The 72,089-nt window shown below is 44.3% G+C and overlaps 1 long non-coding RNA gene and 1 pseudogene across 2 annotated transcripts; one reads left to right on the forward strand and one right to left on the reverse strand.

The window, feature by feature from the left end:
* The first annotated feature begins 7,522 nt into the window (after positions 1-7,522).
* On the forward strand, positions 7,523-25,290 carry LOC125920760 (uncharacterized). 2 transcript variants are annotated; one of them, XR_007457185.1, is made up of 3 exons: positions 7,523-7,762; positions 23,014-23,116; positions 25,099-25,290. It is a non-coding gene; the product is annotated as an uncharacterized LOC125920760 (long non-coding RNA). The 2 variants fall into 2 exon arrangements; XR_007457184.1 differs by lacking the exon at positions 7,523-7,762 and adding an exon at positions 15,691-16,046.
* A 39,171-nt stretch (positions 25,291-64,461) lies between these two features.
* LOC125921494 (ferritin light chain-like) lies at positions 64,462-65,084 on the reverse strand (annotated as a pseudogene).
* Between the last annotated feature and the right edge of the window lie 7,005 nt (positions 65,085-72,089).

Below are 72,089 nucleotides of genomic sequence, written 5' to 3' on the forward strand. Positions count from 1 at the left end.
GTAAGGTCTCTCTGAGTTCCTCCTCAGCATTTCCCCGGGTTCCTGGACTCAGTAGCTGAGGTAGTACAATGTTTTATTCTCTTGGTTAAGATATTAATCTAAAGGTGCAGATCTGAGGCTAACAAAAGCAGATCTAAAATATTCTTGCCTTAAAGAAAAACCAGTCGTACAATTTTTAAGGCAACCAATGCAAAGTCAGAAAGTCTTGAAGAATTTGTTGTTGGCACTTGAGGGTTTGAGGCCTTTTAAAAAGCTTAAGATAGGAATTGATGATGTTGAAGCCTTTGTTTGGCTGAGAAAGGAAGCACCTTTTCAGTCATCACTGAGAGTGCCCCAGCCAGCATCCTGAGCTTGGAGAGGTCGCAGAACTGAAAGCAGCCGCCGGCCTGCACTGGGCAGGCCTGGAAGAGAGGGAATGGGCTGTTGAGTTCTGCATGAAGCTGTTCTGCATGAGCTTTTATTTCTTGGCTTTCAGTTAGGACCGTGCACAGAGTATCTCTGAATAGGTGAATCAGCAAAGTGGTACATGCACCCCAAAGTTTATAGCAGCATTATCTACAAGAGTCAAATTATGGGAAGAGACCAAATAAAGATGTCACACACACACACACACACACACACACACACACACACACACACACACTGGAATATTATTCAGGCATCAAAAATAATGAAATCTTGCCATTTGCACGATGGATGGGTGGATGGAGCTAGAGTGTATAATGCTAAGTGAAATAAAGCAGTCAGAGAAAGACAAATACTGTATGATTTCACTCATATGTGGGATTTAAGAAAAAAAACCAAATGATCATAGGGAAAGAGAAAAAAAGAGAGAAAGGGAAGCAAACCATAAGGGACTCTTATATACAGAGAACAAACTGAGGGTTGCTGGAGGGCAGCTTGGTGGGGGATGGGCTAAATGGATAATGGGCATTAAGGAGGGCACTTGGCCAGGTGGCGCCTGGGTGGCTCAGTTGGTTAAGCGTCTGACTTTGGCTCAGGTCATGATCTCACGATTCATGGGTTCAAGCTCCATGTTGGGCTCTGTGCTGACAGCTCAGAGTCTGGAGCCTGCTTCTGATTCTGTGTCTCCCTCTCTCTGTCCCTCTCCTGCTTGCGTGCTCTCTCTCTCTCTCTCTTTCACTCTCTCTCTCAAAAATAAACATTAAAAAATTTTTTTAAATACAAATATAAAAAAAGGAGGACACTTGTCAGGATGAGCGCTGGATGTTATATGTAAGTGATGATTCACTAAATTCTACACCTAAAACCCACTTTTACCATATATGTTAACTAACTAGAATTTAAATAAAAATTGAATTAAAAAAAGAATAGGTGAATCAGCACTATGAAAGACAACTTCTAAAGAAGAAATGTTCATAACATCTTGTGGGGATTCTCATGGGCATCTTCCAGTCCTCGAAGTCGGATTCTTCCTTGGACCTCACAGCAGATCAGTCTCAAATCCTCTGACTTGGTGCCTTTTGGGGATGCATCAGATTTGATGAATAATTGTTCTGCCATAGCTCTGGGTCTGTGATTGTTTAGGCCTGGGGGGAGCAAGTCCAGTCTTTCTTTGGGAATTTTCTCCCTTCCCACCTCTTCCTGGGTGTCCTCTCCATGAAATACTCTTCAAGACTGTCCCTGAGCTCTCCCCTACCCTGCCTGCTTCCTTTTCTTTCTTTCTTTTTTTTTAATATGAAATTTATTGTCAAATTGGTTTCCATACAACACCCAGTGCTCATCCCAACAGGTGGCCTCCTCAATGCCCCTCACCTACCCTTCCCTCCCTCCCACCCCCCATCAACCCTCAGTTTATTCTCAGTTTTTAAGAGTCTCTTATGGTTTGGCTCCCTCTCTCTCTAACTTTTTTTTTCCTGCCCCTCCCCCATGGTCTTCTGGTAAGTTTCTCAGGATCCACCTAAGAGTGAAAACATATGGTATCTGTCTTTCTCTGTATGACTCATTTCACTTAGCATAACACTCTCCAGTTCCATCCATGTTGCTACAAAAGGCCATGTTTCATTCTTTCTCATTGCCACGTAGTATTCCATTGTGTATATAAACCACAATTTCTTTATCCATTCATCAGTTGATGGACATTTAGGCTCTTTCCATAATTTGGCTATTGTTGAAAGTGCTGCTATCAACATTGGGGCACAAGTGCCCCTATGCATCAGCCTTCCTGTATCCCTCGGGTAAATTCCTAGCAGTGCTATTGCTGGGTCATAGGGTAGATCTATTTTTAATTTTTTGAGGAAACTCCACACTGTTTTCCAGAGTGGCTGCACCAGTTTTCATTCCCACCAACAGTGCAAGAGGGTTCTCGTTTCTCCACATCCTCGCCAGCATCTATAGTCTCCTGATTTGTTCATTTTAGCCACTCTGACTGGCATGAGGTGGTATCTGAGTATGGTTTTGATTTGTATTTCCCTGATGAGGAGTGACATTGAGCATCTTTTCATGTGCCTGTTGGCCATCTGGATGTCTTCTTTAGAGAAGTGTCTATTCATGTTTTCTGCCCATTTCTTCACTGGATTATTTGTTTTTCGGGTGTGGAGTTTGGTAAGTTCTTTATAGATTTTGGATACTAGCCCTTTGTCCGCTATATCATTTGCAAATATCTTTTCCCATTCTGTCGGTTGCCTTTTAGTTTTGTTGATTATTTCCTTTGCAGCGCAGAAGCTTTTTATCTTCATGAGGTCCCAATAGTTCATTTTTGCTTTTAGTTCCCTTGCCTTTGGGGATGTGTCAGGTAAGAAATTGCTGCGGCTGAGGTCAGAGAGGTCTTTTCCTGCTTTCTCCTCTAGGGTTTTGATGGTTTCCTGTCTCACATTCAGGTCCTTTATCCATTTTGAGTTTGTTTTTGTGAATGGTGTAAGAAAGTGGTCTGGTTTCAACCTTCTGCATGTTGCTGTCCAGTTCTCCCAGCACCATTTGTTAAAGAGACTGTCTTTTTTCCACTGGATATTCTTTCCTGCTTTGTCAAAGATTAGTTGGCCATACTTTTGTGGGTCTAATTCTGGGGTTTCTGTTCTATTCCATTGGTCTATGTGTCTGTTTTTGTGCCAATACCATGCTGTCTTGATGATTACAGCTTTGTAGTAGAGGCTAAAGTCTGGGATTGTGATGCTTCCTGCTTTGGTCTTCCTCAAAATTACTTTGGCTATTTGGGGCCTTTTGTGGTTCCATACAAATTTTAGGATTGCTTGTTCTAGCTTCGAGAATGCTGGTGCAATTTTGATTGGGATTGCATTGAATGTGTAGATAGCTTTGGGTAGTATTGACATTTTAACAATATTTATTCTTCTAATCCATGAGCACGGAATGTTTTTCCATTTCTTTATATCTTCTTCAGTTTCCTTCATAATCTTTCTATAGTTTTCAGCATACAGATCTTTTACATCTTTGGTTAGGTTTATTCCTAGGTATTTTATGCTTCTTGGTGCAATTGTGAATGGGATCAGTTTCTTTATTTGTCTTTCTGTTGCTTCATTATTAGTGTATAAGAATACAATTCATTTCTGTACATTGATTTTGTATCCTGCAACTTTGCTGAATTCATGTATCAGTTCTAGCAGACTTTTGTGGAGTCTATTGGGTTTTCCATGTATAATATCATGTCATCTGCAAAAAGTGAAAGCTTGACTTCATCATTGCAAATTTTCCTGCTTCCTTTTCTGCTTCTGTTTCTAAGATGAGACACACTTTATGCTAACACATCCCTTCTCTGGCCTCTGCTGATTCTCTGCCTCAATGGTCCTCTTCTTCTGGGGTTCTTTGAACCAAAGAGGGATGCTCAGCCAAGCTTCCAGGTCTTTCTGTGCCCCTAGGCGAGGGAGCTGAGGTTCCAGGTATAACCAGTCACTCTGGGTGCTCTTAAGTCTGCTTTGTACCCAGGATTGCCACCAGCTGCCATGCCCTCTCTGGACCCTGGTCCCTCTTTTGGGAGCCTGCCCAATGCTCAGTCTCCTACTGTCTCTGTGTTGTGTTTGGATTGACCTCTCCCTTCTGTTTGTTCTTGTCAGTCCTCCCCAGGGGCTGGAGTCTTACCTTTGAACTGTGGTCCATTAGTGGGAGCCCAGTTATCTGCCCTTTTTCTTTCATGCTTTTTGGTCGTCTTTCTGCCACTTTCCTAGAAAAGTTCCTACTCCTGCTTCATTCCTGCCCCTGGCTCAGTTTACTTGGACACCTCATGGCTCACCATGTTGACAAATGTACTCCTTTGGCTCATCCCATCCCAGGCTGTCTGCCTCTCTGGATTACACTTGGTTGGTTGTTGCCAGCCCCTTTGGATGTTGGGTCCTGCTTGCTGAACTGGATTCCGAGCTGGGTCTACACCCAGCTCTCATCTATCCTACCCCACCCCAGTGGGTCCTTCAAGCTCCAGGTTGGGCCCCTTTCCATCTCTTCTACCCAGCTGTGGTAAGCCAGCCATCACCCATATGTTTCCTATCTCCCAATGTCAACCTTATTTGTATTCAAATTTTCCTTCTGTATAATTTCTCCTTCCCAGTTTTGCTAATCTGCCTCCTTGAGTGTGGTCTCTCTTTACTGGCATATAGCTGAGGGGCACCATGAAGCATCATTATCAGAGATTGTCCCCATCTGGCCATTGCTCCTGTCCCCACCACTGTGTTACAAACAGGCTCTCCAAGATCCCTGTTGACAAATCATTGGCTGCATCTCAGTCCCCCTTCTTTCTTATTTAATCTTCTGCCAACTTGGACAAGTTTAGCACCCATTCTTTCCTACATCACCCCACTGCCTCACCTTTGTTGGGGATTTGTCTTCCTTATCCTCCCCTTGGCACCCATGACCAACTGTCTTTGCTGATTTTTCCTGACCATTCCTTCTCTTCCTCCCATCCTGGGGGTCACTGTACCTTCTTGGATGAGCCTTTACTCCTTCGGTGAAATCACATACAGTTCTACAGCCCCTGCCTGGTGGGGGAGGGCACTTGATTTTGTATTATATTAGAACTGGGGTGGAGGGCATTTGAGTGGTTCCTGGGGCCTGTGGTTCTTTCTCTTACATTCCTTGTGTTATTCCCCCTCCCCCAGACAGGAAAACCCAGACCTCCTTTCACTGGATTCCTTTCGCTCCTTTAAACAACAGCATCCTATTGATACATCCCTGAGTCCTGCCATCTTCATTCTTTCCTTGTAGGAAAACAGAAAACCTGCACATCAGAGTTGTTTCTCTGCAGCAGGAAGTTCAACCCACTGACTCTGAGCTGTTCTCATGAAACAAACTGGGGAACTGGTGCGCACACACACACACACACACACACACGAGTAGATCAAATGAGGAGAGAGATGGGTTCCTGGTTTCTTTAGAGTTTTCTCTATCCATTCCATTGTCCATTTTGGTGCATGTCGCCGCTTCTCAAGCTGTAGTTTACCGTGGGGGGCTCCCACCTAAGGTGTCCAACACACCCAGACGTGCCAGAGCCAGTGCGGGTGTTGGCTGGAAGGCGTGATGGTTGGAACACACTCTTAAAGAATATATTCAACTTCACAAAGAGATGTTGTAGCTGTGATCTCTCAAACTAAACAATAACAAAATGTAGTACTTTTGGAATTATTTTTTTTATTGGTTCGTTTGCTACTTACAATGAAAGCAACTCTGAATGTGGTCTCTTTTTCATCAGTCACATGCACCCTTTTACCTGAATTGCTAGAACAAAGCAGAGAAGTGGAAACTAAGGATGATAATATGTTTAATGTGTCTGGCATCTCATTTGGTCTCTACACAACACACCCGTGAAGCGATTACTATCCTCTAGTCTCACCTTCTGCAGATAGAGGTTGAGAAATGGAAACATTTCATGTCGCAAATTAGCACTAGACTTCCTATCACAGCTGCCCCTGAACACAGGACTTCTCTTTCCCAGGCCAGCGCCCTTCTGCCATGCTGTTTTACTTCTTGTGTTACTTAACCACTCAGCATTAATAAAGGTCTCTCCCTATCAAATAATACTGTTGGAAACCTTATGAAAAAAATAGAAATATAAAAAAGTAAAAAAAGGAATATATATCAATTTAGTCCTAATACTAAAACACAGCCATTATGTATACTTGCTATATATTCATCCAAAAAACGTTTTCTTAATAGGTGTTCTTTTTTCAAAGTTTGAAAAATGCTGGGATGCCCGGGTGACTCAGTCGGTTGAGCATGCAACTTTGGCTCAGGTCTTGATCTCGCGGTTCATGGGTTCAGGCCCCACGATGGGCTCTGCGCTGACAGCTCAGGGCCTGGAGCCTGCTTCAGATTCTGTGGCCCCCTCTCTCTCTGCCCCTCCCCCTCTCTTTCTCAAACAAATAAACATTTAAAAAATTTTTAAAAAAGAATAATGGTAACAAACAGTTTTTGATTTTCTGCTCGGTTACAGTGATTTCCTCATGTTATGTGATCTCATCAATATAGCTTTTGAGATTGCGTAGTATTTGAGTGAATGTTTCGGTACTTTTTGGGGCAAAATTTAGTATGAAAATGTCAAACGATTTCAAGTCTGTTGATGGTATTACTTATTCAACGAGTGTTTGAAAACTTCCTAAGTGCAGGTGCAGAGGGAGAATTCACTGAGTGAGTGACTGAGGCACAGGAGATGTGGCACAATGTCCGGCGGTAAGTTTGAGGTTTGAGAAGCCTTGGCCATTTAACAAAATCACGCTTCCTTCTCAGTGTTTGCTCCAATTCAGCCTGGTCATGGCTCCTATTTCTCCCTTACTGGAGCGGCCCATGACGGCCATAACGTCTTGTTCGTAATTACCTGGTTCCATCTGCCAGCTAAGTCCGCCTGCCGCCCTGTGAGGGGAGGGGTGGCCATCCCCGTGCAACAATACGAGTGTGAACAGGACACTGAAAGCATTTGCTGCCATAGTAAGAAAGTCTCCGTAATGCAGTTTGATGCCCTGCACCGAGGCAGAAGAAAAACCTCACTTGCTGTGGCGTTCTGAGGTCCCTGCCACACAAAACCTGCACCTAACAATAAACCGCCAAAGGTGGTGGCCAGACTGCAACCTGCCCTCCCCACCCTGGATCCTTTCTCATTAATTCACATCCTGCTGTAGGCAGGCCCTTCCCACACTGAAGGGCCTGGCCTGCGAGACCAGTAGCATATAGTAGAAGTGATGGTATTTGACTTCAAGCCCGGCTCATAGGTCAACTTCATTCTCTGTGGAAATGAATTGAGGAACTCCAGGTATAGAGTCAGCCTCCCCCTCGACGTGTAGACTCAGCCATATGCACTAATTTTTTTTTTTTTTTTTTTTTTTTTTTTTTTTTGGGAGAGAGAGCATACGAGTGGGGGGAGAAGGGCAGAGGGAGAGAGAGAGACAGACAGACAGACGGAATCCCAAGCAGACTACATGCTCAGCGACGAGCTCACCTTAGGGCTTGATCCCATGACCCTGGGATCATGACCTGAGCCGAAATCAAGAGCCCAACGCTCAACTGACAGAGCCAGCCCGGAGCCCCTATGTGCACTAGTTTTAAGACTAAATTTAAAAAGATTCAGAACCACTTGAGCTCACTTTTTCTTTTTTTTACAGTTTGCGCCTCCAATGCTGTGGCCCTGTGTACTCTTGCCTTGTAAACAGTGGGTTGGAAACACTGCTGGCACGCTGACCACAAAGATGAAGAAATGAAATCTGAGTTCTTCTAATTCTCTTATTTTGTGTGACTGCTTGGAATTTTTGTGTTTAAGATTGAAAGCAGTGAAACAGTGAGAGTTGCAAGGTGAAAATGTTTTTGATTGGTAAGTGCGAATTTCCGTTCATGCATAAAATATTTTCCTGAATTTGGATAAAATCTTTACAGTGAAAATTTCTTCCTCTTTTTTTTTTTTTAAACATGTTTAATTGTTTGTTTTAAACTTAAAAGACTGAGTCAAGGGAACAGTAATAGTGACTGTTATTTATTAATTCACTATTTCATATTATTATTGAAAATGATTTTTTGGGGGCGCCTGGGTGGCTCAGTTGGTTAAGCGTCCGACTTCGGCTTAGGTCATGATCTCGCGGTCTGTGAGTTCGAGCCCCGCGTCGGGCTCTGTGCTAACAGCTCAGAGCCTGGAGCCTGTTTCAGAGTCTGTGTCTCCCACTCTCTGACCCTCCCCCGTTCATGCTCTGTCTCTCTCTGTCTCAAAAATAAATAAACATTAAAAAAAATTAAAAAAAAAAAGAAAATGATTTTGTTGTTCAGAGGCTGTTACCTGAGTGTCAGTACACAAGATAGGCCACTATCCTGAGGCCATTCTGTTGGCCAGCGCTTCAGACCCATGATGAGACAATGACCAAATTCATCCCATTGTGTTCTGGCCCCTCCATTTCCCCCAATCCAGGGGTGCTTAATTCCCACTGTTGACATTTAGACTGGATAATTCTTTATCCTGGGAAGCTGTCCTGTGCCTTGTGAGATGTTTAACGGCACCCCAGCCTACACCCACTATGTGCCAATAACGTCCCCCTTCCCAGTTGTGGCAATCAAACATGTCTCTAAACATTGCCAGATATCTCCTGGGCAGCAAAATCATTTCCAGTTGAGAACTACTATACTACACCCCTCTTTTTCACCATTATTATTGCTGTGTTTAGTCTATACATTTTCTCTGTTAGAAATAGTTGAACTGTGGCATGAATGTGGCATCTTGGGAAAGAAACTTAAATGAAATTATCCTAAACACTGAGTCCTGTGGGTTGAACTGGTCTGTGAAGTCTGGAGACATCAACGTTGTAATTAAAAAGCATCAGGGGCGCCTGGGTGGCGCAGTCGGTTAAGCGTCCGACTTCAGCCAGGTCACGATCTCGCGGTCCGTGAGTTCGAGCCCCGCGTCAGGCTCTGGGCTGATGGCTCGGAGCCTGGAGCCTGTTTCCGATTCTGTGTCTCCCTCTCTCTCTGCCCCTCCCCCGTTCATGCTCTGTCTCTCTCTGTCCCAAAAATAAATAAAAAACGTTGAAAAAAAAAAAAATTTAAAAAGCATCAACTTGGAGAGTGGGCCCAGTAAAAGGAAACCTCACAGTGTCTCAGCTCTGTCTCACATTGGATAGCTAGATTAAGGACTCAGAATCTGTGAGTAGATTCTTCTGGAATTTTTTCCCCAAAGAGATTTTTTTTTGTGGGGGGTGGGGGTGGGGGTAAAGAATTTGGCTCATTGTTGAATGTGAAAGAAAGATATTCTTTTTGAAATTCATCTCTAGGTCAGTGAAAAGCTGTGTGATCTCTAATGGACAGGAAGTAGAGACCAGGAATGAAGAGAGTGACCTATGGCAAAGAGCCCCTTGGGGTGACCTCTAAAGCCGTCAGACCTTTATAGACACTTATCTAGGGCTCCAGAGGTCAATGTAGGTTATAGACACTTAACTAGAGCTACAGGTTGAAAAAAGAGGTGGAAATATTTCTCTGAGGGTCATGTTTTTTTTTTTTGAGTAGCATTACTTCCAGATATACAGTGCTTATTTTGGACTAGTGGTGATACTAGAATCCTGCTTCTTTGGTCTTCCCCGTGTCTATGGCAGCCCCTGAGGTGCCTCCCAGGGACTCACACTGGCTCAGGAGAGCTGCTGGTGTGCAGCTCTTTCCTACTTTGCACTCGCTGACTACACACTGGTAGTTTGAGATTGGCTATGGTGGGAATATTTACACCATGGAAATTGGTAAGCAGTACATATCAGGTGCCCCTCACCTCCTCCCGAGGCCCACTTATCAAACATTTGCCAGCATGTCACTATTTGCCAGGAACCCTAGGGTCCTTGGAACGGAATTTAAAAAGTACTGGTACAGGGGCGCCTGGGTGGCTCGGTCGGTTGAGCATCTGGCTTCGGCTCACGTCACGATCTCGCGGTTCCTGAGCTCGAGCCCCGCGTCGGGCTCTGTGCCGACAGCTCGGAGCCTGGAGCCTGCTTCGGATTCGGTGTCTCCTCCTCTCTCTCTGCCCCTTCCCTGCTCATGCTCTGTCTCTCTCTCTCTGAAGAATAAATAAACTTAAAAAAATTTTAAAAACTACTGGTATAGTAAACATGAGATGTACATGGTATGCTGGGAAGTACTTGTGCTAGTTTACTAAGGCTGCCTGAGCAAAATGCCAAACACTGAGTGGCTTAAACAATAGAAATTTATTGTCTCTTGTTCTGGAGGCCAGAAGTCCAAGATCAAGGTGCCGATAGGGCAATGCCCCTCTGAAGGGTCTAGGGAAAACCCATTCCAGGTCTCTCTCCCAGCCCCTGGTAGTTATGCAGGCTTGTGTTGGCATAACTCCTGTCTTCGCGTGCTGCTTTCCCTGTGTTTTTGTGTGTGTGTCCACATTTCCCTTTTAGGACACCAGTCCTACGGGATTAAAGTCCACCCTAATGACCTCATTTTAACTTGATCACCTCTGTCAAGGATCCTTCTGTAAATAAGGCTACATCGACAGGTACTGGGAGTTAGGACTCCAAGCATATTTTGGGTGGGGGCACCATTCAACCCACAATAGTAGTCAAGCACGGATTTTCATTCTGTTCTGTTCCTCCTTAACTGTGTGGCCTTAAGTTGACACTTAACAGCCTCCGTTCTAAGTCCAAAAAAATAAGGGGGTTGAACGATGTAATCTGTGAGATTTTCTCTCTCAAATTCTAGGACTTCATAAATACTGTTTCTGACCTTTCCACTAGTGGGGTCAATCTCTAATTTTTTTTAATGCTTTCTTTACGTATAAGGGAAGCTGGTTACAATTGGCATGTTAATAGCAGTAGCTACTTTTTTAAAAAAGAAATTACAGTATGCCAGGAATTCCAATAGGAGCTTTACGTATGTTACTTAACTCTCAAAAAAGTCCCACAAGATATTTATTCGAATCTTCATTTGATGGTTGAGGTGTCCAAGGTACAAAGAGCTTCCCTCACTGGTTAAAATTCATGGTATTGGCAAGTGGCGGAATGGGCTATGAGTCCACATCTTTATGAACCTAGAGCTGGTGTTCTTAATACTTCTCCACTCCTTTGTGAAGATGATCACCCCTTAGACAGGTGGAACCCTCAGGTCTGACCTTTTGGCACTGAATTCTTATGACCCTGAACCCCCATACAACCTCTGTTCCGTATCCCATTCACTCACCGAGAGTCTTATCTTTCTGCTCCTCTAAGCATCAGATGAAGCCAGTTAAGTTGCCTTATTCTCAAAGGAGATCCAACCACAAGAGATCTCTGGAACACCCTTTGGAGGAATCCATGGCCCTTCAGTGTGTCTATAATTTTTGTGTCCCAGAAAACATTTGGATTTGTGAACTGTGGTTAAGATCATGGAACTCATGAAGTTTAAAAGAGGCTCACGTTAGTATAGATGACCTGTATTTTCTTGCTTTTATGGGAACTCAGAAACCTTTCTCCTAATTACTCATGAACTTGGTTACCATGTAGCCACTGCCATTTTATTTTTTTAATGCTGTGAAGCTGCTTCCATTGCCATCCAAGAACCCTGGAGGGCCTCTGTACCCCAGGAGTGAGGGCTCTCTCCGTTCCCAGGTCCACTCCCTTGGGTGCCATCTTCTCTGCTTGAGCTGATGACACAGTGGAACCCTTAGGGGCCACAGCTGTGTAGTTTTCTGTGGCAAGAATTCCTCTTTTCAGCTAGACTTGTAATTCGTGGAAGGTAGCTGAAGCAGTGGTGCCCTTGCCTTAATGCCTTAGATATCTTTAGTGACAGACAGCCCCTATTTCTGGTTATGGTCTCTGTACCATATGGTCTCTATACCAGGCTGGGCTGGGCTGGGCTAAAACCAGGTACCAAGGTCTACTCAAGAGTCATTTCTCACTGATGACTGAGGGTTGCCTATTGGGCTGTCTTCTTGCCGGGAAGCTCTTTCGTTGCTCATTAACATGGGTTCCTGGTGACCCAGCATCTCTAACCCCCAATATTTTACTCATACTCAGATGTCCCTCTCGGTGCTGGCATCCAAGGATATTACAAAGGATACTATTAATTGTTTGGAGGAAGAGGTGAGGCCATACTGTGAGATGGCTGTAGCAGTTGGTAATGGTACTAGAGGTTTTATTTGGTAATGCATGTAGCTGATGATCTGGACCAACCTGCTTCTGCTCAACTAAGCTCATCTTCTTGTGCAAAGTACGATTACCTACACATGTGGTAGTGGAAAACTTTTGAGAAGGAGATCCCATGAATATGGAGCTACTAATCAGATAAGCAAGGAGGAGAAGTCCCAGGAAAGAAGGCGCTGTTCCATTGTAAACAGAATTACAGTTTACCTGGAATCTGTGTGTGTGTTTATTCGTGGCATTGGCTCACAATTTGGGTCCAAGTTCTGTTTATTACACTTATACGTTTGTTTGTCTTCCTCCTCTTACCTGCTGGCAAGAATTGTCCAGCTGGGATTGTAAAGTTTAATGAGTTTGGTCAGAAGTCGACATTTCGGTCAAGTATGAGAATCTAACTAATGTGAGAATGTAACCTAGGAAGGTCTGAGGCTAAAAATGTGAGAGTCTTTAGTAAAGCAAGAGGTAAGGATTAGTCTCTCCCACAAGGGTTCTATATTCAGCTGGTGTCTGGTGTCTCAGCCCTATATCATGGATGATTATTATTTAGTGGAGAAAAAGGCTTTTCTATGGGCACTGCATATTCTGGGCCATAGAAGACCCTTGCACTGATGTCCGAGGGACTGCAGAGTGCCCAGCTTGTTGCTGGCTCTTTATTACTGCCTTTATTCTGTCAATAAAGTGATGGGGAATGTGGGAATTTTTACATTGATTAAGGAAAAGGCTTGGGCCAAGATCTTTTCCTTTTAGGCAGTCTTGTAAATTTTGTCTTCATACACTAGTCAACAAACATTTATTTGAAATACTACCATCTGAAATCTAACATCCATCTGTTGGTGCCCTCTGGTAGCCAGGAATCGGAGACTCTCCCACATCCTTTCCCTAAAGTGTGCTCTGGGTTTAGACTGGGGTAGATCTTACTCACTTCCTTTTCTGCTTCCTATCTTTCCTCCTCCAAAAGCCACAGGCATTTTTTTTTTTTTTTTTACTTATTTGATGGGTTACTTTTAGAAATGTCTTGCACAAACCATTTTTTCCCCAATGGAAAACCCTTTTCCATCAGGAAGATGCATTTCAAAGCTTTTGAAGAGTGGTTTAACCACTTTTGTCAGAGCCCTCTTGGAAAGGTGAAATTGATAGTTCCGTAAGGTTAAAAAAAAAGTTGTTTCCCCACTTCCTGTCTGAAAAGGGATTCTTCTGGTTGAATACGTTGGTAGGTTGGGTCAAGTGGCCTTCACTGAGGGTGGGCTGGAATCTGCCCCCGGTTGGCCCTGGAATCTTGGCCACTTTTAGGGCAGCCTAAGGATATGAAATTGCTCTAGGATTTGTGTGTGTGTGTGTGTGTGTGTGCACTTTACATGCAGTGGGTCCTTGGCCAGTTGGTGGTGATGATGAATGATGTTGATATAAATGAGGTTCTATTTGGTTCAGCTGAAGTTGGCTGCACTTCTCTGGGAAGGCTCCAGGTAACCCTTTTCTCCCTGACTTCCCAGGAATACCTGTTGTTGGAGACCATGAATTCCTCTCTAGGGTCACAATGGCCTGAGTTTATTATCCATTTGGGTCCAATCAGTCTCTAGGTATCTCTGTTGGCCTTGGTTCATGGGTTAACGGACATACAGTCAGTGGGTAATGGGAATGGAAGCCTTAAACCATATACCCTTGTAGGTCTGATCCAAGACTTTCATTTTGTTGACGAGGAGACCAAGGCCCAGTAAGTAGGAGGAACTTGAGTGAAATTTGGAATCCAGATGTTCTGACTCATGGTTCAAGTCATCGTCTGCTACTTTGGGGGTCCTCAGCTGGCAATGATCTTAATTGCCGGGTGCTTATTAACCATGCAGATTCCTGGGGCACCACTCTGAGATTCTGATTTTAATAAATACTTGTGGTCAACACTGTACACTCAAGATATAATGTGAGCCATATATGTAATTTAAATTTTTCTGGTGGTCACACTATAAAAATAAAAAGAAACAACGGGAATTTTAACAATATATTTCATTTAATCTAATATAGCCAATTTACTACTGTAACACATGTATCTATAAAGTTATTAATGAGTTATCTGACTTTTTTGCTACTAACTGTTAGAAATTTGGTGTGTATTTTATACCTTAATTTGGATGTCACATTTCAAGTGTGAAAAGCAAGTAGCTAGTGGCTCTCATATAGGATATGAGATATATAGGGTATAGGATGTAGGATAGTGCAGATCTATAATTGTTCCTTGCCAGTCATTGGAGCTCTTCATAAAAGGCATACCAACAAAATAAAGAACTCCCCAGGAGCTAGACTCAAGTGTCTAGCATTCAAAATCCAAGTACCCCCCACCCCGCCCCAAGCCTTGTTAAACGTTGTGGGCTGCGGCACTTTAGTAGACGGGATATGTTTACATAGAAAATATGCAGGAACCCACTGGCTGTCAGATGACACAGACATCTTGAGGCCACACGCCTCTCATGTACCACTGAGCATGTGAGTTTGCACATGTAGACTATTGTGCAAGCGCTGGGAACTGTATGTGCTGAAGGCACAGGCACCCTGTGAAGTGTTTCAGTGGAATTTTCAACCAGAAGCAGCTGATCATTTTCCAATTTAATCTGTGAACGCAGTTGGGGGATTTTTGCACATGAATCAACTTGTTTGGCTTGACAGAGCTTCTCTGTACTCTGTCCCTGTCTCAGCCTCACAAAAGGTACTCTGTGTGTAAATTTGCAGGGGTGGTGGTGGAAGGAGGTGCATGGAAGTTCAAGGGAAACTTTTCTGAAAAATGCAACACTGGAGAGCCAGGGTGGAAACGCAGGAGGGGTCCCCAATCTGACTTTCCACTCTCCCCACCAGAGGTGCTTTTCAAGGGTTGAGGGTGGAAAAACATTTGAAATTCAGCTAATAAGATAGAAGCACACATTTCTGTACATGTGTTGATGTGATTATTGGTTAATTCTTTCCGAAGAATGGTTATGAAGATACCAGTGGTAAACCTGGGTCTGGTCATTCTGTTTCATCTGCCTTATGCTTCATTTTGATAAAAAAAAAAAAAAGGTGAGTCATCAGAAGGAAACGGGGTATTTTGTGCATGGTCTATACTTCGAAGGCTGTCATGTTGTGTTGTGTAGCCACTTTGGTGGCATTGACTTATGAGGCATCGTGTGATGCTGGAGAGTGAAAGAGGGTGAGAACCCAGAGTACAAAATAATAATAGCAATGTCATAACAAGAACAACCACCAACATTTACCAAGCATTGATTATGTCTCAGACCCTTGATATGGATGTGCTCATTCAATCCTTGCAATAACTCTAGAAGTAGGCACTAGTATTTGTCTTCATTTTCCATTGGGGAAATGGGGGCACAGAGAGGTTAGCTACTTTGCCCAGGTCATCTAGCTGGTAAGGAACAGAACTGGGGTTAAACCCAGGTGGACCGTTAGTTCTCACCCAAAAGACCACAACCTGTTATGCTTGAGATACTCCTTAAATGTCCTTCCACCACCTTCCCATCAAAGCAACAATCTCTTTGACCTTCCCAGCAGGCAGCTGTCTGGCCCCCACTTGAATGCATTGAGAAGTGGGAGTTCATTGTTTTGGTGGAAGCTCATGCCTTTTATGAAAAGCCCCAATGGATTGGGAAATTCTTCTTTATATGAAATCTCCCTCCTATGATTAGCAAAATTTGTCTTCCCCCAGTGTTCTTGCAGACTTCCTGAAGCTGCAGTAATACAGAATTACACATGACGGGACTTGTATCTCTATATGTCTATTAATATAATCGGAGATTAATTACTTTGGAAGAGTAGCTGTAAGGATACCAATTGTTTAAATCTACATTTCACTGTTCTTTTTCATCTGCCTTCTGCCTCAGCCCATGGAATGACTTATTCCATGACCTGTTACGGATCTCCGGAGATCCTGCCTTCATACCTTTGCTCATGCTGCCTGGGAGAGCCTCCCTTCCACCTGTTCACAGCCAAGCTCTCTGAGCCTGAGCTCTCTCTGCCATGAAGTCTTCTTTGGTAAGGGAAGAAGTTGTTGTTACTGATGAGGGCAAAGGGACTGTTTACCTATGAAGAATTAAAAAATTGGAAGTGATTTCCCTTCTCTAGACATAGAGAAAATATGAAATCTGTTTGAGCATTGGTGCTGTGTTGGAGGGTCGTGAGGCTTCCTTTGTAGCCCTGGGACTTTGGGCAAACCTTTTAATATTGCGGGCCTGGCTCCCCCGTCAGCAAAATGAAGAGCTTGAATCGGGGATCCCACCAATCAAGGGGTACGTAGCTGGACCCCCTAATCGCCTTTTAAAAAATGCCTGTAATAGGAGTGCTCTGTCAGACCTGTGAATCGGTAAGCCCACTGAATGGAATTCTTTGAGTCTGTGTGAGGAAAATTGAGGGCCGCTGTCCTGACGAAGAAGCAGTATGAATATTTTTAGAAATCGGGAGGGTTGAATCAGCCATTAATGCTCTGTTGATCTGGATGGGAGGTATTTTGGTGGATGGGTGGTAAGAGCATGTTTCTGTAATTTGGATAAATACAGGGTTTTGGGTTCGGTGGAACAAGTTTGATTTTAAGAACTAGAGCATGAGTCATCTGCACTGATGCTTAAATGAGCTGCAGGCTGAGCAGTGAAGAAAAAGGCAGCAGCCAGCAGGGCTGTTGGCGACAGAGACTATTGGGAGGAATTCTAAGATGTATGTTGATTGATTTTTTTTTATTTTGCCATTTTAAAAATATAGTCAAAACCCTTTATTTTTTAAATTAAAAATACCCTTTTTTAAAACAGATTTTTTTAAGTTTATTTATTTATTTTGAGAGAGTGAGCGAGGACGCAAGGGAGGGGCAGAGAGAGAAGCCCAAGGAGGCTCTGTGCTGTCAGCACAATGTGGGGCTTGAACCATGAACCGTGAGATCATGACCTGAGCTGAAGCCAGATGCTTGACTGACTGAGCTACCCAGGTGCCCCCCCCCCCCCCCCCCCTTTTTTTTTTGATTAGGGCATGATGGGCACCAAGGCTTAGGAACAAGGGTCATGGCTGGGAGTAGAACATCTGTAAGCTCACTGGAATCCCTAAAAGGGACTGAGGCAGTCTGTGCAACATAGAGAAAAGGCCGCAATGCACATGGCTCCCCTCAGAGGCCGATAGGAAGAGCTGGAGGCAGCTAGGGACAGATCAGGGGAGAGGCTCACGGCAGCTGAGTGCTGTGGTGCTTCAGCAGATATCCAGAAATGCTTGGGACTTCTCAGTTTTGGGACTGCTTGCAGTATTGTACTAATAACATGGAGGCAGCACATAGTCCTGAGTGTCCCCATTTGGGAAGTCACACTTGACCCGGGCAAGCACTGTGGTCTCAGCTGCCCCAGTTCTGGAGTCCTTCCTGGCATCATCCCACTGCTGCAGTTTTCACCTCTTCTAGATTAAGGGCGGTAACTCATAGGATAGCCTGTGCTCCAGTCTCCTCTTGTCCCCGGACTAGGCAGTAAATAGCCTGGAAGAGAGGGACCGATGGGCACGGCAGAGGCACGGTCTCTGGGGAGGCTCCCTTTGCAGCTGGGCTATTTCCAAATGGGGAGGGTCCCACAGCCCACGAGAGGGCCCAGCAGCCAGAATGACCCGTCTCCCCTTCTCTCTTGGCCTTGTGACAGTCCAGAATGAGAAAGAGAAGGGACAGGTGAAGGAACTAGCCTCTTTCGAGAGTGACAGTTTACACGTCTCTGCCAGTCTTCTCCGTATCCCTCCATGAGCCTTTGAATGGCCTGAGTCCCCATCTTCGTTGGTGCAAATGAGATGTAGCTTATGGGCATGCTTTGAAAAATTGAAAGCGTTATAAACACCTCAGGATTATTATCTTGCCTGATTGGCATTTGTTTCTTGGGAATTCCTGACTTTTCCCCATTATTGTGAAGTGTCCCCTCAAGGACAAGTCAGAGGTTGCTGTAATCACTTACCATCTGTGGAGAACTGGCAGTGGCCCTGCTGAAGTGCTTGGTAAAGATGTTGAGCAAGTCACTTACAGATGCTGGGAATGCTTCCTTGGCCTGGGCTCAGGAAAGGCCAAGGACGAAGAGAGATGTTATGCTCCCCAAGGGGACTGTGCCTTCCTAGGAGGAGTACCCTGCTGTGGGTGTATCTTGTGGTAGGGAAGAGTCCGTGTGCCGGAGTCTGCCTGCTGGGGCCATAGCCCGGCTTCACCATTAGCTGTATGACCTTGAGCAAGCTCCTTCATCTCTATGGTCTCAGGTTCCCGTTGTGTAGAAGGGGGAAAGTGATAGAACCTCTGAGGGGTGTTGTCAAGATTAATTGGGTGGATCCAGTGGCATGTGTAGAATAATTGAGTAAGTACCAGCTCTTTTTGACATTGGTTTATAGTAATGGCGCATAAAGGCATGGAGCCCCTGGTGATGGCTACATTACTACATTTATTCCTTACAGCCACACCGAGGGATTATCCCCATTTTGTACAGGAGGAAAACAGAGGTCTTGAGGGATGAAGTCTCTTGCTATGCTGATAAATAGCAGAACTAGGATTTCGTTTTTTAACTCAAAGCAACTTATTCCCCATAATTTATTTAGTGTTCACCTTAAATGGTTACCAATAACTATTAACCAATAATAACTGATTACTATAATCTGTAGTCTTTGACATTTCCAGCATTTCCTTGTGGTGTGAGGAAAGTGCACAGGAGGCTTCCTGAGCATCGCAGGCTGTTCTGGAAGTGTCTGTGCAGCTCTTCCATGGGCTAGTTCCTTGCCTGTGTTTCTACAGAAGTTGGAATTGTAGGTTCCAAATGGGTCTCATTACCTTCCTCTCAAAACCCTTCCTCCTCCTATAGTCACACCTTCAGATTAATGGCCTTACCATCCTCCCCTTCGTCCAGACTGGAAATGTTGGTGCCATATTTGACTCTTCACCCTCACCTGCCCTTAAAATTGGTAGCCAGCTCCTGAAGACTAACCTCCACAGTATCTCTTGACTCTGTCTCTTTCTAGCCCCACTGCCACCATCATAGTTGAGGCCAGCGTTAGGTAAGAAAGGCATAATTGGTATTACAAAAGCATACACAAAACCAAAAGAAAGTTAGTTTTCGCTCTTGTAAGAGAACTGGGCAACTAGGCTTGTCGTAATCCACGTGGCCATGCAGGAACTCAGGCTGACGAAGGCTCTTTTGGGCCTCCAAGGATATCCTGAAGTCAACTTCTTCATCACCAGCTGGAAAGAAAGAGGCAATGAAGAGGTACTTAGGGGATTTGATGAGCAGATTTGGCAGCTGAGCCCGTCTCTTCTGCAGCTGAGCCACGTGGCTGCACCCATTCGCAGTGGAGGTTGGGAGGTGCGGTCCAGCTGTGTCAGCCTCGGACATTAGGCCCTGGTCATTTCTTGCCTAGTTTTTGCAGAGGCCCTCACACTGGTCTCTCTGCCTAGTTTCTCTCATCATCCAATCCACACTCCATAATGTTGCCAGAGTTAACTTTGAAGTCACCAATCCTGCAGGCTTCCTGTTGCCTTGAGAACATTATCTGTAATGTGGCATTCCAAGGGCTCCACAGTGTGGCCTAGGCTAACTTGGCAGCTCATTTCCTACTCTGACCCTCCAAAAGCCTCGGGCCGGCCCTGGCAGACCCCATGCTCTTTCTGCACAAAGCCATGTATGCTCACCAACCTGTATGTCTGCTCCGAACAGGTAGCCTTCCCTCATCTCTCGTGGTCTGGGCCCTCTTCATCCTTTCAGACATCATTTAGAGGCCACCTCTAAAGTCCCCTTTAGGCTGTCCTCAACTGAAAAGGATCCCTTTCTTCCCTCTATTGTCGCTGAGTCCCCTTCTCCTACAGTCATGGGAGAAACAAGGGATTACGCTTTCTATTATAGCTCCTTGTTGAATCCCTAGCCAGACCAAAAGCTTACCTCGTCTTCCCCTCCTCTTAATGCAGGATAAATCCAACCCACTTGGCATGACACACCAAAGCTTTCACAATCTATCTCAACAGATAATTCTAGGCTTCATTTTTGTCTGATATGACCACCTTAAAATGCCCTATGTCTCTATTGCCCTATGTCCTTTCATGTTTCTGTAGCTTTGCGTCTGTTGCTCCCTGCCTGGAAGGCCCGCCATGGCATCTCCACCATCTGGTAAATGAGTGACCGTCACATGCTTCATTCCTTAGCCTTCCATCACAGGTGTCCACTCCTCTGGTAGAGCCTTACCTCTATTCTAGTCCATCATTCTCAACAGATGGAACTTCCTTGAGAACCAGAATATCCTGATTGGACCATATTTGGTGCATAGAAAGATTAAATAAGCCTTTCTTGAGTGAGTGCACCCACCATTGACTTTGCAAGGTGCTGTTTATGCTTGCCACTGGAGGGCTGTGCACATTGTGAGGGTAGCGAATGCCTGAATTTAATCATAGTACAGTCAGGACATTTTGAACTAATAGCTTCTTTTATTGTTTAATGTCCCTACCAAGATGGCAGAATGCAAGCACATTTCTCAAATGTCAAGAAGGACAAGAGTAGGTAAAAATCTGTGGAAAACCCGAAGCACACAATGAAATTAAAAAAAAAAAAAAGAAAAAAGAGAAAGGAGGGAAAGAAGAAAGAAGAGAAAAAGGAACAAAGAAAGAAAAAGGGAGAAAGAAAGAAAGAAAGAAAGAAAGAAAGAAAGAAAGAAAGAAAGGAAGAAAGAAAGACCTGCCATCCTAGGAAGATATATGTGAGAAATGAAGTTCACATTCCTGAACTTTTTCCTCTTTTTTTAAAAAATTGAAACATTTCCAAAGAGTACAGCCTTAAGAAACTTGGCCCAGGTGTATTTAATTTTCCAGAACAATATACTGATGATTATCATCTGGGAGCGTGAATGCTTAACCCTTAGGCCGACACCTACTGTTTGCTAACCACCCTGACAGCTTTAGGGTTTTTGCCAAGGCAAGAAGAAGTCAGGGGGTAAAGATTGAAGCTTAGTCAATAGGAGAAAAGGGCTCTGGGTTGGCTTGGAGGTGGTTCAGGCAGAGGGGATGGGGCACTACAGGTGGGGTCTTCAGAAGAGGTAAGAAAAAGTTGGATGCATGAGAACACCACGTATATTTCCTGAGCAAAGATTCTTGAGCATTCTCAATCATATAACCTGGGGCAGAAGAAACCAGCCAAGTATTGGTGTTTAACTTTCACATAAAGCTGGAGTTTAGAATGCTGGTGTTCTGCTTGAAATGTGAGGTCCGAACATCATATATATTGCTTTAAAGTCGAAGTTTTCAAAGTAAACACACTTTCAAGTCTGGTGCTGGAGAGAACTGAACAGTGGCTCTCTGGGAGGCTGCTTTCTGCAGCACGGTCTTGTCCTTGCTTTGTTCTTCAGTACCTTCAAGATACTTTAATTAATTAATTAAAGTTTTAAATGTTTATTTATTTTTGAGAGAGAGTGTGTGCGTGTGTGAGTGGGGGAGGGGCAGAGAGCGAGAGCGAGAGCGAGAGCGAGAGAGAGAGAGAGAGAGAGAGAATACCAAACAGGCTTCATGCTATCAGTGCAGAGCCCGATGCAGGGCTTGATCCCATGAACCTCGAGATCATGACTGGAGCTGAAACCAACAGTCAGACACTTAACCAGCTGAGCCACCTAGGCACCCCATGTGTCCAATTTCTATTTGATTTTCTTTGGCACATTTACATCTTGTCCTGAAAGTTCTAGAACATTTTGCAATAACATTTTCCTTCTTTCTGTCACTCATCTCCAGCCCTGCTATTGACCCTCCATCTGAAACCCCACGATTCTCAGAGCAGTGAAACAGGAGGAAGATGCCTAAGTGTTTGTGCGTCTCTTCCTACAGAGTTTGTTGGTAGCAACAAAGCCAGGATCTTGTGGCATTGCTGTGAGACTCTGACCTGGGACACAGAGGTCCTCTGCCTTCCCCACACCATGCACTGGGCGTTTGTGGTACAGAACTATTTTTAAGGTTACACATGAATCTCCCTATCCTCCTATTCAATGTGCCATACACCTTTTCATATCCATTTATTCACTCATTCATTCAACATCTATTTACCAAGTGCCTCTTTTCACCAGGCAGTGGGCTTGGTGGTCAGGATATAATGGCACACAGACCAGACACAGTCACTACTCTCATTGAACTCACAGGCTAGTTGAGGCGCAGTCCTAAGAACCCTTGCAGTGAAAGGACACCTGCAGACTGAAAGGAAGGCAGTGAGAGAAAGAGATATGATTCCATGAACATATATACAGAGCCATGTAGAGATACATGGAACTAATGGGTCTAAGTTTCTGAAGGAGCAATTTTTGAGTGAAGATCTACAGGGCAAGTAGAAATTATTTAATTAGAGGCAGAGTTAGGGGAAAGAGAGCATGTGAGAGGGGGAAGAACATATGCAAAGGTCCCATGGCAGGCATGGGCATGTAGTTAAAGGAAGGTTTTGGTTGGAGCTTAGAGTAGGGAAACATCTGTGAGGTCAGATCATGACCTAGAGGTCAGTCCTAGAACATAACAAATTATATTCTAAAAGTCATCGATATGGGGCATATTATCACCATGACCACCATGATTGCTGATCATGAGGCTGGACATTAACTCACTTAAACCTATTTGGTAAGTGGTATTATATGTCCCATTTTCCAGTGAGAATATTGATGCTCTCAGAGGCTAGAGAGCTAGTAAATGGCAGGATAAGGATTTGAAATGAGGTGTGCTTGACTCTAAAGTCTGTGACCTTTAACAGATGTGGGCCTCACTTTTGGGGACTTGACAGATATTTTATTACTTGTTTTCTTTTGCCTCATAGGTAGAATCCCTTTGAATGGGCCTTTGTTCCATTTCTGCTTTATTTAAACAAAGTGTAGACTAGCCAAAAACAGGGTTTTGTAAGTGATCTGTCAGCCTACTACTTGCCTCCTCTTTCCTGAACTATGTCTATAAAGTATCTTAAAGATGAAAGTTGCCATGTAAATGCTATGTATTATCTTCTTCATCTAGAACCATGAAAGAAGCTGCTGGATGGAGATGAATGAGCTTTTGTTTCTGAAAAGCTGAATTTTTATTTCTTAGCTGATATATATGGAGTCAGAACTCTTCCATGGTAAGAAAGTCAAGTCCTTTCACTCAGAAAAATGACTTGGAGGGCTGGGTGTTTGAAGGGGTTGGCTATTGTGCTGGGTCCTGGTCTTAGGGTTGGCAGAGTGGGAAGAGAGAGAGGGGGAGGAGAGGTACTCCCTGGCTATTTGTTTCAGTTGGGAAATGGAGACATTTTATATGTGGAATCTGATATTTACCATACATGGTGCTTTTTGCCCAGAAGGCTCTCAGAAGAATGCATTCTTGCTTTCTCCCTTGTCCACACCCACCGGTGATAATCAGCACCACTTGGGTGATTCTGGAAGCCAGTCTAAAGCAGCTACATCACTTAATAGTTGAAGGGATGGATAGAAGAATAGTTTCTCCATTGAAAACTATTAGAGGAATTTATAGGCTGTCAGGGTGTAATTAGCCATGAAAGATACTGGCAGGGGCATGAAACTAACATTCCTCTCTCATTTCTTGACCTTGCCTCCTTCCATAAGTGGGAGATCTTCTCCATGTCTTGGCATTCCTGTCCTGTTGTTCTGTTCTTTGAATCTCTGCCCTGGCTTAGTTCTTCTGAAGCCCACTACAGTGTCCAAGCTCCTTCTTCAGCTTGCTGTTCTATTTGTTTCTTAAACTGCCTCCCTTTAGATATGGAGCCATCTGAGTTATTACGCCAGACAGGCTTTCTGCCATTTTGCATTCACGCATGCACGGATGGTGAAGGCCTGGAAATACATCTTATTAGTTGGATGCTATAGAAGGTCAAGTTTGACACAGTTGGGAGTTATCAGCTCCTTAAAAGAATAGGGTTACTTGCCCATAAACATTTGAAATATATGTATCTCAGGGATAAAGACTTCTTTGAAATTTGAGATTCAGTTTGTCATGATTCTGCCTACACCTGTGGAAAATCATAACTATTTGTTTTCTTTTGGAAAAATGGTGCTCACAGAAAACTAATTCTCATAGGGACTTATGACTCATAGATATAATAGTGCCTGTTCTAGTAGCACTGAAATGAATGCTTTAGAAATTGTAATAGTTATGGGGTGCCTGGGTGGCTCAGTTGGTTAAGCGTCTGACTCTTAGTTTCTGCTCAGGTCATGATCTCATGATTCGTGAGTTTGAGCCCCGTGTTGGGCTCCATGCTGACAGTGCAGAGCCTGCCTGGGATTCTCTCTCTCTCTCTCTCTCTCTCTCTTCCCCTCCCTCACTCGCTCTCTCTCTCTTTAAAAATAAATAAATAAAACTTAAACAATATTAAAAAAAAAGAAATTATAATAGATTTGCCATTCCTCAAAAAGCTAGCCATAGAATTACTATATGCCCCGGCAATTTCACTCCTAGGTTTATACCCAGATAAACTGGACGGAAAACAGGTGCTCACACAAATACATGCATGTGAATGCTCACGACAGTACTCGTAGTCGTGACAGCCGAAAAGTAGAAACAACCCAAATGTCTCAACAGATTAACAGATAAACAAATTGTGGTCTATACATACAATAGAATATTATTCAGCCTTAAAGAGGAATGAGGAAATGATACATTACTGTAATATGAATGAATCTTGAAAACATGCTAAGGTGAAGGAAGCCGGACACGGAAGGTCAGATATTGTATAATTCCATTTATATGATGTGTTCAGAATGGGTAGAACCATGGAGACAGAAAGTACATTGGTGGTCACCAGGGCCAGGAAGAAAGAGAAATAGAGAGCTAACTGCTAAATGCATATGGGGTTTCCTTTTGGGTAGTGAAAACGTTTCAGAGCTAGATAGGGCTGGTTACACAACACTGTGATTGCAATAAATGCCACTGATTCATTTGCCTGAAGATGGTTAATTTTGTGTTATGTAAATTTCACCTTAATAAAAAAAATAACTATAGCAAACACCTCCTGCGTACCAGGCACCGTACTGAGCATTTCACATAATTTTCTTTTGAGGCCACATAATCTCTCTGTGAGGCAAGTAATGTATGCCTTCCATTTTACAGTTGAAGACTCTGACTGAAGCCCAGAGTAGTTATTATGCAAGACAATCTCCTTCTGACCAGCTTTCTAGAACTTTGAACAGAGCTGAACACAGAGACTTGAAGAAACTTGGTTAGAGGTAGAGTTGTTTTTCAATTACGTCAATTTCAAAAGCATGCCTCTCTGCTCTGAATTTGGACACTGGCTGGTGACTGTGTTAGAGGCTGTGGTTCTGTGTTTAAAAAGAATGTAGCAAAGAACTAGTTCTGGAAGGATGCAGAGGTGTGCTTTAGAATTCTTAGGCGGATGGTGAAATTGAAGTGCCCAGCAAGACTTCTTGGTGGGATGTGACTGGGGGTTCCTGGAGGGCAGGCAGGATGGTGTTAGGATGGATGCAGGAGATCATTCAAAGTGGTGTTTGGCTCTGAATTCATGCTTGACTGATCTTCTATCAAGTTTCCTTGTAACTTGTCCATTTATAAAATTTTGGCATAAATCTAATCAAGTTAGTGACTAGGGATTTAAGGATCTTCAAATACGCAGGGCGTGAAGAATCTGGGTTGACCTTTGCATGATCTATTTTTCTTTGTGGTTTACTAACATGATTTTATGAAGACTTTGCTATTAGGACCTGCCTGTCATACTGGTGTAATTTATTCATTTTCCATTCATTTGCTTACTCACTCTTACACTCATTGATTGATTGATTGATTCATTTACTCAGTCACTCACTCGTTCACTCACTCAACCATCCATTCATTCACTCATTCACTTACTCATTCATTCACTGACTCATTCATTTATTCATTCATTCATTAATGCATTCATTCACTCACTCACTCACTCACTCATCCACTTACTATCCCTCATCTACCTACTAGCTTACCCTTTGCTTAGCTCACTCACTCCTTGATTAATTGAGTCATTTAATCTATATAAATAATACGTGAAAAGTTGCCTATAAAAATGCAAATAGTATAAAAATATATCCAGCAAGAAGTCAGAGTCCTTTTGTTCTGAGCTTCTAGGCTCCCCCTCTGTCCTGCTCTGAGCCCGAGAAGTACATCTCACTGCTCATCATTCCTTGTTTGGTATGCAGGCTTCAAGTCTTCTTCCAGATACTTATTTTATATACGGATACACACTGTGTCCGGGTTTCCTGATGTGAATATAATCATAATGGATTCCTATTCTGGAAACCCTTTTTAAAATAACAGCCATTTTGTTCTTTTACTTTTAAATCTACTTTTAAACCTTTTTATTGTAATAGGATTTTGCCAGTTACTCTAGAAACTCTCTCGCCCCCACAAAAAGTAATCACTTTTATGGCTTTTCTGGTATTAAGTTTGTTGCATTCTTAGTTGTAAGAATTACAACATAGATACTCAGAAGTAAAAAGTAGGGAACTGTATAAGAAAGTCAGGTGAAATACACACACACACACACACACACACACACACACACACACATGAGAATTTGAACTGAATCTTAAAGAACAAATAATCTGCCAAACTGAGAAAAAGGGGAAAATCTTGGAAGACCAAAAGAGCATCACATATCATCAAAAGGGTAGCTGCATTGCTTCTTGGCCTTTTTTTTTAAGTTTATTTATTTTGAGAGAGAGAGAGAGAGAGAGAGAAGAGAGCGAGCAAGCATGAGCAGAGGTGGGGCAGAGAGAGGGAGAGAGAGAATCCCAAGCAGGCTCCACGCCTTGCACAGAGCCCGATGTGGGGCTCTAACCCACAAACCATGAGATCATGACCTGAGCCGAGATCAAGAGTCAGACGCTTAACCTCCTGAGCCACCCAGGTGCCCCTGCTTCTTGGCCTTTTGGCTAAGATCAAATGTAAAAGCGCGAGAGCTACAACTCTTCCTTCAGATGACATCCAGCTACAGGTTCCCTGGTAACTGCAAGAAAATCACAGATGCCGGTCAGAGCTGGAAATGCTTCTCAAGCAACTTTGCATTTTATAGATTATTCATCTGAAGCCCAAGCCCAGACCAACTTTTCCCATATCATAAGCTTGTTAGTGGAAGAACTCAAGGGAAGAATTCAGGTCCCCTGATTAGTCCACTATTTTTCTATTGCAGTGAGCTGTCTCCCTGAAACGACGAGGGGGGTTTATTTAAAAAAAAGTACTCCTGTGTAACAAATATCCTTTTATCTCAAATACATCAGGTTCAAAAAATACTACTATTTTCCAACAATACACAAAGGTAATTCTTATGGTGTCTGTCTGGCCCTATATAAAATTCTAAAAATGTCTTTTGATTCAGAATGTTTTATTGTTAAACATGGCTCTTTAGTCTAATATTTAATGGTTGACAATCCAGGGATGCCTGAGTGGCTCAGTTGGTTAAGTGCCTGACAACGGCTCAGGTCATGATCTCACAGTTTGTGAATTCAAGCCTTGCATTGAGCTCTGTGCTGATAGCTCAGAGCCCGGAGCCTACTTTGGATTCTATGTCTCCCTCTCTCTCTGTTCCTCCCCCTCTTGTACTCTGTCTCTCTCTCAAAAATAAATAAAGATTAAAAAATTTAAAAAAATTGATGATCCATGGGTGCTATGTGGAATAACTCTAGATTTACCAGAATATTATTAAGTGGAAGCTTAATAAACTATTTATGAAGTCAACAAATTTAAATAAATAAATTTGTTGCATTTTTATGGCTTAATAAAAAGTATGCAGCCTTACACATCATAGTTTTGCCTATTAAAAAAGGTTTTAAAAATGTTTATTTATTTTGAGAGAGAGAGAGAGCAGGGAAGGTGCAGAAAGTGAGGGAGAGAGAATCCCAAGCAGGCTCAGCGCCATCAGCGTGGAGTCTGATGTGGGGCTTGATCTCACCAACTGAGAAATCATGACCTGAGCCGAAATCAAGAGTTGGACGCTCAACTGACTGAGCCACCCAGGTGCCCCTTAAAAATTTTTTTATATGTAACCTTGAGGAACCTGTCCCATTTGACCTGTGGAGTATCCCCCAGGCTGGATTTTGCTGATTGTACCCTCATCACACAGTTCAACAGCTCCTTTTTCCCCTATCCTCCTATAAATGGACAGGCGGATCCAGAGGTCTCACCAGATTTGGGATCAGCCCCCGGAATAGGTGATTGTAGGTGGTGCTGTGTTCTTCCATCATGCATCTGCTCTTTTCCCCTTGTTTTTAATTTTGGAAGATGTGATGAGCATTGCCTACACCCATTCATTCATACGAGTCTGCAGAGCAGTGTTGTTCTAATTCCATCATTTTGTTTTCATTTATTAGCTGGATAATTTTATAAGGAGATACTTCCTGTCATCTACTATTTGGTTACCTGGGAGTTTAGTTTGTATAGGAAAGTAAGATACATGTTTGATAGTGTCATTTTACTTGGTTTTTAAGATCATGTATGGGTTCCTTGTCATCCTCAAAAGATTACCAGCTACATTTTTCAAACATGTCATCATGAATTCATGGATTTCAACGTATTTGATGAATTCCAATTTCTTGCAATTCTCATCCTTACGGGAACTTACATTGTTTCATCTGTGACCCGGAGAAGCTCTTAACTTTAGACCTCTGTGATGAGCTGCTCTCACATCTCCTTGACATGATTCTAGAACAGGGTTGGCCACTGTTTCTAGGCTTTTCTAGTGGATAGAGCTAGGAAAACACACATGCACACACATCTGTCTGTCTATCTGCCTCTGTCTGTCTCTCTCTCTCATTACCGATCTTTCAACTGTCTATGAATAGGTAAAATGCCATATGAATTCACATCAATTTCTAACTCAAATTGAAGACTACAGGGTTTTGGTTTACTTGCCTCTGTGTTATATCCGTATCTCCTCTCTTTCATACCAAAAACCTTAGTTCTCAAGCATACAGAATTAGAATATCCCGTAATTACTCACTTGCTTTATCCCTTGGTATAAACATAATAGTCTCAGAATAACAACATAATACTATTACCACCAATCATGATTCCTGAAAAATAGTTAAGTCTATATTGTTACATATGCTGTTCCTTGTCCCTCTATTTTTTTATGGCTTTACTATATCCTCATGGTCATATCTGTGTTCACATAGTCATATACACGATAAACTTCCCTGTTAACTTTCATTTAGTCCTAGTTCCTGAAGTAATTGCATGTTAAGTGCTCTGTCCTCTTTGCCCTTATGCTTCTCTAGCCATTTTCGTTGTCAGAAGAAATGAGGCTGTAGCAGATTCCTCAGGAGGAACTCAAGAGAACAGTATCTTCTGAGTTTCTGTGTGATGGAAACAGTTTGTCTCTGCTCCTTACACACAAAGGTCGATAGCGCTGATGTATGACAAATGAGCGCCATGTGTAATCTGGGATTTTCTTTTGCTCTAAAGGACACTATTCGGACAACTGGCAAGTTAGAATTAAGTCTATAGAATAGATCTGAGCAATAGCTTGTTAATTTTCTTACTTTGCAATTATATTGTGGTTGTGTAAGAGGATGCTCTTGTTTTTAGGAGACACAAACTCCAATTAGGGACAAAAGTGCATCATGCATGCAACTTACATATCTACATGTGCACACACATTCACACGATAAATGGTAATATTTGGGGAATCTATGTAAAAGGCATATGGGAATTATGAATTCTTTACACTAGTCTTCAACTTTTATGTAAGTCTAAAGTGATATTAAAAAACCAAGAATATTTATAGAGACATGCATTTCTCAACAGACATATAAATGTGTAGGTAACCCTATTTATGCTAGCATCCATAATTTTATAGTACAATTTTATGGATATGTTGAGTTGTATTTTTTTCCAAAGATAAACACTGGAAACTTCTTATGATGTTTAAGGATTTATACTTGGCACAGCAAAATATGGGGTACTGATGATGGATCCAGAAAACACACAGGAAAGAAAGACATAAATGTCTTATTTGTGAAGAAAAAAAATCAATGACAAAGCAAAAAATACAGAGATTTGGTCTTGATTTATTTTGCATAGATGCCAATTACTGTCATATTTTCTTGATCTTTAACTGAGACCTTGTTCCCCTTCTGTTAATTTTTCCTTTAAAGCCAAATAAAAATGAACAGAGCTATTATTATTTTGCATTGAGTGTCCCAAGTAGATTTGGATTGGTGGTTTCAAAGCAAACAAACAAGAGACAGATGCAATGGAATTTCATAACTAGATGGGCTTTAGGGTGTATCAATTTTCTTGGGCAAGTTCATAAAAAAACAAGTTTCTCCCTCTTGTACTCTGTCCTTAGGGACTAATGTTCTAAAAAGGGAGAACAATTTTCCAGTAAAATTAACTCCATTGAAGATATGGTGGATTTTAAAGACATTCCACTTTCGTGCTATTTTTTAAGGCTTTTGGGGATGGGCCCCTATGTAGCTAGGAGGGGGCCTCCCTGGTGGGTTGTGTTCTTGTCTGATGTCGTGGGCACAGTTGGATGTAAATGCTCTCATGCTTGGATCTCCTGGTTCCTTTGTCCAAAATACTTTCACCTTTTCCACAAGATGGCAAGACCTGCTTGCAAAGCGGAAGCACCCTGTAACAATATGAAACAGATCTCCTTCGTTTGGGAGGGCAACCCCCAACTTACAAATGAATTGTCTTTGAATATTGTCTCTAAGTCAGTGGCTTACAATTCAAAATTGCCCTTTTCTATGGACACGCCATCATTAGGTCCCCAGGCCAGCTGACTGAAATTTCCCAAGCCCACCATGTTCATTTCTTTTTTTTTTTTTTTTTTAAATTTTTTTTTTAACGTTTTTTTAATTTATTTTTGAGACAGGGAGAGACAGAGCATGAACGGGGGAGGGTCAGAGAGAGAGGGAGACACAGAATCTGAAACAGGCTCCAGGCTCTGAGCCGTCAGCACAGAGCCCGACGCGGGGCTCGAACTCACAGAGTGCGAGATCGTGACCTGAGCCGAAGTCGGCCGCTTAACCGACTGAGCCACCCAGGCGCCCCCACCATGTTCATTTCTGTAGCGATCCTGTGGCCCCCCAATCACCAGGTGTGACTGTGCTCTAGAGTAGTGGCTCTCACCAGGCCATGGAATGCACTTTCTGAAGGGCCTCGCTGGCTGCTTATCTAACACCCTACACTAACTCTCCGGAGTGTAGACCTTCTCATGGTACTCCTCTGCTCATGCCCAATGGGTACCTGTTCCAGACCTTCAACCACTTGTTCCATCTTTCCCATCTCACTGTATGAGATTTCTCCACATGGACACACACCACCGAAAGCTTTGTCTGAACGTGCCCCAGCCTTCCTCAGTTTCCCATCTTTGCCCATGCTGTTTTGGGCACCCAGAATCAATTTCCCATTTGTGTTGGCCTCTTCTTTGCTGGCTCATCTCATATGCCATGTCCTTTTCTGATTTCTCCCTATTCTTATCCTACTATTGTCTTGCTTGTCCTATGCCATGTAGTAAAGCCTTCATGGGGTGATGTTTGTTAGACTGTTAGTGAGCCCCGTGCCACCTAGGGGGCAGGAATCCTTGTTTTATCCACCTCCGAGGGTCCGGCAAGGCCTAGCGCTATGCTTTGCATGCAGTGGCTGCACGGCAAATTCTGGAGGTGTTGGATGGCCTCCCTGCCCCCACCCCACTGTCACATACACCGAGAGAGAGTGGGCAGCATGTGCAGGTGCCAGTAGGAGACCAGAGAGGGGAGCTGTCTTTGTTGCTCTCCAAACATTAATGTCCACAGACAGCTAAGTGCTGTCTACCTTTGGCTTTGAGTCAGATATAATAAAACAAAATCAGCCATTACGAGTAATGCTTTTTAAATATTGTTGTAAGCCTCACAAAAGACGTTTGCTATCCCTGACTGGTGTCAGATACAATAAATATAATTAATCTCTGGAAACACATAGATGAAATTACTTAAATCATGGCTTTAGTTCGTTTCCAATCCTCTGAATCTCCTGGGCATAGAGCAAATCACGTGGCTCTTTGCTGCTGGAGGCACCTCAAGCCCTTCTCCCCGGTTTGGCTCGAGGGGTTTGGTTCTTTCTGGCCATTTTAAACTTGAAAGTGGAAAATGTTGAGCTCTCCACATCCATCTCTTGGGGACTTACTAAAAGAAAGTTTATTTGCATAGGAGAGGTGACCTCTCCTTCCTTCTTTGACTGTGTTTTCATATCTAATAAGTTAAGAGTGGACTTTGTAGCAGCTTCCCTTAGGACAGATTCGATGAGACCACAGTCCTGGAGGTGAATGGCTCTGAGTGCTTTCCTGCATCTTAGTATCTCCAAATTTTCTTTTTTTTTTTTCTCCAAATTTTCTTACCATGGGTCAGTGTGGCTTTGGTGTCATAACATAAAAGCAATCGACTTGAGTTACAGGCAACCTTAGATTTCATCCAGGCCAATAGCCCCATTTGATAAGTAAGAAACCCCCCAGCCTTGGTGAGCTGACGTGATTGCTGGCGACCACATCTGTCTGAGTGTCAGAGGCTGGGTGAGAACAAGGTCTCTGCTGGGATCCTTTCTACCTCATGGATTTTTCTCAAATATTTTCCCAGGTGGGCTTTAAAAAAAAACTATTTCAGAGAACCATAATGGAAATATTTGGTTAACAAGACCATGCATTTCTTATATTTTAACCAGTATTTAACCAGTATTTATGGAGGGCTTACCATAGGCCATGTACTTTTTTAAAGTTTATTTATTTTGAGAGAGAGCACGTGCACATGGAAGGGGGGGAGGAGAGAGAGAGAGAGAGAGAGAGAGAGGGAGAAAAGAAAGAGAATCCCAAGTAGGCTCCATTCTGTCAGCATGCAGCCCGATGTGGGGCTTGAATTCATGAACCATGAGATCATGACCTAAGCCAAAGTCTAATGCTTAACCAACTGAGCCACCCAGAAGCCCCAAGCCATGCACTTTATAGGTGCTAGGGATACCATGATGAACAAGACAGATACAATGCCTAGCCTGAGGAATCTTCCAGTTTACTGGGGTAGCCAGGGATTAGATAGAATAGTTCAATGATTTTTGAAGAGTGTTATAATGGGACGCTGTAGGGTGCCTGGAAATTCTAACTGAAGGGTGGCAGAATTTGTCTGGAGGAAACTAAGCATATTCTAAACAATAGGAGCAACAATGCAAAGGCTGGGGGTTCAGTTAAAGCTTTCCCTCATGTCCACGTTCTACCTCTAGACATCTTTGTGGCCACACCCTGCTTCCCTCTCCAGACTTATCTCTCCTGCCCTAATTCTTTGTCCAAGCTTTTATTTCTTTTCCTTTCTTTGCACATACTGTCACTCTCCTGGAAATGCAAATTGCTTCCAGCCCTACTCATGCTTTAGGTTTCAGCTTTCCATTCGACTCCTCTGGACCGTTTTGGCGAATTCTCCCATGTGATATCATAGCACCTCATGTATACTTTCACTAGTCTTCATGGACTTTAATGTAATTGTCTGTTTGCTTATCTGTGTTCCTGGCTGGCCTGGGAGCATCTTGTAGGGGTCACAGGTGGGTCTTGTTTGTCTCAGTAAGCCTAACACAATGTCTTGGACTTAATTATTATTCCCAATACACCTCTGTTGTATGAACAAATGGAGAAATATAGGCTCCTGCCTCTAGTCTAGTTCGTTCTGCTTCTTTTTCCCCCGTTCCTTTGTCTGTCACTCCATCCATCTATCCTTCTTTCCTTCCTTCATTCCCCGCTCTTGCTCCCTTTTATCTATCTAACAGAGTCTACTGTGAGCTTGGCTTGCCCTTGAACTCCAGCAGAAGAGTTAGACGGGCAATTAGATAAATAATTATTTAGCAGGGTGCTCGATATTACAGGAATTTAAACAAAGGGCTACAGAGCACCAAGGGTGAATCCATATGTTTGTCTGGGATAATCTGAGGAGGCTTCGCCAAGGAAGTACTGTCTGAGCTGGGTCTTGAGAGATAAGAGAGATTTGCCAGGTGAGGAAAGGGAGCAGGAAGGTTACCGCTTTGGAGGCTATAGCACGTACAGAGAAAGACCCTGAGTTGTGGAAAGTCAGAAGTTTAATGTCCCTGGAATGGAGGGTGTTTACAGTACTGGGGAGGGAGGGCTGGGAAGAGTAGGCGGGACAAAGTGAGGGGAACTGAGGCCTAATGGGAAATGCTCTTGCTTGCCTCTGTAAACAGTGTGAGTTTTATGATATAGGTGCTGGGAACCCTACTGAGGTTTTTAAGCAGGGACGTCTCCTCTCTTTTGTAGGAAGCTGACAGTACCTCCCTAGGGCCATGATAAGAGAAAATCTTGGAGGTAGCAAAGGCAGAGCTTGCCAGCCGGTTTTTAGTACTACTCTGCCATGTTCTCCCCTGTCTCTCCATTCCCCTTCTCTTCTAGCAAACCCTAGTCTGGAACACAGGCCATTGCTAGCACTGGATGGGGATGGCCACAGGAGAAAAGAAAAGGCGGTGGGACAGGGGAGGTAAGCAGCTCATTTGTAAGAATTTGTCACCTTTACCTCTGGAGAACTGGGACTTTGAAATGATTGTGTTTACCAGCCCTTTATGTTACTTATGAGACATCTCATTTCCCTTAATAATCCTTATTAGCCAGAGAATTTATTGTTTGGCACTGACTTAAATATATGTTTACCAAATTTTCCAGTGTTAGAGCTGGCGAAAGGACTCATTCTTCCTGGACTCCTCTTGTTGTTACAACAACAATGGTAAATCTTCGCTGACTGATTTGAGGAGGCCATTGAACTTGAGAGTAACAATTACTGAACCAAATGTTTACATTACAGCACCCGCAATTCATCGAAGTGCTTCAGCTGCATAATTAATAGGACCAGCTAAAATTCTACATCATTGTAATAATATTTACTCTGAAAACTCACAGTTGGACTACAGTTTCTATCTCAAGCTCCGCTGACATCAAGGAATTTTAAACTTCCTTTTTGACAGGGAGGTTTATTAGGGCCTTATTTTGGCAGCCAAAACACATCTCTTGCAGATGTGCATTGAATTCATGGACTATTAAAGATTGATGTTGGATTAGAGATGATCTATTCAGTTGTTTCTAAACCTGGCTGAACCACAGAATCTACTGGGGGAGGGGTGGCTTCAGAAATTTCTGGATTCCTGGTCTCCATGTCTGGGAGCCTGATTCAGGAGGTAGGGTGGAACTAGGACATGGTAGACAGATTTTCTTAAACACTCAGGTTATTCTTCCACTTACGAGAACTGCGGGTCTCATTTTGAGGATATCGAGGACTACAAGACTGAAGGCACTGGGAAGAGTAAAACAATCCGGCAGCCTCTTGGGTCTCTGTGAGTGAAACAGAAATTGGTATCATGGACCCCTGGGAAATGCTTCTGTGAATAAAATAGTTTTGTTTAAAAAGTACCCAATTTTAGCTTACAGGGAGGCACTTTCACAGTGACTGTAAGAGTGGATTCTCTGTCCTCATAGAAACTCTCAGGTGCTTGTTAAAAATGCAGGTTCCTGAGATCTCCTATAGACCCACTGTATTAAAAGCTCTGAGGGTGGGGCCCAAGAACTGTATTTTAAAACACCCTTCAAGGGTACCTAGGTGGCTAAGTTGGTTAGACATCTGACTCCTGGTTTTGACTCAGATCATGATCCCATGGTTCATGAGTTTGAGCCCTACATCCAGCTCCATGCTGACAGCACAGAGCCTGCTTGGGATTCTCTCTCTCTCTGCCCCTTCCCCACTTGTGTGTGTCCTGTCTCTCTCTCTCTCTCTCTCTCAGAATTAATAAACTTGAAAAAATAAACAACCTAATGCACTTAAAGTTTGAGAGACATTAGTTTTCTTTTCTTTTTTTAAAAAATATAATTGGCTCCTCCTTGCTTGTGGCCAATACTCAGTGCCAGTCCTCAAACTCATGGGAACTGAAATTTGCAAACATTGACACATCCAGTGTGCATTCCCTCTCTTTCCCTGTGCCATTTGGCACTGTTGACTGCACATTCTTGAAACGCTCTGCAAACCCCTTTCTCTTTACCATCCCTCTATGCTGCCGTGTCATCCTCAGACTTACCTTTTCCTGGACTCCTCTTCTTCCACCTGCCCTTCCTGGGCAATCACACGTCCTCTCTTGGTTACATTGTGATAGTAGTGATGATTTCCAAATGTCTTTCACCAGCTTACACTCATTTCCTGAGCTTCAGACCCGCCTATACAATAGCCTGTTGAGTACCTGCCGTTTATATGTCCACTGTGCCCTCAAATCCACATGGCAGAACGGAGTTCATGATGTTCCCCCATCACCTGGTTCTCCTCCTCTCTCCGGTACTTGGGTCGATGGTGCTGCTACTCATCCAATCACTACCCCAGACTCTTGCCTCTCACTTCACCTCCATGCATGAGCAAGCTCCACTGATTTGAGCTATTAAATATACCTGAGTCAATTACCTCTCAATATAATTGGAAAAAAATATACCTGAAATCTACTGTCTGTATCCCTCCCAAATGCCTCTGGCTCACCCCAGACCTTCATCATCACTCATCTGAACCTCTGTACTACCTTCTGGGCTAGTCTCTTCCTGCCAGTATCCAGAATGATCTTTTAAGCATCTTATGACACCATCCCTCCTGCTTAAACCCTTCAGAAATTCTGCATTGCCTTCAGGATAAAGCCCCAAATCTTAAGTGTGCTTCTCAAGATCTTCTAAGCTCTGGCTGTTCTTCCACTTAGCTCCTGCTCATCACTTCTCTCTCATTCCCTGGACCTTATGTCCTAGCCATTGTGAATTACTCTGCTACCTGGTGCCTTGAGGCATTTTCAGAGGAGATTTCCAATACCTGGAATGTCTTTCTATCACTATATCTGCTTTCTCCATCTGTCATAGAGTTGAGTCCCTACCCATTCTTCTGGATGCAACTCTGCCCCTCTGAAACCTTGGTTGACCCTCTGGCAGCGATGTGGTCCTGACACTGTGCACGATCCTACCATATCCACACCTCCATCAGAAATCTGTGTGCAAGGACTTGTTTGTGTGCCTACTGCCTTTCTTTGACTTGATTCATCTGTTACCTCCAGTGCTTAGAATCATGACTGGTTCTTAGTAGGTGCTTAACACTTCTTAGATGAATGAATGTGTGAATCATTCACGGCATCTGACTTTTAGAACCATACATCATGTAAAAATCTATACTTATATTTTAGCCATTCTTCCAATATATGAAACACATGTCATGAATTAATGCATTGGCAATAGAGTTCATAAAAATAACTATGCGTTCTGATTAATTGACTCATGTTACCCAATTAACTTACCCATTAAGGGGTTAGCCAGAAGCTGGAAGTGAAGCAAATATACTGTGGCATGGATCAACATTAAACCAAGTCCCTCTAGCAGTTGATAGGAAGGGGTTTTAAAAACAAGCAAGGTTACTAGGCATTACTTCATCTTTTATAACATATTGGGCATTTTTTTTTTAACCAAAGGAAACCATATTTCATCCCGGTAAGTAAGAATCATGCTAATAATGGAAAACAAAACTATTCCAACATTTTAGCTAAAATTATAGTGTGGCTGTAAGTAAAAAGAAGTTTGAGATGCTCAAGTGGGTCTATTTTTTTTTGGTCCTTCTTTGTCTGTTGCAGCATTGGCACAAAGGAAGCCGTGAGTGGTTGGATCAGGGTCCCATAGCCAGGCAGGGAAGAGCCTTGGGGGTGAGTTGGGTCATGGCAGGGTGGAGGGAGCAACACATCAGTGATGCATCCTGGGAAATAATCAGGTCTGAGCACAACACATGTAGACTGCAAAGCCAAGTATTGACTTGTCACTCTAGGCCAGGCACGGGGTTTTCTGTTTTATAAAACCTATGCTGTTCAACCCACTCTACAACCCTATGAAGCTATTACAGATTTCTTAATTTTACAGACTCAGGAGCTGTTAACTGACTCTCAGGGTGTAGGAAATGGCATCTGGTTGATTCCATCATTGAAGATTCAGAAGGGTGTGGCAATCAGCTTGCCTGAATTCAAAAGGCAAGAAGACACCCTCTGCAATTCTTCTGCTCTCTTGTCTCTCAATATTCTGTCCCTTGATTCTCTCAGAACTCATGCCTCTTGGGTTCCCACCCCTTGTCCACATGGCATAGGCAGCTGTATTGGGCTGAGAGAGACTTGTCAGCTGAAATGCTCTCTGGTAAGCTCGCTGCGGGAGAAAGGAGTGTGGGGTCTGACCTCAAATTGCCCCATTCCATCCAGCCACGCTGGCTTTAGATGGACGTGACTTTCACATCATCAGAGACTGACAGGGTGGTAGAATGGTAAGGGACCATAGCATCAGCTTCTCTTATTTCACAGATGAGGACATTGGGTCCATGGGAACTTAACTTGTCCAAAGTCTTGGCAGTGGTAGATGTGGAACGTGAGCTTCCTAACATGCCCAGGGCCCTTGCCCCTACACCACTGTGGCTCCCCTACTTGCCAAGTTCATGCCCCTGCTCCTTGGCACCCCTTTTCCTCCCTGTCGAGCAGATAGTAGGAATCATATGTATCGACTGGAGCCAAATACACTTATGTTCTTTCAGCACCCAATGTCTGTGATTTTGCCTTGAAGTTGACTCTTGTTTCCCACACTTCCAGGATGAGGTTCTCTGTCTCCTTCTCCTCTGTGTCTCCCGCTCTTCCCAGGCCTTTTGATCTCTTCTATAGCATGCCTTCCACACCAGTCTTCTGTGGCCTTCAAACACATCTCGTAAATTTTCTCCTTTGCTGAGGCTATTTTCCCAAGCACCCTCCACTCGCACGCTCCTTCTCTGTCTTTTGAGCACTAATGCAAATCATACTGCTTTTAACACACCCTCTCTAACCACTTTGGCCTGTGGGGGATCCTTATGCCCATCATGGTGTCTCTCCTTTAAAACTCAACATATTGTGGCTAGGCCAGTATTTGCCAAAGTATTTCCTAGAACACGTGCCCTTTGAAGCCCATTTTCTCCCTGTTCTCCACTCCACCTGTAGGATAAGTCCATGGTTAAGTCTGTCCGTGAAATGCTGAATGTATTATCTGTCTCGTGGACATTCCTATTGCATAGTAGAAACTGCCTTAGGTTTTTAAACCCCTGTACCTTCCAGATTTATGTCCTTGGAACCTTTCATTTGTGTGACACTATCAGCATTCTGTTGAATACATTTTGGGGAATGCTCTTCTAGGAAGGTTATGGTACACAATTAGAAATCTAGAAGTCTTATCCTCCCAGCAATCATGTAAGTTTTTGTGATTCTTTATCTCTCTCCAGTGCCCAATGGAATGTTAATTTCTTTCTTTCTGGTTTAAAATTTTTATGTCGTGGCAAAGGGCTAAGGGAGGTTTACTTAACTGCCATTGTGGGATCCTAGTGCAGAGAAGGACTTTTTACATGGAAATATGGCAAAGATGCAGACTGGTCAGCAGGAAAAGCAGAAATTATTCAGGGATCAGGACAACTTAAAATATAGCATTGTCATGGACAATAAGTGTGGCTGGATCTAGAAAGGCCAAATCCACTGCCAGAAAAGTCTCAGTGGAAAAGTTGTAATTTGAGAAACCCTCACTGAAAGAAAGGCAAGTAGCTCTGATGTAAGTGAACTTCTCTAAGTCCTGGAGAGTGAAAAACAAGTTCAAAGATGGAGAGAGGGAGAAAGAAAAAAAAATGGAACAGAATGGATGGTTATAAAACACTCATTTTATTTCAGTTTCCAAACTTTCCTGGGATGAGCTCCCAGATCCTCACCCTGCTACCAGGAGCTAAGGCTTCAGTTATTAAGGCTCTGTTCTTGCCAAAACGTCCTTCTTTTTCTCTTTTCTTGCTTCATGTTTCAGGAATGACCTTAAACAACCCTGGATCTTTATCGGTTCAAGTTAATGCAACTCAAGTCGGTTCACAAGCTATTTGTTGAGCACATACTATGTGCCAAGTGATGCTGGGGCTGCAAAGATAAATAAAACAGTCTTTTTGCCTGGGTATGTTCTAGCCAGGGGTGGAGAGAGACAGTATCAGACACAATGACAGGTAGTTTCAATATGGCACCAAGATAAAGAACAGGGAGTCACATGCCCGAGTCTGGGCACTCCGGTGACTGTGTCTACAAGGCCATCTTCTCCATGAGGCTCAGGAGTACAGTGTGGAGGGCCCATGAGATTTCTAGGGGCTCATGAAGATGTTTTCACTTTTTTAAAATCAGAAATAAAAATTAAATATGATCTAGCCTGGATTTTATTTATCTTTTAAATTTTTATTTCTACTTATTTATTTATTTATTTATTTATTTATTTATTTATGAGAGTAAGTGAGGGAGGGGCTGAGGGAGAGGGAGAGACAGAATCCCAAGAAGGCTCTGCACTATCAGTACAGAATCTGACACGGGGCTCCATCTCAGGACTGTGAGATCACGACCTGAGTAGAAATCAAGCGTTGGATGCTTAACTGACCGAGCCACCCAGACGCCCCTTATTTATCTTTGTACCAATACAGTCACAAAGTAATTTGAATATTTTTTATGGAGGAAGGGGCCCACACAGGCCAAAGTGCCCAGGGCCTACAAAAATCACATATGATTGTGTTAGCTTCCTGGTGCATTTGTAACAAAGTACCACAAACCGAGTGACTTAGACAGTCGGAGTGTATTTCTTCATGGTTCTGGACCCCAAAAGTTTCAGATGACAGTGTGAGCGAGCAGGGTTGTGTGGGTTCCTTGGCAGGGCTGTGGAGGAGACTCCGTTCCTGGCATCTCCCCTTGCTTCTGGTGCCTCAGGTGCTCTTTGGCTTGTAGATGGCTCTCTTGTTGTGTCTTCCCATCGTTTTCCTTCTTTGTGTAGCTCTTTCTCTTTACATGGCATTTTTTTTGATAAGCCCATCAGCCATCCTGGGTTAGGGGCTAGCCCTATGGCAGCATGACCTCATTTTAACTGAACTAATTACATCTTCAACAGCACTATTTCCAAGTATTTCTAGGGGTTAGGATTTCAGCATATGGATTTGCTGGTGGTGGTGGTATTTGGGGAGGGACACAGTCCCACCCATAATAGTAACCCTGGGTTCCTGGGAGAATCCATGCTTCTCTTCTCCTCTGTGACCACTAGGCTGTGCTCGAGGTGAGTCACATAGCTTTCTGTGGTTATAGGTCCCCTCACCTCCCTCCCAAAGAAATAAAACAAGGGGTTTTTCTTGTCGATCATAAGGCCACTATGGAAAATTATGTTGCAGACTGTATTGGAACATTTTATTTATTGACTTACCTTCTGATTGAAGATGGCCAGATTTAATTATTATTTAAAAAAATAAGCTTATTCTTGGAAATGCTGAGCATGACATCTTTAGAAAGTGAAGCCTTCGTGTGGCGTCTGGGTGCCTCAGTGGGTTAAGCCTCCGACTTCAGCTAGGGTCATGATCTTGTGGTCCGCGAGTTCCAGCCCTGAGTCGGGCTCTGTGCTGACAGCTCAGAGCCTGGAGTGGAGCCTGCTTCGGATTCTGTGTCTCCCTCTCTCTCTCTGCCCCTCCCCCACTCGCACTCCGCCTCTGTCTCGCAAAAATGAATAAATGTTAAAAACAATTTCAGAAAAAGAAAGCGAAGCCTTCTTCTTGAACTCAAGTTCTGTGGTAAACTCCTCCATGTGTGCCACCCTCAGAGAGGCCGGCCTCAGTGGATCTCAGGATGCCAGGATGGAAGTCTCCAGGTTTCACTGCTGTGAGCTCTGTTTTCTCCCCATTTCTCAGGGACAGGCTCTGAAACAGGAAACAAACGCCAGGAAGTGGTGATAAGGCCTTTGAGGAAATGTGCTCCTCTGGTTCCCAGACTTGTGTCTTCAGGACCAGGATCTAAAAGGGGCCAGAGCACATTCCTTGGAGTTCCATGTACTATTTCGGGGAAAGGGCCAGGCAGTCACCCAGGCACAAACCTGGCACAAGCCCACCACGGCCTGTTTTGAATATGCATTGAAAAATTCTGCCTTTTGTCCAGGGAGTTCCAGGGGACACCGTCTCCCTCCTCCCTCGCTGGGCAGGTCTGCTTAGCTGGTGGTGGTCTGAGGCAACCCAATGCTACTTCTCACTCCCGTCCCGCCAACTCTGCAAATACTTCAGGGTGTCTGGTCTTCATTAGGGTTGGCGGAGTTGACAGTGTATAGTCTCTCCCTGAAGTGCCACCTCACCTGTGGTTGACCAGACGCCCCCATCTTCACTTTTGAAGAAAAGGCCACAAGGGACCGCTCAGGCAGTTGCCAGAGCTTGTCCTCTAGGCTCACATGCCATGCAACTCGGCTGCTGCTGTCACCACCTTCCTGTCTAGGAGGCCAGCTCACTATGAGCCTCTCCTCCTCGCCTGGGCTTTGCCAAACTCTCTGGACAGCAGCCATCTTGAGTTTGCTCCTGGAGCCCATCGACTGTCTGGGTTCTCTCACAGGTTGTAAGAGAAACAAACCGAAAATGTGCTAAGTCCTTCATCACCTCCTTCTTTTTCCAGCCTCTCATTTGAAGTTCTATGCGTATTCCCAGACTTGTACTTCTCAGTATTTTTCGTAAAAATAACTCTGTGGCACCTCTGGGTAAATATCTTAGCTTTAAAGTCTTTGCAATCAGATCTCCTTTGCAACCAGAATGGAGCAGCTGTAATTAAGAAAAATACACAGAATACATAAAGTTTTTAAAGTGTGTGTGTCTCCCCCCACCTTTTTTTTTTTTACAGCATCTGAGCAGTTTTGCTATTAACAGGAGGAAATGTGTAGAAAAATCCAGGGTATTTCTAAACATCTGACTGTTCAGCTGGGTAAAAATACAATCTAAGTATTTCCTTTCAAATTTGCATCACTTTATGATTAGTCAGGGCTTTTGAAGTATGAATATCCTTTTCCGAAATGTTTTCTATTACAGCTGTGTATTTTTTTTTTTTCAGTGACCCAATTATATGACTCTTCTGCATGGAAAAATTCACGTTATTAGTTTAAAAATACATTGTTGAACTTCAATAACAGGTTTTGTAAGGTTGTGTCACACAGACTTTTATGAAGTTTAATTTTGTCATTTTGTTCTAGAATGTAGGAAATGGGGACACTGGGAAAGGTGTTTAGGGTCTTTTGAGGTAGGACAGCAGAAGAAACTGGAAAGCATGGTGAAGACCCCTTTTGAATGGACCCTTTGAACCCATTCATTATTGTAGGGGAGAAAGTTGGCAGTGGCTGGAAACATTCCTGATTATTTGAACCAGGGCTTGTCTGGCTGTGGAGTTTATTCATCTTAGATATTTAGAGTTCTTCTCATTTTCATTTACCCCAAGGTACAAGCATGAGTCCATGATCATCCGTTTGCCCCTAATATCTTTTCACAGTGAACCCTTTAAAAGATTACTGAGTTTATTTCATTACTTAGACATGTTCCAAGGGTTCTGGAAAAATGTTGCCTCAGATAGAATATAATCTGGAGGCTTACATTCCTTCGAATTTGCTACTCAGGAGATACTTTAGCACAAGGGTTCTTTAAAAATAAGTTATTTATAGCTCCAATATTTTCCTTATAATTTGTTCCAACTAGTCCATCATCACTGAAACAAGGATTTTAAAGCCAAGGTGTTTGCTTCCAAGTGAGAATTTAAAGAAAATTTAGTGTTTGATTTTTTCCCTCTTATCTTTTCTGGGAGTAGATATATTGTGTGAGTATTCAACACACCTGCCAAAGTCAACTTTTAGAATAGACATAACGTAAGGCCAGCACACAGCTCAGCCTTGTTCCCTGGTGGAGCTCTGTCTCTGAGGGTTTGGGTTCTATAGGATCGGTTTGCCAGCCATGAAGCCTGGAGAGGTACATTTGTCGTGAAGGAAAAATGATTGCCTCTTGTTTTGAACCACCTCATCCATCAATGGCGTCATTTGGTACAACTTGATAAAGAAGTATCAGAAATAGTTTTCCTAATGGCAGATGCATTTTAAAAATGGTGCTTGTCTGGAGTGTGGTGGGAATACTGTGTGACTTCCGCAGCTATAGTGGGGCTGCTGGTCTCCTTGTGGCCCCATGTGTCTTTTGAAACAGGCCAGGGGCTCTGTAAACATAGGGGCCTCCCTGTGATTATTCCAAGAGTGCTTGCCTTCATTGTTGGGGATTTTAAAGCACGGGGAAGTGAAAAGGCAGCTGGGACCAATACGCTCCCTCTGAGACAGTGTTTTTGATGACTTCTAGGCTGTGGATTGGAACCAGGAGCCAAGACAAATAATCCTATAGTGAATAGGTAGTGTTCAGGATCAGTATCTGAAATTTGGAGGTCATCTCACTGCTAGTATTTTAAGAAATGAAAAGAGAAAAATTAAAAAAAATTGCTTAACCTTCAATTCATCGTGTTGAATGATCCGCAATAGGGATCTACATGTAGTTTTAAAAAGGAAGGAAATATTTCAGACTTCAGTGGTCCTTAGTTTGTGTTTTCTCTGTAATATCTAGCCAGGCTTAAATAACTAGTAGAATCCCACAGTGTTAGAGCTTGTTGTGGGTAGAATTGTGTTCTCCCAAAAGCTATGTTCAAGTTCTATCTTTTGGTACCTGTGGATGGGACCTTATTTGGAAATAGAGTCTTTGTAGATGTTATCAAGTTAACGATCTCAGGATGAGATCATCCTGGTCATAGGGTGAGCCCTAGATTCACTGACTGGTGTTGTCATCAGAGAAAAGAGAGGAAGGTTGAGACAGAGATACACAGAGGGAGAACAGCATGGAAAGACAAAGACAGAGACTGGAGTGATGCCTCTATAAGCCAAGAAATGACAAGGGTTTCTGGCAACCACCAGAATCTATGAGAGAAGCATGAAAAAAATTCTCCCTCAAAGCTTCCAGAAAGAGCCAAATCTACTGACACCTTGATTTTCAACTTCTGGCCTCTGGAATTGGGAGAGAATAGAATTCTGTTTTAAATCACCCAGTTTGGGGAAATTTGTTGCAGCAGTACCCTAAGAAACAAGTACAGCGCTGTATGGGGTCTTGAAACATCTGACCCAGGAGCCTCATTTTATTTTTGGGAGGCCCAATGACTTGTCCCAGCTTACATGGTAGGTACGTGGCTGAGCTCGGCCTAGAATGCTTGACTGCAGACCCTGAGTTGGGTTCCCTCCACCCCCTTATGGCGTATCCATTGTGTGCAAAACACAGGGTCAGGGGCTAGAGGGAGTGCAGAAGTAAGTCACACCAGCTTTGACAAAAGGAAGTTCAAAGAAGTCCCAGATTCCAGTTTCTATGATACAGGGTACAGGGTTCTCTGTGATGTCATTAAAGGTTATAAATCTAAATAGGTGAGCCAAGTATGCATGATTCAAAAGATCAGAAAAGGCTCATTTTGGAACCGACCTATGTGGTTGGGCTTTAAAAGAAGAGATTTCAGTATGGAGATTTGGTGGGGGAAGAGGGACCAGGCAAAGGGGCGTAGGATGGTGTATTCTCACTGCCAACTTAACGAGAGCTCAGGAACCGGTGGAAGATGACCCTGTTGCTGTAGTCTTGAAGAGGCAGGGCCTTCCAGAGAGCTGTAGGGGTGAAGGTGCCACCCCAGTGGACTGGAAGGCACAACATCGAACCAGAAGGGAACATTCTCCAGGCTTAATGTTGTTTGGCCTGTTAGATTTCGGACTTAACGAGGGACCTGTCGCTCCTTCCTTCTTTCCCGTCTCTCCCTTTTGGAATGCGAATGTCTGCCCTGTGCATGTCCCACCATTGCAGTTTGGAAGCACCTAACTTGCTTGGTCTCATAGATTCATGGCCAGAGAGGATTTTGCCTCCAGGTGAATGTACCTGGAGTCTCACACACACCTGATCCAGACGGTACGTAGATGAGACTTCGGGCTTCAGAGTAGATGCTGGAATGAGTTCAGACTTTGGGGCCTGTTGGGATGGAGTGCATGTATTTTGCATGCGGGAAGGACGTGAACTTTGGGGGGTCAGGAGCAGATGCAATGGATTGAATTCTTATATCACCCCCAAATTCATATGTTGAAGCCCTAACCCCCCAGGGTGATGGTATTTGAAGGGGGGTGGTTTGGGAAGTGATTCATTCAGGTCATGAAGGTGGAGCTCTCATGAATGTGAGGTGTCCTTAATGATTAGTGTCCTTATCAGAGGCCCCAGAGAGCTCTGGTCCCTTTCACCACTTGAGTACTCAGTGAGATGATAGCTGTCTGTGAACCAGAGAGCAGGTCCTCACCAGACACTGAATTTGTTGGTGACTTGATCTTGGACTTCCCAGCCCCCAGAACCGTGAGAAACTTCTGTTGTTGATAAGCCACCCAGTCTATGGTGTCCTGTTCAAATGGACCAAGGCAGCCAGCTGTTGAAGGAACATAGAATCAAATGTGAAGGAGACTGAACTCTGGTTGCCTTTGCTTCTCACTTCCTTCCAAAAGGAATCTGGGTTTTGATCAGGTATCTGCTCTCTCCAGCACCGTCTCATGCCTCAGGGGAGGCTGACCTCGCATGCAGGTGTGAGAGGCGGCTCAACAGGTAGCACCCGTAACCCTTCGCCAGCGTTCGAATGAGCGATGGACACGTGAACTAATTGTGGCCAATGAAATGGAAGGCGAAGCCTGGTGGCGGTTGGGGAAGAAGGGAATGCTTCTGGAAATGTCTGCACACCTAAGAGGAGGTGCAGAAAGAAGACTCCCCTCTTCCCCTGGACATTGCAGTTTCTGGATATGGAGCAGAACTGGGAGAGGCATGTGCCGAGGACGAAGCTGACCCCAGGGGCGGCAAAAAACCAAGAGGAAGAGAGATGGGTCTCTGGAGATGGCATGATACCCCTGCACCCTTTGAGTCTCCTGTTCAATGGCATCAATAGCGTTCCTTAACCATTTATGCCAGTGGGAATCGGTGTTTCTGCCGCCCATTACTGAAAGCATGGAGGGCTTCCTGGAGGAGGCGACACCGAGGCCATCTGGAAGTTGAGTAGGAGTTAAGAGGAAAGGGGGCTAGAGTGTTCTAGGCAGAGAGGACAGCTTCTGTGAAGGATTCTGAGGGGTGACACTGTCACCCCTGCGTTGGAGAAACCAGAAAGAATGCAGTCTGTGTGGAACAGGGGAATGGGGGGTGGTGATGTATGTGTAGAGATGGAGAAGAAGGAGGGGGAACAGAGAGGGATGCGGCCAGAGGAGGGAAACAGGAGTCAGATTACAAGTAGCACAGAAGTTTACAAAGACTCATGTGGGGGAGACATTAGGGTATTAATTATAGGTGGGGTATTAATTAGGGAATGTTAAATTGGCTCCATCGAGACATGATGAGATTCTGGCATCCAGCGGTGACAACAGTAATGAAAACCAGGGATGGGTGTTAAAGACACCGGGAGGTAGACTCTACGGTATTTGGCAGTACATGAGCTATGGGGCGGGGGGGGGGGGGGGGGGGGGGGGGTGGGGGGAGACAGCAAAGCTGATGCCAAGAATCTTGAGTGAGTGACTCAGAAGATGCGGTTCTCTGAAAGGCCAGTGAAGAGGGAGGACGGGCTGGGGCTGGGCTGAAGTGGAGAAGAGGACAAGAGCAGCCATCAGCTGTGGGTTGACTTTGCCTACACTCACACCAGGCAGGCGGGAGAGAATTCCTACTTTGGGCGAGGATGGGCTCAAGCTTGGAGCTCTCTAGAACACCTGCAGGACTGAACGGGGGCGCCCGTTCTGTTCCCTCATGGTCCCCCCCACGGGCGATAGGCAGGCCTCAGGCTCTGACTTGGGCTCTTCCCATGCTGTCCCTCTGGGGCCTGGTCCCTTGGCCTGTCCTTGTCCAGCGTCTGGGTGGGGCCCTTGGACCCTCCTGTGTTCCCCGGGCAGGATCCAGTCTTCGCTCGCGAGTTCCCGAGTGCCCTAGCCTTGTCAATCAAAAACCTTGGGTTTCAAGACCATTGGCCCTGCTCTGTTAAAACGTAAAGAGCTGTCTGGAAATTCTCCACTTTCTGTCTATACATTCTGCTGGGCTCTGTCTAGAGTTAAGAAGTCAGCCTGTTACCTCGGCACAGGGAGTACCAGAGAAGGATGGAGAGAGATGGCAAGGTGGCCTGCCGGGGTTTGACCTAGGGAGCAAATTGGGTTAACCAGAGACAGAAATGCAGAAGTCCAGTCCGCCCGCATGGAACCCACAGGGACAGAGCGAGAGCTCCTTGTGGCCCATCTGACTGTCCCAGGCTCCATGGTCAGTTTGAAGGCAGGAAAAAGGTGCCTCCCTAAACTTAATGGCTGCTCTTTTATTGCCTCGAGCCATACAGGATGTACAAGTTGGGGTACAGGTGGTTTGGGGCCAACATCCCAAACGCAGCGACGACCCCCGCTCCCTGGTTCTGAGAAGATGCGGAGGAAATCCTTTGGCACTAAGCGAGCAAACAAACACACACCCAAACAAAACAACACGAAAAGTCTGCACCGAAAACTTTCCACTTGCAAACATGTTTTTGTCAGTGCCAAAGGTTTAGGATTGCAACATTTGGGCGTCTTTGGCCCCAAACCCGAGGACTCTGCAGTTTTCCCAAAGCACCTAAAATAAAGAATTCCTTTTGGCAAAAACAGTATGTTTGTAAACAGAAAGCCTTTATTTTTGAGAAACTCGATTCCCCCTTAGATGTCGAGTATTCTGAATAAAGCCCCCGTGGCTACTTTCCGTTCGCTTCTCCCCCTCCAGATTGTCACTGGCAGGTAGAAAATATCTCTAGTTTGTGCGTGTGTGGTTTCCATTAACTGGGTGTGTGTTTGGAATTCGTGCTTGTCGGCCAGTTGCTGATTGCCTTCTGATGCTTCTTGAGAGAAAGCTTTGCAGATGAGGGGCTGGATTCTTCCAGACTCCAGGTTTCTTGTGCCCCAGGGTCATGAAGCTGGGCGCTTCCCACAGATAGGGCCAAAGCCCCTTGCTTCTTGTCAGACCTAACCCACCCGTCTGAACGTCCAGCATGGTGCAAAGCACAGATCTGAAGTGGGAGTAGCTTGTTTTCTAGTTTCCTGGTAGAACAACTTTGCTGCTGAACATGAGCTGTCTTTTCTCTTCGAGGGGGCCCAGGTGGCAACTTCCCTCCCATTTCTTACTAGCCGACACTGTTCCTACAGAAGGCTGGGATAATCTTCTCGATCTGGAGGGTGGTGGCCTCAGGTTCTAACTAAATCTTAGAACTAATTCTCACTAAATATTCAAAAGTTAAAATACCCTGGTCAAAAATCCTAAGGTGAAACGCAGAGTTAAAATCTGCGATATCTTTGGACTTGGCCGCAGAAGGAAGGACATATATAAAAATAAAAATATATAAACATAAAATTTTATTATTGAGGTAATGTTCAAATAATATCAAATTAACCATTCGAAGGTGGACAATTCAGTGGCATTTATTGTACTCACAGTGTTTTGTAACCAACGCCCCTAATCTAGTTCCAGAACATTTTCATCTCTCTAGTGTAAAGCCTCCTACCTGGTGAGCAGTTAATCTCCACTCCTGCCTCCCCCAGCCCCTAGTAACCACCAATCTGCTTTCTGCCTCTATGGATTCACCTATGCTGGGTAAGTCATATAAGTAGAGTCATACACATGTGGCCTTTTGTGTCTAGCTTCTTTCACTTAGCATCATGCTTTTGAGGTTCATCCATTTTGGGAGGACATTTGTCCCGAAAAGAAGTCCTGCTGAAGAGCTGTTATGACTCCTATTTAAGGTTGAGTTGGAGCTTCAAGAAGCGGTGGGAATGAACCCTAATGGTTTCGAGAACCTGGAAAGACTGTCAGAGGCTATGGAGGCCGGACTCTGCTCAGGGAAACACCCTCTGCCTTCTGAATCTCTTGTACCCTGGCTGTGCCCTGGATGATGCCTTCTGGGGCCCTGACATCATCTTCTGCTCATGGCCTTGCCACCTTCTTTCCAGCCCTGCTTCTCACAAGATGAACTGGCTCCCATTGCGTGAATTCAAAACCCTCTTGCCTTGGTGCTGTGTGCGTGGCTTCAACAGATCTTGAGAGAAAACACATCTCTCAGAAATCAGGAAGACAAGTAGTGGGTTCCTAAACTCCCAGCACTTTTCTGCTTCTTAGGCAGTCTTGAGGTCTCATGGGATAGAGGTGGGAGCAGGTCGTACCTTAACACTTGGATGGGAAGACTGTGTGGAATTAGGAGAGTACCTGGAAAAGATTATTTGTTAGTCATGAAATTTTTTAGTGAACGCCTGTAATAAGTTTATTATAAGGATATCAACTTAAAATAATTTGCCATATGGCTTTTTCTGTTTTCTGTTTTATTGCTATTGTCTTTTTATTAAAAAAAGAAAAAAGCAAAAACCTAGACTGACATCATTCCTATGATTATTATTGACTTTATCCATTTTGATGTTTTCCCTCATTTTTATAACCTCACCATAGTCTTAAAGCTTTTTCTGGAAGTCAAATAATTCATCCTTCTGGAACTGGAATTCACTCGTACTGAAATTGGAAACTTGAGTCTACTAAATTTTAATAATTTTTCTGTCCTTCTTAGTTGATCTAATTTCAGCTTAGAGCAGTTACGCTGAGTGGCCTTATTTGCCACTAAGTGGCGCTCAGATGCCACTGTAAATGGTTTCTGTCCTCGAAGTCAAAGAATTTGGAAAACCATTTGCCTTCATTTAAAGTAAATACAGGAATTGGCCCTACAATCTGTATGTGCTTCGTGGATTACAGATTTTCTTCCATCTCCTCTTTTCTTGACTGCCCTTTTCACTATGGTGTCATGGTCAAGCACAGAGACTAAGTTTAAATACTACTTCTGTCGTTCCCTTGCTGTATGACCTTGAGTAAGTCATTTAACTTCAGTGTTCTTAATAGAAAATGAGGTTAATAATAACACACGCTTCATAGGGTGGTTGTGAGAATAGAAAAGCTAATATGTATTAAAGCATTTGTGTTATACGTGTTTGCTTTTTTTTTTTTTTTAATATTGTTGGGGTGCTGTGTGGCTCAGTCGGTTAAGTGTCTGACTTTGGCTCAGGTCACGATCTCACCGTCTGTGAGTTCGAGCTCTGCGTCGGGCTCTGTGCTGACAGCTCAGAGCCTGGAGCCTGCTTCGATTTCTGTGTCTCCCTCTCTCTCTGACCCTCCCCTGCTCATGCTCTTTCTCTCTCTCTCAAAAACAAATAAACATTAACAAAATTAAAAACAAATTAACAACAAAGCAATGTTGCTTTGTCTCCCCCCCCCCAGCTTCCTGAGAAATAATTGACATTTAACATTGTATAATTTTAAGGTGCACAACATAATGATTTGATACACAAATATACAGAAAAATAGTTACCACAATACATTTAGTTATGTGTTTGCTAATTTATCAGTATTTTTGTTCTTCACTGGGACGTTGCTTGTCACTTAGATGAATGTTTCCTATATACCAGGACTAGCAATATGAGAATCACTATGAATCTTATTAAAACATAGATTTGTGAGCTCCATATCTGGAATGTCTATTTAGTAATTTGGGGGAGGGGCTTAGGGATCTCCATTTAAAAGTTTCTCAAATAATTCTGATGCTCAGCTAGATTCAGGGACAACACGACCCAGGACATCCCACTGAAGCGTAAGAAGTTTATGCTATCTGCACACGGGCAGTTTCCAGATTCCCCTTAAACATGGAGTATGTGCCATCCAAAGCTGTGTCCACTGGGATGGTTTCCTCTCGTTATTGTCTTTCAAGGCTACCCTGTGAAGGAGGCCATATTGCAGCCGCTGGCGAATTTCCACTTGTACCCTCATGTTCAGTGGACCCCAGGATAAATCAAGCGTGGTCTTTTCCCTCCTCCGTCAGCTGTTCATAACAGACATTGCATGTGGCAGTAGGTTTGAGCTACGGAGAGGTACTTAGCAACAGTGGTGAGTAATGCGGGGTCCGGGCTACCCGCCTGTATGGCTTGTATGGACCTTGGTACGGATGTCTGTTTTACAAGGAATTGCAGCTGGGCCTGCCCAACCATGTGGCTTTATGGGTGTGATGCAGCCCAGCCCATCATGGATGACTGGTTACTTGATGTCCCCGGGGTCAGGTACTCCATTTCTTCCAGGGCCCAGTAGCATGCTAGGAGCCGTTTTCTCTAAAGTTGTGTAGTTATTTGCTGTAGTTGACATGACCTATTCTGGAACTCTATGGGTCTGAGCTGGGAGTGTCTTTTTCCATCTCTAATGCTGTAAAAATTTTTTTAAAAATGTTTATTTTTGAGAGAGAGAGAGAGAGAGAGAGAGAATAAGCAGCAGAGAGGCAAGAGAGAAGGAGACACAGAATCCAAAGCAGGCTCCAGGCTCTGAGCTGTCAGCACAGAGCCCGACACGGGGCTTGAACTCATGAACCATGAGATCCTGACCTGAGATCAAGTCAGACGCTTAATCCACTGAGCCACATAGGCACCCCTCATCTCTAATGCTTCTAATGCCACAGCATCTGCTGGTCCACAAGGCTCAAGTTTTAAGTCACTTGCCCTGCAGCCTGGGCCTTTCTTTGCAGACCCTTTTCCAGTTTGGTCCCTATTCAAAACTTTTGTGTCCCTTTGGAATGGACATGAGCAGTATTCCTAACTGTGGAACCCAGAGAACCCAAAGAAACCCACCCAGTGTTGTGCTGAGGTCTTTGTTTTAGGAAGAGTGAGGTCCAATAATTTGTTCTGTTCTTTGGCTAAGATATCCTGGCATGCCCCAGATCTGGGACCTTTAAAAAGGATACTGATGTGGCAGGGCCCTGAGTCCTCGGGGAGTTACTTCCATTGTGTTTACTGGGTGAGTCTGACATATGAAGGCGCCCGTGTATTTGCCACTTGTTGCTTCTCCGGTCCCGTTCACACGATGTCGTCACCACGGTGATGTTCTCCAGATGGCCAGCTGGTCCAGGCCTCCTCAGACTGCGTGGTGACACAGAGGGGAGAGTTAACATAGCCCCGAGTCAACACTGCAAGTGACTACCTTTGTCTGTTCTGAGTTAATGTGAATGGTTTCCGATTCTCTTTTGATAGGAACCAAAAGGGCACAGTCCCCAGATCAAAGGCTGCATTCTTTGTACCCGAGCGTATGCTTAAGTGAGTTTACACCGTCAGGCCAGGAAGCCTCAGTGCCAGCTGTGGCTGGCTGCCTAAGTTTGTGGGAGACCATCATCCTCCAGCACCCATCTGATTTCTGCAGATACCAGGCTGATTAATTCAATGGTGATAGGATAGGGGCCGCTCTGTGTATCCTGTGAGTCTTGGAGGGCAATTCTCAGCTTTAAAATCCACCCCAGGATATGATATTGTTTTGGATTTGCTCTCTTGGCTGGGGTGGGGGCAGTTTTAGAGTCTTCCCCTTGGACTTCTTCACTATGGTAGCTCTTATCTGTGTGGGGTTTGCCACTGCCCGACCCATCCCCATGATTCCTGTGGGGACCAGGGTAATGGCTAGAGAATGGGTTCACTCACCCAGTGTCCCGATCCTCCAGGGCAGAGTCCTCTGGGAGGATGGACAGAGCAATACTTTGGTTTGTTGCTCTGCCAGCCTCTGGGGGTGCTGTTCTCTAAGATTCATCTCTTCTCTCTGCCCAGATCATCCCTGGGCATGCACTCATCAGGACAGTTGTCGGTCCAGCTCGTGACGGCTGCTGGATTCTCCTATTTTGGGTCCTGTCATGCTGTTCTTGTGCTGCCGTCTCCTGCCGCCCGGCCCTGCAGAGAAGCTTTTCAGTGGTGCTGTCGGATCTCGCCAGCTCACTCCTCGCTTCAGCATGTGGAATGCCCTGGGGTCTCCGTGGAACAGCATCTACTGGGTTTTCTGGCCTTTCTGTGCATTCAACCTGTCCTCTCCCCTGATCCCCTGAGCCTTTCTACTCGTCCTTCGTTGTCCATCGTGGTGGTCCTGGCACTTCTACTTCCTCAGTATGGCCATCGTTTGCTCCAAGCTTCCAAGAGCCACCCCAGCAGCATGCTAATTTTGCCTCTTGAAGTTTTTGTTGGGGTGTTGTTATGTGTCCCCCGCCACCCCCATCAATTCATATGTTGAAGTCCTAACCCCCCAGTACCTCTGAATGTGATAGTAGTTGCATGCAGGGTCTTCAAAGGAATAATTAAATTAAAATGAGGTCATTAGGCTGGGCCCTCATCTAATCTGACGGGTGTCCTGATAAAAAGAGAAGATTGGGATGTCGATACACACAGAGGAGAGCGGCCATGTGAGGACACAGGGAGAAGGCGGCCGCCTACAAGCCAAGGAGAGGGACCCTCAGAAGAAACTAACCCTACTGACACTTTGATAACAATTTTCTAGACTCCAGGACTGGGAGGAAATAAATTTCTGTAGTTGAAGCCACTCGGTCTATGGTATTTTGTTACAGCAGCCCGAGCAAACTGATACAGGTGTTGTATCCGGATCACAGAATAACGTTCTCTTGTGGATAAACTCTTGCTTCTGCAGCTTTGTGTTCTGTCCCTGATCCAGAGCCCTGAGGGCCTGGCCCCTGCCTCCTCTTCTGGCTCCTGCCAGTATGTGTTGCCTGGAGCCCACAGCTCCTCAGGGTCTGTTCCTTTCCCTCCTTGGAAAGCCCAGTATTTCCTTGGTCCATCATGTTGTGACCTAATTCTAGGGCTCGAGGTGAGGAGGGGACAGATCCTCTGTGTGTGTGTGTGTGTGTGTGTGTGTGTGTGTATGTGTGTATCTCGCAGGGTAGAGGTCTCTGCACAGTGTCCTCCTGCAATCAGGAGGCACTAGCTCTGATGGGGAGGAGTGACCTCTTTGGAGGCTCAGAGAGTTCAAGGGGTTCTAGCCTTCAAGACTGGAGGTCATCACCCTGGATAACCCCACCCTGTATCCCAGGGTGTCATTCTTCTGTCCTTCCATACAGGAGCTCTGAGTTTTGCCCTAACAGAGTTGCCGGGTTGGGGGATAAAGTTCTGTGGAGTTCTGGTATTTTTATGACTAAGTCCTGGGCCTGATCCTTAGCTTTCTCTGCAGTTTGAAGACATATGGCAGAGGCTCTTCCCAGACTGGCAAGGGGACCTTCTGGCTGCCATGCTTAGCATTCAACTGAGAGTTAATGTCCTCAGGCCTTCCTGGTCAATCTCCCCAACATCAGTAGCCCCGGCAACAGTCACCCAGTCTCATCTCTTGATAAAGATGAGAAAGATAAAAATTCCGTAGGGATTTCTCCAGCAGCTGATGCTTGGCCGTTTCCTGCCCCATAGGCTACCCTAGTTCACTATGCTGGAAGTTTCAGCAATTACACTGCCTCCTTGAGCCATGGGCTATGTGATGAGGTCTTTATCGCTGGCCAGGCAGTGGGTGATGCAGCTCCAAAATCCTATCAACGAGCCTCCACTTTTTCATGGCACTTCTGGCGTCAGGCTGGGTTCCTGGGAGGCAGACTCTGAGGGGGGTGTTAGCGTGTGGGATGTTTGTCAGGGGCACTCTTGTGACCGAGGAGGAGGGAAGGAAGCAGCAAGGGGCAGAGAAGAGGCTGAGCAATGCTGCTGTTACCCCATGGGAAGTTGGCCTGGCCCTCAGCGTCGTGCTGAGTCAGAGCAGGAGGGTCCGGCTGTCATGCTCCTGACCTGTCGGTGGGTCCTTGCATTCCAGCTGTCCCAGGAAAAGGGTGTGATCTTGTGCAAGGTGGCACCCTTCAGCCAAGGGCAGCATCTGCAGAGGACGGACCGCCTCCCAGCCCTGGAGAAGGGCACCCTTCGGTCCTGAAGGGGATCTGGGAAATGCAGAGGGCATTCATGACAATAAGCCAAAAGTATTCATTCTATTGAGGCTACTTTGAATTTCACAGCGGTCGAGGCGCAGCACTGAGGCCTCCTTTGGGTGGATGGAGCAGAATGCTGAGATTGTGCCACAGACTGGAAGCGGCTCTTGACAGGGGTGCTGTCATTGAAGGGCCAAGTCTTATCCTCCGAGTGGAGGTCATCTCCATGAAGGCGCGTGACCCTACAAGGCTCAGGCCGTGCTCAGCCACCTGGGCCTCTGGGATACCGGTTCTCGGGTGCAAATCGGAGCTTCCACCTGCCGCGGGACCGTCATCGAGCCAGAAGCGACACGGAGACAGTCCAGCTGCCGTGGGCTCGATGGGAGCTGGTGAAGGTGAACCAGGCGACTGCAGGCAGAGACGCGAGGGGCTCGCACGCGCTTGAACTGCACACCCCAGAGCCGACCACAACAAAAGCTCCAAAGAGGAAAGGTCAGACCCATGAAGTGCTATTTGTTTTCACTGAAACTTCATCCCTCCCACTTAACACCCGTCTAACCAGCAACGGAATCAATTACCACGTGTCAGCCCGAAATCTGACACAAGAAATGAAAGAAGGACACAACCTCCCCAGGGGGGTGGCGGGCGGGGGGCAGAGACGGCTGGGGAGATAGAGAACTCAGGCAGGAAAGCTGTGAATGAGCCACTCCGTCCTGTAATTAAGGGTTAAGGGCAGTCTGAGACCCTGCTTCCCTTCCCTCTCTCCCTCTCCTGGGCTTGGAGCCCGGATCACCGTTACCCGTTCGTACTATTGGGTGTTTCTATCGCAAAGGGTGGTCAGCAAGCCTTGTGAGGTTATTTGACTTTGGTTACAGAAGTTGTTCCATTTAATAATTGAAAACCAGAAGGTTCTAGACATTTATTGTTTCATAGAGCTCTAGGTGGGAGAATTCCTGGCAGATCAAGTTCGGCCGCCATGTCTATTTGAGCTGATTGAGTTCCTGCATTTTTTGGGCTTCTGTTAAATGTGGTGTCAGCTCGTCTGAGAGCACCCGTTGAAGGTGATGTCATTCACTTTCCACATTTATGCGAGTCTCCAAAAGAGAGCTCGGTCCATGGGCTGCTCAGGCAGAGCACACAAAAGTTCAGTGGCTGAATCCCAGCAGGAGATCTGTTTCACCAGCTCTACTAAGTGACACATTTTTGTTCATCAAGAACACCTCAACTCTTAAACTTGTATTAATAGGGTCCTAGGATAAAGAACCCTCTTGTCTTCAAGTAGAGTGTTAGATGGACATTTTCTAATCTGTTCTGTAAATGGTGTTGCCTCTCTGATCACCTTACCATACAGAATGTTCAAAGTGCGAAGTGTTGATTAAAATGGCACATGGGTTCGAGAGGCAGGAGGTGTCCCTCCAGATATCCTGGTGGCGTTTCCACTGATTGGCAGTAAGTAATGAAATGCCAAATTGTTGCTCAACCAGATGGTTAAATTGTCAGTGGAATAGCAGGTGGCATGCTCATGAATGAATCAGTAACTTGTCCTTTGCTACAGTTTTTAGTTCCGTGTGGTCTGATGGTATCGATACCTCTTTATGACAACTATTTTTGGATTATTTCTTTTCTTCTGACCTACGTGGTGCTCAGTGTTTGGTTCTTTTGTCTGCATAGAGAGAGAGATGTGTGCTCTCTTTCTCTTTGCTCTTTCAGAGTGATGCCACACAGGCAGGGTTTACTTTGCTGCCAACAATGTAATGCTTTGTGTCTTCGTCTCATTGGTTCTCTCGGCTCAGCTCTGCACGTCTCTGTCGGGATAGAAACTGTCCCCACTAGCTCCCCCACCCCTTAAACTCAGCAGGGTCAAAGTGGCATCCATCATCTTTCCCTGACTTGTCTCCTCCTTCACATTTATTCTCCATTTCCAATGTGGGAGCAAAATCCCAGGGGTCACTTAAGCTTGAAACCTGAGATACTTTCTTGATCCTCCCCATCTCTCTTATCCCCTACATCATCATCAGATGTTATTGATTTTTGCCTGCGAAAGATTTCTCACATTTGTCCCTCTGCCATCCTGCCACTTGGCCTGAGTCTATGCCACCGTCCTCTCCTCCTGTTATTCTGACAGCCTCAGACTCTCACCTCTGTGGCTATGCTCATGCTTTCCCCTTTTTCTAGTGTGTGTGTGTGTGTGTGTGTGTGTGTGTGTGTGTGTTTGCCTTTTTCTTTTTGACCAGTGAACCTGAAGACTTTAGGAGTCAGATCAGGCATCACTTTTAAAAAAAGGAAACATTAATTACTTAATTGGTTTCACATCTGCATTTTCTCTTGCCTTCTCTGTCTTCCTTAATTCCCTATCTCTCCATCTCTCCCAGTTGGAAAGTTTTGAGCCGTCCTCTGCCCCCCGATGATATCAGTTACCCAATGTTGACTTACTGCTGAACCGTTCCTGCTCTCCTTCCTGTCTCCACCATCAATTTTCATGTTAAAACCCACCTGATTTTTGCGTAAGGCAGATGCTCCCCTCCCAGCGAATCTTTCCTCCTCCTTCCAAGCTTCATGCTGTCCTTCGGCTCACTGTAGGATTCATCTTTCTAAAGTCCTTCTTTGTTCAAAACGTTCTCTGGACCCATTTTCTGCAGAGAAATGTCCTAACTCTCTACACACATCTGGAACCCTTTCCAACCTGACTCTAATCTACCACTGTAAGGGCAGGTGCTATCACCACCCCTGTACTCCCAGCCCCCTTACCTGCCCCCCAGAGGTCCCAGTACCAGCTGTCTTACAGCTGAGCCATCCTTCTCATGCCCTTGGCCTATGACTGTGCTATGCTTGGCTGGGGACTTCTCTCGTATTGAAGTCCTACTTACCCTTTAAGACCTCGGGTGAATGGAACCACCACGTGATTCCTGATTCCACCAGTGAGCACAGATTACCTTTTCCTTGCAGCCTTGATGTCACTTACAACCCCAGTTTGCTATTCGCCAAGTCAGCCTGGCACTACAGGCACTTAGGTGTCCGTTTTCTTTTGAGCTTGTGGACACCCCAGGGATGTGTCCATTGCCCTTTGGCTCCTCCCATTTAGCGACTCCTCATTAAATCCATGGCAAGAAATGGAAGACATGTATCATATTTACATATATTTTTTATTTGAGTACAGTTGACACACAACATTACATTAGTTTCAGGTGTATATAACACAGTGGTTCAAAGTTTATACATTATTCTGCGCCCACCATGAGTATAGCTACCATCTGTCACCATGCAACGTTACTGCAGTATCTTTGACTGTATTCCTTATGCTCTGTCTTTTATTCCTGTGAGTTGTTTGTTCCATAACTGAAAGCCTGTATATAGAGATCACGTACTTTAGGGGCGCCGAGGTGGCTGGGTCAGTTAAGTGTCCAACTCTTGGTTTTGGCTCAGGTCAAGATCTCATGGTTCGTGGGATTCAGCCCCATGTCAGGCTGTGTGCTGATGGCAAAGAGCCTGCTTGATATTCTCTCTTTCTCCTTTTCTTTCTGCCCCTCCCCTACTCAGAATAAATAAAGAAACATTCAAAAGAAAGATCCTGTCCTTTAAATGTATATTTCCAAAAGGAAGTCCTTGTTTTTCCTAGAAGTATAATTCACATACGACCTTATATTAGTTTCAAGTGTACAACAATATAATTCAATATTTGTATAAATTTAGAAACGATCACTGCACTAAGTCTAGTTATCATCCATCACCATACATAGTTACAGACTTTTTTCCTTGTGGTCAGAAATTTTAAGTTCTAATAAAAAGAGAGTCCTTTATTTTTTATTGTGTTCATTTTTTAACGTGCACTACATTATTTCTAAAAGCTTTATTAACACTAAACACACAATGGATATCTTTTGTCTTTTTAAAAATTTAATCCAGTCAAATACTTGGTTGCTTTGAAAAACATAAGGCAGAATTCATAGAAGTACGACAGAAAAGTGTTTCTGAATTGGGATTTAAGGCAATCATTTAATGGATTTCAACTTTGTGTCTCAAACTGCAGCCCATAGAGACAAAGTGTGAATCAGGTGCTTTGCAGCATCTCTGGTTTGGTTGGGGGCAAGGCTTCCATCCCAAGGGAGTCACTTTATTCTTCTTTTACAGCGACCTCTGATGTTCAGGGATTGGATCAGTGGAAATGAATAGTTGAAACTACATCTTGCTACACTATAAATGCTTGGCAGAGGCAACGCACTCCCCCCACAGCCCCCCATCCCCTATATATGTGTGTGTTGTCTCTATATGTAGACACATATATATAATGTGAACATGTGGACAACAGATGATTTTTAGATGTGACTAACATACTCATTAGGCATTTTTAGCAAAATTCTCCGCTGGTCTCATTGTCCTGAGGTTGAAATACAAGAAATTTACTGTCTAGTGTGTGCCTCAGAATCCTGAGGTTTAACTTGGATCCCTTTGAAGTCTTTTATTATGATCGATGAGTCATTTCAACATTTTTCTACAGTCAAGGGCCCACAGTAAAAGATAACATCAAGTACCTTACTAATCAAGGATACCACAAAAGATTGGAAATTAGGTGAAAATGTGGCATGAGCAGGAATACTCAACTCAGAACCTGCACCGATCACTACACATTTCAAAAGAATTTGGAAACACAGAGCTTTTAAAAAGTGCACGGGACTGATTTCAGAAAACATTTGGGAAATATTCGAGTGCAATTTGTAATAGAAATAAACCCCACTTGGAGACTTTTCTCGAGTAAATGTTTTACAGTAGAGTTTGGCATCACAAGTCAAGGGTGGAGAAAGGTTCTGTACCTGTCTGTGTGCAAGCAGATTCCCAGGATCGGGCTGGGTTTCACCCGCAGCTCTGTGTCAGTCGCTGATGAGACAAAACTTGCTTTTTTAAGGGAGGCTGCTTTTATGTCCGGATGGGGAGGGTTATCGCCCACAGACTAAGGTTTTGGGGTTCTTGGCAAGGACTGCTGACTTACCCTTTATTATACTTTCAAGGCTCTCAGACAGGCTCCATGCTGACTGAACCCTAAAAGGGCCTTGCTGAGAGCTTGAGAGGAAACCACCAGCACTTTGGGAGAAGCATCTGAATAGGTTCACAGTGGGAGCCCACAAAAGAGGAGCTGCGCAGCCCAGGGAGCTGGTGAGAGCACAGAGATTGCTACCCTGGCTAGTGAACAAAGCTCAAGACCGGCAAGGGCGAGGATCCAGATCTGGCCATCAAAACAACAAATTCCAGAGAAGTTTTGAAAGTGAAGATCAGCAACGTCTTATCATCTGGTTTTGCCCCCATCTTTAAAACCTAGTAATTGTACCCCCACATGGTGTATGAGGTGGGATGGCTGTTTGTCCAGCCCAGTCCTGCCATCGTCTTATTGATTTGCTCCACTGTGCTGCTTCTGGGATCTGAACTCGTCACCCGTTCTCCCTACGTTTAAGGGGCAGCCCAGAGTCTTTAGCTGGTGTTCAAAACCATCTAAAAAATGGGTCAGACTTACTCTTGCAGGCTGCTGTCTCCTATTCCTCCAACATAACCAGAATGCTTTTCCTTCTTTGCTCTCATCCGATAGAAACTTTGCCCAGACTCAAATACCCTCTCACATCTCACCACCTCCAAAAAACCTTCCCAGATCACCCAAAATAGATGAGACCATATCGTCTTTTATATCTCTGAGGGGTCTCTGGCTTGTCACTTTCATGACACTCAGTCCATGGCATCTAGTGCTTTTGCCTTGTATGTACCCATTGAGAACTCTGGGCTGCTGTAAGTCACAGACAATAAGGGGCACTTTGTTTTTCCTTTCTTTTTTTTTCTCAATATATTTTTATTTATTTGTTTTTAAGTTTTTTTTAAATACAAAATTTATTGTCAAATTGGTTTCCATACAACACCCAGTGCTCATCCCAACAGGTGCCCTCCTCAATGCCCATCACTCAAAACCACACTGAGATATCACCTCATGCCAGTCAGAGTGGCTAAAACGAACAAATCAGGAGACTATAGATGCTGGAGAGGATGTGGAGACACGGGAACCCTCTTGCACTGTTGGTGGGAATGCAAACTGGTGCAGCCGCTCTGGAAAACAGTGTGGAGATTCCTCAAAAAATTAAAAATGGACCTACCCTATGACCCAGCAATAGCACTGCTAGGAATTTACCCAAGGGATACAGGAGTGCTGATGCATAGGGGCACTTGTACCCCAATGTTATCAGCACTTTCAACAATAGCCAAATTATGGAAACAGCCTAAATGTCCATCAACCGATGAATGGATAAAGAAATTGTGGTTTATATACACAATGGAGTACTACGTGGCAATGAGAAAGAATGAAATATGGCCCTTTGTAGCAACATGGATGGAACTGGAGGGTGTTATGCTAAGTGAAGTAAGTCATCAGAAAAAGACAGATACCGTATGTTTTCACTCTTAGGTGGATCCTGAGAAACTTAACAGAAGACCATGGGGGAGGGGAAGAAAAAGAAAAAGTTAGAGAGGGAGAGAGCCAAACCATAAGAGACTCTTAAAAACTGAGAACAAACTGAGGATTGAGGGGGGGTGTTTTTCCTTTTCTATTCATCAGCACAAGGCAAAATGCCTACCATGCACAGCAGCTACTCAGCTCATATTGTTGAGCTAACCAGGTGAATTAGGCCTTATGTAATGCTTGGGACCTAAAGTAGTTAACATGTAAACCCATCCATCCATCCATCCATCCATCCATTTCTACACTGACTACCTACTCCATCCAGCTCTGTGCTTGGGCCTGGAAATACAGCAATGAGCAATAAAGTCACTGGTGCCTGTCTTCACAGAGTTTATAATCTTGTGAGAGCAAAGAAATAGTCACACACCCAACAATCACAACACTCATGGTGGCCTACTCTTATTGAAGGCTTACTCTGTGCTAGTCATTATGCTAAGTGCTTCTTCGTATTATCTTACTGAATTCTCATGACCACCTTTGGAGATAAGCATTATTATCCCTTACTTATGGATCAGGGACTAGAAGCTTAGCTTAAGCTTGTTAGCTTAACTGCCCAAAGCCATCTGGCTAGTGAGTGGAAAAGTGGGAGCTTGACCCAGGCGGTCTGACTCCAGAGCCTTTATACCACATGGTATAAATAATTCCTAATATTAGAGGGATGACAAATACCACAAATATCATGTGTGTTAGTGTCCTCTGGCTGTTATAAAAAATTTGTCACAAACTTAGGGGCTTAAAACAACACACATTTATTATCTTACAGTTCTGTGGATCAGAAATCTAACATGGGCCTCACCAGGCTAAAACCAAGACGTGGGCAGAGGCTCTAGGGGAAGTTCCATTTTCTTGCCTCTTTCAGCTTCTAGAGCTGCTTGCTTTCCATGACTCATGGCCCCTTCCTGCATCTTCAAAGTCAGCAATGTCACTTCTCTCTGACTATAGGTGAGAAAGGTTCTCTGCATTCAAGGACGCATGTGATTATATCTGGCCCACTTGGATTATCTGGGACAATCTCCCCATCTCAAGATTCTTAATCACAGCTGCATGGCCCCTTGTACCATGTAAGATAACCTATTCACAGGTTCCAAAGATTAGAGCATGGTTATCTTTGGGGTGCCATAATTATACTGGTCACATCATAAAATGATGTAATAAGGGTAGCAGTCTGGAAGTATAGGAAAGGCTCAGGCTTCCTGGGAGGGGCAGGCACTGCAGGCTGACGACCAAGGAGGTGCAAAGCCTCTGAAAAGCCACAGAGCTGGGACCTTAGCAAGTCTGAGGGTGCCCAGATGTGGTGAGCGGGGGTAGGGTGGGGGTGGGAAGTGGCCTGTGTTGTGGCTAGAGAAGGTGGCAGGGGTCAGATCATGAGAAACATGCCTGGCAGGTAGGGAGGGATTCTATTATGATTCTGGGAGAAAAGGGCAATAAGTAAAAGGGTCAAATGAGGGACACGATTGATTTGCACTTTAAGATTACTCTGCTGAGGCGCCTGGGGGCGCCTGGGTGGCTCAGTCGGTTGAGCGTCTGACTTCGGCTCAGGCCATGATCTTACAGCTCGTGAGTTCGAGCCCCGCGTTGGGCTCTGTGCTGACAGCTCGGAGCCTGCTTCTGCTTCTGTGTCTCCCTCTCTCTCTGTCCCTAACCCACTCGCATTCTGTCTCTGTCTCTCTCAAAAATAAATAAACATTGAAAAAATTAAAAAGAAAAGATCACTCTGCTGCTGTGTAGAAAACAGGTTGATGGGGAGCACAAGTGCATGCAATTATGAGGGTATTTCAGTAGTTAAGGTGGGAGATGTTGATGGTCTGAACCAGGAGGGGGGCTTTGCAGGTGAGGAGAGGCCAGCCAGAGCAGATAGCAGGGCTGGTGGTTGCCTGGATGTGAGGTAAGGGAGAGATGTCCAGGTTTCTAAGTGGGATGGCCCAAGTGGTTAGGGCCTTCATGTTGACACAAGGGTGACTGGACAGGACCAGGCTTTTGGATGGGAGATGACCAGAGCTAAGTGGCTGTAGAAGGAGCAAAGGCAATTAATATAAGAATGAAAATTTATCCTGGTGGTAGGAGGCTGGTGGGTAGAAACAGGGCAAAATTTGGCACAGTCATGCCTTTTAGTTCTTGTAATTGAATATTTACAGACACTATTTTGCTTTTTTTTTGGCTACAAAAAGCTTTATTGTTTCTATTTGGTCCAAGGCTTGGGAGAGGGCTCCAGGGTGGCTAAAAAGCTGCCTAGTGGCTGCAAGAAGTTCAGGCACAAGCCCTGGCCCAGGCGATGCTAGAGGGGCCCCTCAAAGGCTGTTGGGCTTCAAGGGCTCCTACTGATGCTTGAAGGTGAGCCTCTGGAAGGGACGCTCAACCAGCCCAGTCTGGGGGCCAGTCAGCTTACAGATGAGAGTCATGTGGTCGCCATCTTCTTGATGAGTTTCACCTCCTCATCCAGGAAGTGGTTGTCCAGGAAGTCAGAGACGGAGGCCTGTGCAGGCAGAAGCCAGGGCGTGCAGATCCAAAAGGGCCTGGTTCAGGTTCTTCTCCATAACCAGGGTGGCTTCCATGGCATCCAAGGCTTTACCCCACTCATCCTGGGACGCTTCTGCCCATCCTGAAAGAGGGCATGGCCACCACACTGGTTTTGCATCTTCAAGTGGGCTCAGGACCCTCCTAAGGCTTCTCCTAAGGCAGCTTGTGGAAGAAGTGGCCCAGCCCTCCAGAGCCACATGGTCGTGGTGGAAATAGAAGCCCAGAGAGAGGTAGGTGTAGGAGGTCCGCAGATGCATGTCGGTCAGGTGTCTGATGGCAGCCTCCACCTCGGTGGAATGATTCTGATGAATCTGGGTGCTCATGGTTGATGGGTAATAAGGAGCTAAGCTCAAAATAGGGTGTTGGCTGGTCCTGGAGGCAAAGGGTAGCTGAGAAGATGGCTCTGAAGGTTGTGACTGAAAAAATGTTTAGAGGGTGGTCGCAGGCTGGTAGAAGGGTGTCCCTGGATCTGTTCCGTCCAAACCCTATTGAAGCAAGAGACATTTGCAGGACCAGGGGCGCACTTCCTGCAGAAACCATATTGCTTTAAGAGGCCACGACGTTAAAATGTCTTCTGGAAAATTATGCAGACCAAATATTCTGATTGTTGGTCTGGGTTAATTAAGGGCAACATATCGGTTATCATATTTCAGCCTCTCCATCTTAGCAATAAAATTTTAAAAAAATTTTTATTTTTTGAGAGAGAATGAGTGAGAGAGCACGAGTGTGGGACAGAGTGCGAGTCGGGGGAGTGGCAGAGAGAGAGAGAGACACAGAATCCGAAGTAGGCTCCAGGCTCCCAGCTGTCAGCACAGAGCCCGACGTGGGGCTCAAACCCACAGACTGCCGGATCATGACCTGAGCAAAGTCAGATGCCTAACTGACTGAGCCACCCAGTCACCCCTTGCCTCTCCATCTGAATAAGTAGATATTCTTTTTGCTTGCTTGCACATGACAACTTTATGTACACCATATGTTTCTTCTGATTCTTAGCCTGATGGCAGAATGATTCTTTGGGCACAGTGTAATATGACCTTGAATTTTAATAAGATTCATTTTGTTTTTCAGTAAATACATATAGAATTGTATGTTTCAACAAGATTAACATTTTTCTTTTTTTTTTTTAAAGTTTATTTATTTTTGAAACAGAGAGAGACAGAGCATGAATGGGGGAGGGGCAGAGAGAGAGGGAGACACAGAATCGGAAGCAGGCTCCAGGCTCCGAGCCATCAGCCCAGAGCCCGACGCAGGGCTCGAACTCACAGACCGCGAGATCGTGACCTGAGCTGAAGTTGGACGCTTAACCAACCGAGCCACCCAGGCGCCCCAAGATTAACATTTTTCAAAAAGGAGATTTTAGAGAAAGAGGTTTTGGTGTGAGTTAATTATGGGACTTAACAAGGAAAATCAATCAACCTGCCATGCAATACTGAATTAACCAAATGGCATGCATGCACTTGTAATCTAACAAGTTACTTTGTATACCTGTCCTAGGATGAGAGTCCACAGTTATCTTATTTAGATCTCACAGTGTGAACACATGTACTAACATAGGTTTAGAAACTCCATACTAGAAGACAAAAGAGTGGATTCTCCCAGCAAGCAAGAACATTTTGGCATTCTGTACTGGCCTCCCGTGTATCCCCGGGTACTACGCTTCTCTGCGGCGTGGATTGGCTTGGCTGCCCAAACTTCTAAGGAGAGACATCCCTTTTATTCTTGCCTATAGTCTGTTTCAGTGGTTCTCAAACTTCAGTGAGTATAAGAATTAGTCTACAGGGCTGTATAGATAAAGCCATGGATCTCATGCTTGACTTGCAAAGTGAGACCATTCTAAAGGTACTTTAGACTTTAATTTTTGCCTTTGGTGAAGATTTTAGAACTTCATATGAGCTCTTGGAACCTTGGGGCTATGATTCCAAGTCTGATTTTGGGAGGCATTTCAGCACCTGCCTCTGCATAGAAGAGGGGCTGAAGTTAGAGACAGCAGGGAGGCACAGTGCTGTGAAATCGATTAAATAATTAGAAGGGAATGAACACCCTGTGGTCATGTGTGTGGTAAAGAGATTCCGGAATAGCAGAACAGCAGATATTAATTGTCACATGCCAGTGCAAGAACAGAGGTGGACCTAGGACATATGCAACGAGATTCCTTTCCACAGGAAGGACCGGGATTGTCACCTAGTGCCGGACAAGCAAAGGCCTGTCTATGGTAGTTTCAGTAGAGAGAAGTACTGGGAGTACAGCTCATGTGCCCACAATAATGCCACAGGCAAGGTGTGCCCCAGCACTGACCTTCTAGAGTCACATCAGCACCTGCCATTTTAAAATAGATTCATTAAATTGAAGTTTTGTAGCCTTTTTAAAAATCACCTTGATTACATTTATTTTAAATGTTATTGTAGTTTTATAGTGGCAGAAGTATTTTTTTTTTTAATTTAAGTTTGTTTATTTTTGAGAGAGAGACAGAGAGAGTGAGTGGGGGAGGGGCAGAGAGAGAGAATCCCAAGCAGGCTCTGCACTGTCAGCACAGAGCCCCGATGTGGGACTCAAACTCACAAACTGTGAGATCACGACCTGAGCCAAAATCAAGAGCCAGACACTTAAGTCTGAACCACCCAGGTGCCCCAAAGAAATATCACAGTTTAAACAAGTTACTCAGACAAGGGATGTGATGCATTTGGTGTTAAATAGAAGTCACTCCAGAAATTTATCTACTTCCAGTTCCTTCTCAAACACTCACTGGGCACTTGGGTCTAAAGATGAGTAGGTAGTAAATGGGGGAAAATTTTTCCTTTAAAAGAGTCAGTGTCTTGCTCAGCTTAGTGGAATGTTGCCGTTTACTATTCCTAAAAACAATGAGAAAGCATGACAGGTCCTTCATAGCTGCCACGTGAAAATGTTAAGAAGTCCTTGTTCATTCTATAGTTAACACAGTGCTAAGTTTTAAAAATATCAGATCCTAAAGACATTGTGGTTTATATACACAATGAAGTACTACGTGGCAATGAGAAAGAACGAAATATGGCCCTTTGTAGCAACGTGGATGGAACTGGAGAGTGTGATGCTAAGTGAAATAAGCCATACAGAGAAAGACAGATACCATATGTTTTCACTCTTATGTGGATCCTGAGAAACTTAACAGAAACCCATGGGGGAGGGGAAGGAAAAAAAAGAAAAAAAAAGAGGTTAGAGTGGGAGAGAGCCAAAGCATAAGAGACCCTTAAAAACTGAGAACAAACTGAGGGTTGGTGGGGGGTGGGAGGGAGGGGAGTGTAGGTGATGGGCATTGAAGAGGGCATCTTTTAGGATGAGCACTGGGTGTTGTATGGAAACTAATTTGACAATAAATTTCATATAATAAAAAAAAAAATCAGATCCTGAAGTTTCTGCATGTTGTTGTGCACTTAACATAATCCATATTAAATACTTGATAAAATCCAGTTAGTAAAAAAACTACACATAAAATGAATTTAGCAGAAAAGCCTCTTAAAAAAACAGCCACCAAGGTAAGACTTGGTAAAAAAAAAATGAAACAAAACAAACAAAACCCTGAAGACTGTTGTCAGTGCAAACCTTGACTTTCAGGCTGAAATCCCCTTGCTAAGTGTAAAGGAAGAAGCTACCATAGGGGCCTTCAACTTTGTGGTCCTTTTCTTAAAAAAAAATTTTTTTTTAAAGTTTATTTTTCAGAGAGAGAGAGAGAGAGCGAGCGTGGGCAGGGGAGGGGCAGAGAGAGAGGGAGACACAGTCCAAAGCAGGCTCCAGGCTCTGAGCCATCAGCATAGAGCCCCACGCAAGGCTTGAGCTCATGAAGCGTGAGATCATGACCGGAGCCAAAGTTGGATGCTTAATCCACTGAGCCACCCAGGCACCCGTACTTTCTGTGGTCCTTTAACATGTTGTGGGGATTGGTGTGTCCACACTGACCACCTGTTCATCTTCAGACTCCAGCATCTTGTACATGCTCAGTGAGTGTTCAAGGAAGGAAGGGAGTATGTGCTTCAGAGCGATTTCTATTCAAGCATCACTTAACCGGTGACTCAGTCCATCGGCAGCTCCTGTAAATGAAGTGCTGCTTCCGGGCACGTAGGCTGTAGAGCTCGCATATCGATTTTGAAAGGGACCATACAAATACATGCTGCTTTCCTGGGCTGCAGCCTTGCTTCTAAGTACCTGATTCATCATGACCTTCCCAGCCTGCCCCATCTGCCTGCAGGCTCACCCTTGGCCCTTGAGTCTGCTCTAACTAGTGTACTAAACAGCCCTGTTTCCATGGGTGAATGGGACTTGGAATGACTTCCATGTCCTTCTGCCCTGAGGCTGGTGAGCCCCAATTATCCTGCCTGCCCCAGGTGTCTGGGTATAAACTGCAGCCTTATTTTACCCTCGCATCTTTTTTGAGAGCTTGGGTGAATGGTCTATTGATGACACTTTTCCTCAGATCTAGGTGAGGATTTTATCATCCTGGGTCTCGCATTCTTCTCTCTCTGCAGGCTCTAGGACCCCCTGGCATTGGCACACGTTGGAGTCCTGGAGGAGCACATGGTCGGAAGCCTTGGCTTTCTCTCCATCTAAGGCTCGATTTAGATCTACGTCTCAGCACTCGGCAGAGCTCCTTTCCCTCCACATAAATGAGTTGACTCTTTACCTTTATAGGTTTTGCTGAAAGCAAAATCTTAATTGCCTCATTGAAATGAGTACGTATTACTTCTTACTAAAAATGTTCATTAGAAATAGTGTTCATGTAGGTTCAGATTCATGTAGGGTTGGTTGGTACATCTTTGGGATCCCTCTAAGCAATCTCACAAACAGTGTTCTGGTTCTTGGTATTTGGTGCAGTTAAAAAAAGGGAAATCAGAGGCTTTGAGCTGGTCTAAAAGTTTAAAGTTCCTCACCAGGAAGGCTTTTATTAGTTTCTTTGTTGATTTTTTTTTTTAAACCAATTTTGTAGGAATGGTGGCTATTGAGCTAACCAATTCCTGGTCACTCATTCATCTGTCAGTCGAAGCATGAGACCCAATTGCTCCTTCCATCTATACTGAACAAACGGGGAAGGGCAGGGTTGTACGTGGTGGGGACTTCAGGAGAAAGGAAAGTCTAGGGTGCACTGAGCTATTGCATGTTCATCTGGTTTCTCGGGTTGACATGGACAGTAAAAAAAAAAATTAGATATAGGAGAATCCTAGGAGACAGTGAATTCTTGTTCTTTTCTTCTCTCTGAGATATCTCCCATTATTCTTTGGGAGAAGAATCAGGCTCTTTTCCCAGTGAAAAATATCAATTTACTAGACAAGGGGCATGAGTAGGGAGCATCTATGTATGGAGACTAATTGTTAGAAATCCACTTTGCAGACTTCCACAGTACCAGCCCTCGCCCCTGCTCCTTTGCTTTTCCCTGCCCAATCTGTGGTTTTCCCTGCTCTCCACCCTGTGTCAGAACCCAGCGTCCAGATGTATAGTTGGATATACATCTTTAGACCAAGCCCTATCCCTTTCACAAGCAAAGCTGTCTTCTTCTGGGCCCCTTGGTGGGATTTTTTAAATTTAATTTAAATTTAATTTTTTAAATTTACATCCAAGTTAGCATCTAGTGCAACAATGATTTCAGGAGTAGATTCCTTAGTGCCCCTTACCCATTTAGCCCATCCCGCCTCCCACAACCCCTCCTGTAACCCTCAGTTTGTTCTCCATATTTATGAGACTCTTCTGTTTTGTCCCCCTCCCTGTTTTTATATTATTTTTGCTTCCTTTCCCTTGTGTTCATCTGTTCTGTGTCTTAAAGTCCTCCTATGAGTGAAGTCATATGATATTCGGCTTTCTCTGACTAATTTCATTTACCATAATACCCTCTAGTTCCATCCACCTAGTTGCAAATGGCAAGATTTCATTCTTTTTGATTGCCGAGTAATACTCCACTGTATATATATACCACATCTTCTTTATCCATTCATCCATCGGTGGACATTTGGGCTCTTTCCATACTTTGGCTATTGTGGATAGTGCTGCTATAAACATGGGGGTGCATGTGCCCCTTCGAAACAGCACACCTGTATCCCTTGGATAAATACCTAGTAGTGCAATTGCTGGGTCATAGGGTAGTTCTATTTTTAGTTTTTTGAGGAACCTCCATACTGTTTTCCAGAGTGGCTGCACCAGCTTGCATTCCCACAAGCAGTGCAAAAGAATTCCTCTTTCTCCACATCCTCACCAACATCTGTTGTTGCCTGAGTCATTAATGTTAGTCATTCTGACAGGTGTGAGGTGGTATCTCATTGTGGTTTTGATTTGTATTTCCCTGATGGTGAGTGATGTGGAGCATTTTTTCATGTGTTGGTTGGCCAACTGGATGTCTTCTTTGGAGAAGTATCTATTCATGTCTTTTGCCCATTTCTTCACTAGATTATTTGTGTTTTGGATGTTGAGTTTGATAAGTTCTTTATAGATTTTGGATACTAATCCTTTATCTGATATGTTGTTTGCAAATACCTTCCCCCATTCTGTCGGTTGCCTTTTAGTTTTGCTGATTGTTTCCTTTGCTGTGCAGAAGCTTTTTATTTTGATGAGGTCCCAATAGTTCATTTTTGCTTTTGTTTCCTTTGCCTCCAGAGATGTGTTGAGTAAGAAGTTGCTGCAGCCAAGATCAAAGAGGTTTTTTGTCTGCTTTCTCCTCGAGGATTCTGATGGCTTCCTATCTTACATTGAGGTTTTAATCCATTTTGAGTTTGTTTTTGTGTATGGTGTAAGAAAGTGGTCCAGTTAATTTTTCTGCATGTTGCTGTCCAGTTTTTCCAGCACCACTTGCTGAAGAGACTGTCTTTATTCCATTGGATATTCTTTCCTGCTTTGTCAAAGATGAGTTGGCCATACGTTTCTGGGTCCATTTCTGGGTTCTCTGTTCTTTTCCATTGATCTGAGTGTCTGTTCTTGTGCCAGTACCATACTGTCTTGATGATTACAGCTTTGTAGTATAGCTTGAAGTCTGGGATTGTGATGCCTCCTGCTTTGGTTTTCTTTTTCAAGATTGCTTTGGCTATTCGGGGTCTTTTCTGGTTCCACACAAATTTTAGGATTGTTTTTTCTAGCTATGTGAAGAATGGTGGTGTTACTTTGGTAGGGATTGCATTGAATATGTAGACTGCTTTGGGTAGTATTGATATTTTAACAATATTTGTTCTTCCTACCCAGGAGCATGGAATATTTTTCAATTTTTTTTGGTGTTTTTCAATTTCTTTCATAAGCTTTCTATAGTTTTCAGTGTATAGAATTTTCACCTCTTTGGTTAGATTCATTGCTAGGTATTTTATGGTTTTTGGTGCAATTGTAAATGGGATCGATTCCTTCATTTCTCTTTCTGTTGCTTCATTGTTGGTGTATAGGAATGCAACCAATTTCTGTACATTGAATTTATGTCCCACAACTTTGC

The sequence above is a fragment of the Panthera uncia genome, chromosome C2 (genome assembly GCF_023721935.1).
Source record: "Panthera uncia isolate 11264 chromosome C2, Puncia_PCG_1.0, whole genome shotgun sequence".
Lineage (NCBI taxonomy): Eukaryota > Metazoa > Chordata > Mammalia > Carnivora > Felidae > Panthera > Panthera uncia.